The sequence below is a fragment of the Saccopteryx bilineata genome, chromosome 1 (genome assembly GCF_036850765.1).
Source record: "Saccopteryx bilineata isolate mSacBil1 chromosome 1, mSacBil1_pri_phased_curated, whole genome shotgun sequence".
NCBI classification, from domain to species: domain Eukaryota; kingdom Metazoa; phylum Chordata; class Mammalia; order Chiroptera; family Emballonuridae; genus Saccopteryx; species Saccopteryx bilineata.
This window is the reverse complement of record NC_089490.1, coordinates 188,353,315-188,414,262: the sequence shown is the minus strand read 5'-3', so window position 1 is coordinate 188,414,262 and position 60,948 is coordinate 188,353,315. Positions and strand designations below refer to the sequence as shown.

Below are 60,948 nucleotides of genomic sequence, written 5' to 3'. Positions count from 1 at the left end.
AAAGAAGAGGGGGAAGGGTGCAGAAGCAGATGGGTGCTTCTCCTGTGTGCCCTGGCCGGGAATTGAATCCGGGACTTACTTCCACAAGCCGGGCAGACGCTCTACCGCTGAGCCAACCAGCCAGGTTCTGCTTTCAGGTTTTGGTTATTAAGCTCAACTTGGCAGAGAAGGCCCTTCAGTCTTCAGCCGACAATGTTGACATTTGCATAACTATATCCGTGGGCTTACCGCCTGGTTGCTGTCCAAGTTGCTTACAGATGGGTCATTTTTCTCACTGGAGGACAGACTTTAAATCTAAGTAGAAGAGAACTTGGTAATAGGATTCAGCTTAGGAGTAAGACACCAAATGCATCCTCCCAAATGAACATGGTGCTGCTTCGAGGGTACAGACGTATCCTTTTTAGTCCTGTTTGCTCATGAGCCCTGTGTAGGAAACAGCAGCTGTGGTTAGGCTTGTTTGCTTGTTTTCGGGCAGCAAGCACTTTGCATGCTTAGTGCGTGAGCATGTGGCAGAAAGCCACGTGTGTCTATAGCCTATGTAAGGATACAGGTACTTTTGGGGGTGGTTTCCCTGATCACTTGCCCACCACTGCGAAAAGCGGTTTGCCTGTTCGCTCGCCAGCTACCGCTAGAAACGGTTTCCCCGTCTGTTCCTCGTGAAAATCCAATAAACGGGAATGGTACAACACCTTTGGGCTCTGCCCGAATTCGATGTGAATCTGCCCAGCCTTGACCACCAAGCGTTACATCTTGCCACCTGGGGACAAGTATAGAGTGAAGATGGCTGTTTTAGGCCGTTTCAGGGTGGTGTTACTAGTGCCCCTGTATTTACCCGCACCTGTGTCTTGAGACCGAGTCAGGACCTTGGGATTGGCTCGTCTGTGTTTTAAGGTTTGGGCCCCAGCAAAAAGAGAGTTTGGACTGATAATATTCCAGGCTCCTTTCCCCAAACACTCTGTTTGCATTCTTTCCTGATATAAATTGTACAAACTATCCACTCTTCCGGTCGCCGCTTTAGAAAAGAAAATCTGCTTTGAGGAAGTTAACAAAGTATGACAAGTGGGATGAGGTGGAGAAGTCGGAGGTAATTGTTAAAATGTGAGCTGTGGGACGTAAGCTTGGAAGGGTGCGGCAGAAGACAACGGAAATCATTAGATCCTGGCCAGGTCACCAGAGCTAGTACTCCCCTGTGGTTTGTGGCCAGTGGAGCATCAATATCCGTCCACATTATCAATTTTTCTAACTCAGAGTCTCTGGCTGTGCTGTATCTTAGAAGTTAACATGACGTATTTGCTGTTAGCCTTTAAACCCTGGTATTATTAAAAAGTAGTAATCAGTTTCTCCCTGACTAAAGTGTAAACTTTTTATTTCAAGAATTGCCATTTAATAAATTTCATGAAACTGGCCTCAGCGTATCTCACTGACCAGCCACATCGTCCACTGGTAGCAATAATATTTCATTTTGTCATTCCCTCTCTCTCCCTAAGGTAATAGACTACTGACCGTACAGCAGCTGCTTAACAACAGAGCAAGAACCACATACCTAAGGTGACCAACTTTTCTACAATGAAAAGGAGGACAAAAATAAATAGAAGAAAACAGTATCGTAAATAAAAGAAACATTTTATTCATTGCAACAATAATACACTATAATATGATAAATGCATAATAAAAACATTTGTAATATATTATATTATAATTATGCTTACATGCCTATTAATTTTTAATAATAATTATAAGAAAAAAGTACTCATTTAGATACAGATACGTCACATACGCAATGGATCAACTCTGCATCGATCGAATATGGATATTTACAGATTAGTCTTCCAATATCAAAAAGGAGGACATGTAGGAGGACACTTTTCAAGGGAGGATGGAACTTACAAAAGAAGGACTGTCCTCCCTAAAAGAGGATGATTGGTCACCTTGACATACCAGACTTTTGAACTTGTGGATTAGGGAGCATGGATGAGCCAAGCAGCCATGTTCCTTATGCTTTGGGTTATATTTGGGAATGTATCTATCTGTTCCCATACTTGGGAACACCTTCTCAATGTTGCAAGTAGAAAAGTCACCTGAATTTCAAACTGGGACCACTATTATACGACCATAGGTCATTGAACTCAAAAGAAAACATGTAAGTCTGATGTCATGTTGAACATAAGGGAAAAATCACATCAGCTAAAGCATGTCCATGAAGTATTAGCGTCCTCCCTTCCTTCCCTCCCTCTCTCCTTTTTTTTCTTTCTTCCTTCCTCCCTCCCTCCTTTTTTCTTTCTCTCTCTCTCTTTTCTTTTCTTTCTTCTTTTCTTTCTTTCTTCCTTCCTTTCTCTTTCTTTCTTTCTTTCTTTCTTTCTTTCTTTCTTTCTTTCTTTCTTTCTTTCTTTCTCTTTCTTTCTTTCTTTCTTTCTTTCTTTCTTTCTTTCTTTCTTTCTTTCTTTCTTTCTTTCTTTCTTTCTTTCTTTCCTGATGCAAAGCTAGTGATTGCAAATATTTCAAAATAAGGGAAAAAATCATAAAGACCTAAAGGAGACATTTTCCAGATCTTATCAAAAGCAGCCAATATATCGCATGCCACGTATAAGGTTTTCCTAGAGATTCCTAATAAAATCATGAAATACTATGCAAGTCTTTGGAATAGAAGACGGCATTGCTCTCTCAAGGTTTCGCTTTTTAATAAATAGGTTACTTAGGCTAAGGAAATGAGGAACTCTCAAAGTTGACTTCCAAATGTACTGTTCTGGTGCAATGTAAGTTTTCTTTTACCAATAAATGAAAATAAAAGACTGCATGACTAATGGTGGCCTCCTCATCAATGCTGCTTCCATCATTTTTTGTTTTGTTTTGTTTTTTTAGGTGAGAGGAGGGGAGATAGAGAGGCTTCTGCATGCGCCCCGACCGGGATCTACCTGAGAACCCCCCATCTAGGGCTGATGCTCCAACCAATTGAGCCACTGACTGCAAGAGGGGAAGAGGGAGAAAGGAGGAGAGAAGCAGATGGTTGGTTGCTTCACCTGTGTGTCCTGACCGGGGATCTAACCCAGGATGTCCGCATCCCAGGCTGATGCTCTATCCATGAAGACAGCTGGCCGGGGCCTGTTTTGTTTTTTGTCTCCTTGTGCCTGTGGGATCTGTCAAGTGTGACGATTGTGACAAACACCCAGACTCACACGGGGCCAGAGGAGACTGTCGGTCTGGGAGGTTGAAGCTTTCTTAGTTTGTTCTGCTTGCCCTGCACTTTGGGGATATCTTATCATCTTATCTATTCTCATCAATAGATGTTTTTGCTACATTCATAGTTCTATCAGTATAATGATTTTATATTGAGTGAAAGAAACTCACAGGATACAATGAAAGATAAGTTATGTCTCCTGTGCCCTTTAAAATGTATTCTATGGAATTGATTCTCCTGTTCCTCTGTCAAAAGCTGAGCAAACCCCATTACTATTCTGGGCACTGTTAGGTTATTCAAATGGTACAGGCATGTAGGTGATACTGGTTAGAATTTTGTATTGATTTTTGCTTAAAGGATTTGCTTCTTAGGAATTTTTTTTTTTTTTTTTTTTTTTTACAGGAACAGAGAGAGAGTCAGAGAGAGGAATAGACAGGGATAGACAGACAGGAACAGAGAGAGATGAGAAGCATCAATCATCAGTTTTTTTGTTGCAACACCTTAGTTGTTCATTGATTGCTTTCTCATATGTGCCTTGACCGCGGGCCTTCAGCAGACCGAGGAACCCCTTGCTCGAGCCAGCAACCTTAGGTCCAAGCTGGTGAGCTTTTGCTCAAACCAGATGAGCCCACACTCAAGCTGGTGACCTCGGGATCTTGAACCTGGGTCCTCTGCATCCCAGTCCGACACTCTATCCACTGCACCACTGCCTGGTCAGGCGCTTCTTAGGAATTTCTTGTGAGAAATTTGCTACATATGATAAATGCTTGAATAAAGCAGAAGGCTCTTACTCAATTATTATATATTAACATCACTAAAATACCCTTGTCATCATGTCACTCCTTGGTTTCCAATATTTTCTTTTTTTTCTGACTTTTAAAAATTTTTATTTAGAAAATGAAATTTAACAGGGTGACATTGATCAATAAGAGTACATAGGTCTCAGGTAAACATTTCTATAGCATTTGAACTGTTGATTATGTTGTGTACCCATCACCCAAAGTCAAATCATTTTCCGTCACCTTATATTTGTCTCTCTTTAGACCCTTTCCCTCACCTCCCTCACCTCCCCTCCTCCCTGGTAACTACTTCACTTTTATCTATGTCCATGGGTCTCAGTTTTATATCCTACCTGTGTATGAAATCATACAGTCCTTATCTTTTTCTGATTTACTTATTTCATTCAGTATAATGTTCTCAAGGCCCACTCATGTTGTTGTAAATGTCACCATGTCATCATTTCTTATGGCTGAGTAGAATTCCATTGTATATTTGCACCATGTCTTCTTTATCTAATCCTCTATCAAGGGACACTTTGGTTGTTTCCATGTCTGCCTTCCAATATTTTCCCTTTGTGATGTCTCTCACCTTTCTGCCTTCATTTTCTCCCTAGTTCAGACCTTTGCTCACACCTACACAAGCTAACACCCACGCCTGAGGGATAAAATTTTCTAATCAGCTTCACTCCTATCACCCACTCCAGAGTCAAATTTTAAGGATGTCAACATAAACTCAGCATGGGATCATGCTGGTTTAATAGGATGGATTTCTTTCCTATAATATTATGCTGACTTAATTATAAAAATGTGAATAGATTAAAGGTTATTTCTTCCCACAAACTTTAAATTCAAATGTGAAAAGTCTGTAGATGAAGGACAGAGCAATTAACTGGAAAAGTTCAAGGAGGTTAGAGCAGTTCTTGCTTTCATTATTCTCTGAGCTCTCTTGCTCTGCTCCAGATGGCACAAGCATGCTAATCTCTTACTGTTTTCAATTTGTGAATCACTTCAGAAACAAAGTTAATCTCATTTTCTCTTGGTTGGTTCAACATTTTATTTTTATTGAAAAAAGTACATTTAAAAAAGTACTTTTGGCCTGACCAGCTGGTGGCGCAGTGGATAGAGTGTTGGACTGGAATGCGGAGGACCCAGGTTCAAGACCCCGAGGTCACCAGCTTGAGCGTGGGCTCATCTGGTTTGAGCAAAGCTCATCAGCTTGGACCCAAGGTCACTGGCTCGAGCAAGGGGTTACTTGGTCTGCTGTAGCCCTACAGTCAAGGCACATATGAGAAAGCAATCAATGAACAACTAAGGTGTCACAACGAATAACTAATGATTGATGCTTCTCATTTCTCTCCGTTCCTGTCTGTCTGTCCCTATCTATCCCACTCTCTGTCTCTGTAAAAAAAAAAAAGGTACTTTTGGTGCTTAGGTCATCCACGTGATTAAACCAGCCAATGATCCTGTTAAATCTGCTTTAAAAATATATACCAACAAAATTGTGTTGTTTTTATTCTTTATTTTAAATAGTCAACATAGTATAAGAACATTCTCTGACCATACAAGCAGGTTAAGATTTAGATTTTTTAATTTATTAAAAAATAAATTTAAGTTGCCAGGCCCAGATATGTACATAATATTATTCACTTAATTATCACACAACAATGGAAAGCCATGTTGATTTTTATGAAAGCGGAAATGGAATATCACAAGAAGGTACTTCTTTGTTTTTATACTCCTTTTAAGTTTTATTACAAGTAAGTGACAGGGGTACAGTCACAAAACCTTAGTCTGGTGACTAGGAATTTCTTTTAGATTATTTAAACCAATTTCCAAAGCTTTATTAATAAGAAAATCTAGGACGGAATGGATTAAAGAATTTAATTGAGAATACTAAAAAAGAATTTGATGGCTACCTATTAAAAAATTCACCTGCATGTTAAATTCACACATCTTGTTGCATTTACAGAGTTATTAAGTTTTTTGGGTTTTTTTGCAAATAAAAGTCATTAATTCTTCTTTTTCTCAGGATTCTCTGACCATTTACATAAATAGCTCTTCTAGTGGAACCCAATGAATGCGTCAGTCAATGGCTTGGAGAAGTTCATGTTGTAAAGTTAAACAAATTTAAACGAGCCATTTATACATATGTAACATTTCACTTTTTTCTTTTAATTTTTTAATTTTTTTTACAGAGACAGAGAGAGAGTCAGAGAGAGGGATAGATAGAGACAGACAGGAATGGAAAGAGATGAGAAGCATCAATCAGTTTTTTGTTGCGACACCTTAGAGATTGCTTTCTCATATGTGCCTTGACCGCGGGCCTTCAGCAGACTGAGTAACCCCTTGCTCGAGCCAGCGACCTTGGGTCCAAGCTGGTGAGCTTTTGCTCAAACCAGATAAGCCCGCGCTCAAGCTGGCGACCTCGGGATCTTGAACCTGGGTCTTCTGCATCTCAGTCCGATGCTCTATCCACTGTGCAACTGCCTGGTCAGGCAACATTTCATTTTTTTTAATGAAAAAAAAAACACCTTGTATTGACTTATGTATTAAAGGATGAATGTGTCATTTTATATGTCCATGTCTGTAGCTACATCTATGCATAGGTACACATGTGTATGTACGTATGTATACAAGGCATTTTCAAGTAAATACTTTGTTGTTGTGACTAAAACTATCACCATTAGTGTATTACCATATCTCGCTTATTCAGTAATAACAAAATAAGATTATATTTACTAAAAAATGAAAATAGATTCAGAAGTTTAGGATGAGCAGAGAACTTAGATTTCATCTATGATATTACAAGCCTTTCATTTGACAGCATAATCATTAAAATACAATAAAATAAAATAGAATAAGTCAGACTTAGAGAATTGCAGATGATGCTTACTGAAGTTGTGAATCAGAATTCTAAATCAATGAACTATAAAAATTATGCTAACATACAAAAGCAAGCATGAAAGAAAATATTTGTTCTTCATTTTGAAATACTAACAAGTAGAGGCATTTTCTGTCACTGAGTCACTGGACTCATTATGATGACTATTTCATCCCAGAATTGTACAATTTAGGAGTGTATACAATTTAATAGTGTGTCCAATTTACATGTTAATTTTTTACTTCACTGCAGTCTCATGCCTTTTAGTCTTCCAAAATTTGGCTTGGTGAGAAGATTCTCATTGATTAGGTTTCTGCAGAAGCTTTATAAAGAAAAAAAATACAATAGAATAAGACATAGTTATATTTAAATTCAACAGGAAATTAATGCAAAAATTAATATCAGAATTCTACATTCTTACACTGTTGTTCTTACATATAATTGTTAGGAAATTTCCTTTCAGTTATGTGTAAAGATACAGAATTTCTTAGAAAATCTATTCTAAAAGCTTTAGGTTAGGAATGAACATAATTGCTCTGCTCCTACTTTCTACAGAAATGAGAAACTAACACAGAATTTGTATAGGGGCAGAATATAGTGGGAAGGCAGTTAGTGATAAATTACTTATGGGAATAACTTTGTGTCTTAGACATAAACAAGAAATCTGTACAGAAATTCACTGGTAGCCTGACCAGGCAGTGGCCATCAGACTGGGATGCAGAGAACCCTGCCAGGTTCAAAACCTCAAAGTTACTGGCTTGAGCATGGCTCACCAGCTTTAGCGCAGGGTCACTGGCTTGAGTATGGGATCATAGATATGACCTCATGGTTGCTGGCTTGAGCCCAGAGGTTACTGGCTTGAAGCCTAAAGCTGCTGGCTTGAGCCCCAGGTCGCTGGCTTGAGCAAGGGGTCCCTCGCTCTGCTGTAGCCCCTCCAGTCAAGGTACATATTAATGAACAACTAAGGTGCCTCAACAAAGCACTGATGCTTCTCATCTCTCTCCCTTCCTGTCTGTCTGTCCCAGTCTGTCCCTCTCTCTGACTCTCTCTGTCTCTGTCAAAAAAGAAAGAAAGAAAAAAAAGAAACTCACTGGTAAATTTCTCTCTTATTCTACCACATGGTGAAGGGCACTGGACTAGTCTCCACCAAATCCAGTGCTCCATCTCTCTTGGTTGGAAGGTTGGATTGTTACTCCCAGGGGGTATGTGAAACAGATGGGAAGATCCTCTGCTCTTGTGGAAGCTGGGCACTGTCTACAGTTTTCTCCTATTTGCATTGTCTTAGGAACTGTGCATCCCAAGCATTATCCAATGAGAAATGGGACAGTGGAGTCACAGGTAGCCAACACTGTGGGCAGGTGACTCAGATTCACTTATTGTAATTTCCTACCAAGCACAAGCCATGTGCAAGTTCTTAGTAAGATGACACTGATCACTCTAATCTCTAACTGCCTTTGGTTTGTAAATTACTTTACAGCAGTGTTCTACAAGAATAGAACAACAGCATTTTTTTTGAATAGTCTTATGTGTTTTCTTATGTTTCCTGTGAGGTGGGATCAGGTTTTACAATCCACTTCACTAACTTACTAGGACATATTTAATAACCTCATTTACACAAATATGGGGCATAAATGAGCCTGCAGTTTGGTTCACCTGACTTTCCACTGCTTTACGTATATTGGAGACATGAACAGGGAACTGAAGCATTAACCTTCTACTGGGGAAACGCATGATTCCTTGGACACACCACATGTAGTTTGTCTTCTTCCATGTCTTTGCTCAAGCTGCCCAACTGCCTTACCCTAAGAATGTCTTCTAAGAATGGTTCCAGGTGATTCTTCCCCAAAGCTTTTGCTCCCTGTCCTGGTCTCTTTCAGATACTATCGCCTCTGCACTTACTCCATCTGTTACCCCACTAGCCTATCAGCTTGGAAAGGACAGAGACTCATATCGGTACAGTATATCCACTGCAGGCCCCTTGAACTTTACTGTTTGGAAAAGAAATACAAAAAATAGCTTTGTTTTGCTTTATTTACAGTGCTTGTTTTGTTTTATTTTATTTTTTTCAGTGAAAGAGAGAGACAATGAGAAGGACAGATAGAGACAGACAGACAGGAAGGGAGAGATGAGAAGCATCAATTCTTTGTTGCAGAAGCTTAGTTGTTCATTGATTGCTTTCTCATATATGCCTTGAGTGGGGGGTCTCCAGCCAAGCCATTGACCCCTTGCTCAAGCCAGCGACCTTGGGCTCAAAGTCAGCGATTGTGAGGTCATGTCTATGATCCCACGCTCAAGCCAGCAACCTAGAATCAAGCTGGTGAACCCGTGCTCGAGCTGGATGATCCCACACTCAAGTGTGAGCAACCTTGGGATTTTGAACCTGGGTTCTCTGTGTCCCAGGCTGATGCTCTATCTGTTGTACCACTGCCTAATCAAGCTACTATCGTTTTTTTTTAAGATACTTGATGCCTAAGGGAAAATATCATTGTGCAGCAGACAAATGTTCATATTAAATAAATAAATAAATAATTATCTGGCCCTGGCCAGTTGGCTCAGTGGTAGAGTGTTGGTCTGGCATGTAAAAGTCCTGGGTTCAATTCCCAGTCTGGGCACATAGGGAAGTGCCCATCTGCTTCTCCACTCTTCCCCCTCTCCTTCCTCTCTATCTCTCTCGTCTGCTCCCGCAGCCAAGGCTCCACTGGAGCAAAGTTGATGCAGGCTCTGAGGATGGTTCCATGGCCTCCACCTTAGGTGCTAGAATGGCTCCGGTTGCAACTGAGTAACACCCCAGATGGGCAGAGTATCGCTCCCTAGTGGGTATGCTGGTGGAAACTGGTAGGGCGCATGCAGGAGTCTGTCTCTCTGCCTCCCTGCTTTTCACTTCAGAAAAATACAAAAAAAAAAAAAAAATCTTACAGAGGCAGCATTGATCAAACAGGATTCAAATTAATTCTAACTGGGCATACCCTTTCCAAATCAGAAAGAAGTAATTTATTAATTTGAATCCTAATTGGACACACCCTTTCCAAATCAGAAAGAAGTGACTCATTGATTTATTTCCCTAAATAAAAGGCAAAAGGCAATAGGCACTAAGAATAATTGCACCCACCTGGATTTCCTGTTTCGACAGAACTTAAAGGAGCATCTGGGTCAAGTGAGAGTGGAGGCTGTTCGTCAAGTGAACTTTTCTATAAGTAAAAGTAGAAAAACATTACATCACAGTTTTCTAAACTTAAGACACTATGAAGAAAAATGCCTCAGATGAAAAAATATTTTTTGGCTAAAATTGTTCTCTTTCTGATTAAAATTTACTTTGTAGATTTTTTTGTAAAGTCATTAATAGATATTTACAAACTTTGATACAAATTTGTATTTGTACTTCTAAATATTGATAGTATTTGTCATTTCTATAGGGAGATTATTATCTCAAACATTGACTGTCATATTTGCCTCGTATGAAAAAACTGAAATGGAAATTCTTTTTTAAAAAGAGATAAACTCTCTTAGTCATATTGACCATGATCCAACTCTTGTATATTCATACAGATTTTCTCTGAATTTTGTCAACTAAGTATTTCATTAACTTTTTCAGATTTTAGATTATCAACTAAGACAGAAGACAAAAGCATAGTTTGTCAGATATGCCCAAACATAAGGCGACATTATTTTTCTCAATATTTATATTGCAGACAAGAGGACTAACACTCTACAGTACTCAAGTCTTTACCGAATCTCTCATATTAGAGCTAACCCTTCATTACATGAGTTTGAGAAAGTATTCTTTAGAGAAGATCCATTCACGTGGAGTAATGATAATCAATCATAGCTTTAGAGGATTACTTAAATCACATAAAAGAAGTAGTTAAAAAAGAAAAGGGTGAAGGAATTTAGTGTAGATTTACCATCCACCTTGCCACAGCCCCACCATTGCAGTGTTGTTACCCAGTTAAGCAAGTCTTTTAAAAAGAATATTATATAGTGATTACGGTACAGAAAGCACAGATAGAGATAAAAAATAGAGGATGAATAAGAACACAACTGTACCATTCTTTTGTGACCAGACAGTTAATGACTTAGAATTACAGTTCCAGTGACAGTGTCACAGACATGTGCCCAAAGGTTATGTCTGACACATCTTAAACAGAAAGTCATAGTAAAGGTCGTGTGCTTTGGGATGCGGTGTCACTTGGACTTAGACTCAGCTTCAGTACTTAAAAAGATCACTCACTCTGCAAAATTTGGGAGTGAAAGTTTGAAGAATTTGTTGCAGGAAATAAGATAATGAAAAAAATGCTTTAAATATCTGTAAATATATCATGTTATTTTAAATATTTTATATGTAAATTAAATGTATATACTAAAATTATAAATTTGATTATTTTATCTATAGCCATCAAAATATATTAAACCAAGTTAGACAAAAACTTTGGAGGATCTTTTATTGGAAAATGGGGATAGAGTTATCTTTGGGGGTCCTTTACAGGACAAATTAAGAAACTGTTTACTAAAGTAACTCATTAATTTCTCTGTGTCCAGCTGAAAAAGATGGATTTTTGTGCAGTTTTGTTTCTCCATGACTTTATTGAACCCAGAGGAATAAGCGCTCCTAGCGATGTTCACACCAGCATTTACAGCAAAGTTAAAAACTGAATTCTCACCTTACTCAGTTTGTTAACACTGTAGGTAAGAAGGAGTATAATTCCAAGGATACCAGCCATCACCCCAAAAATAATGACTATTATCACTATGGGAGAAAAAGAGAGCAAAAAATTACAAAAGTGTAAAATAAGTTACCACGTATCAATTGAAAAATAAAACAGATGAAATCAGGGTAATATCCCTTTGCCTTTTTATAGATAGAACATTAGTAGACTTTTCTCTATATTGTCTTTTCAAAAATTAGGTTTTTCATAGTAAGCATGAAAGAAACTGAATCTTTGAATAGTAAAGTCTTTTGTCCAAGGTCACACATCTGACAGAACCAAGATCCAAGGGCTCCAAGTTCAAATCCCAGTGTTGTTTATAGGGGCTCACAGGCACAACTGTGGATGACAGCTATGCAGGTGCTCTACCCCAGTGGTCCCCAAACCCCGGGCCATGGACCGGTACCAGTCCATGGGCCATTTGGTACCGGTCCACAGGGAAAGAATAAATAACTTACATTATTTCCGTTTTATTTATATTTAAGTCTGAACGATGTTTTATTTTTAAAAAATGACCAGATTCCCTCTGTTTCATCTAAGACTCACTCTTGACGCTTGTCTCGGTCACGTGATACATTTATCTGTCCCACCCTAAAGGCCAATCTGTGAAAATATTTTCTGACATTAAACCGGTCCATGACCCAAAAAAGGTTGAGAACCACTGCTCTACCTAATACGGGAAAACCATAAAGTGTTTCATATTTTCAAAGTGATGAGAGCATATAATGTCTCGGGTATTGGGCAGAATCGGAAGTTTGGAAGAAAACTGGTATCAGTAGTTTACAAATGAGGAAAAGAAATCTAAGGAGGTTAAGTTACTCACCTAGGTGGGACCACTAGTTAGAAGTAACATGACTATAATTCAGGTCGCTTATACAGTATTCTGAACTTCTGTTCCTTCTACATTCCCCTCATGCACCCTCTGCAATATAATCACTAAGATATGTTTCCAAATCTTGTATGTGTTGGGAATACAACAAAGTTTAAGTTAGCAGTACTCTCTCACACTCATAGCATATTTGTAGTGATTCCAAATGAACTAAACTAGAAGGCAAAATGTATAGGTAACATGGCTTACTTATTTGGCTAATATATATATATATATATATATATATATTTTTTTTTTTGGATGGCTAATTTATATTTAAAAGTCTCATTTTGGATTAAAAAAAAAAGTAAAAAATCACTTTTCCCCCCTGGCATTGTTCAGCCTTCCTGTCCACTTAGCTTTAATTTACAAGACAGTGACTCAGTTCCAAAATCTTTTTTTTTCTTGTGTGAAGTTTGGACACAGGCCAAGAGTGAAGGGAGGCTCAGCACTGCAGAATAGTGAGTGAGCACAGAAATGACTGGAGCCAGACCTGCAGCAGCACCGAAGGGGCACAGTGACAGTCTCCAGTTATAAAGGCCCCAAAGTGATGGCAAAGGGCTGTGCTGATTGGGATTGAGACGTGAATAGTCTATATTTGTTCTTAATATGTTGTCAGTTAATGAGGTAATTTTAAACTCTGCTTTCTTCACAGCAGGAATATGAGAAGTTCAATTTTATAAGCTCTTAAGACACCTTTCTCCTGTTAACCATGGTGGTCAGAAAGCTAAAAAACTCTAATTCAAATTATTTTCAAGTTATGTATCACTATTTCCAAAAAGTTTAAGAAAATAAGAAATGTCTATTTTAATTTTAAAAAGAGTATATCTTGTTTGCCTTTCCAATTTGGTGGGGTTAAAGTTAATAACATTCACTTTTGTTTTTAATATTGACACTGTCTTATTTTCTTAGGCATCTGGAACTAGCAATACGTAATTGATACTGAAAAGATTGTCCGTCCATGTAAATATTAACACACCTGGTTCTGAGAACTTGTGAACAAGTTGTTTTCTTGCTCCTAAAAAGACAAAATTTCAAAATAAGTCAAAATGCAGAAGTTAGCACGTCTAAACATTAGCATTTTGGAATTAGATTTTTTAGTGTTTCTTTTTCTCAACTGTGTGTAGGGAGCTAGCATTCAGGTTTCAACAGCTGGTAAAACTTATGAGATGCTGTCTTCCTATTCGTGATTCCTATACCTACCTTCAGCTACCCAACAAGCTTTCATGGGTCAGAACTAAGCAAACCAGCTCATTGAAAGGCAGGGGAGGAGAAAATATTGAAACAACCAGCTATTGATTTCCACAAGAACAAGTGCATTAAAAAAACGTAAAAATGAAAAAAAATTCATTAAAAACTTTAAAAATAATTTTTAAAGAATTTTTTTTAGATTTTTTTATTCATTTTTTTTTATTAGAGAGAGAGAGGGAGAAAAGAGGTAGAGAGAACAGGGAAGGAGAGGAAGCATCAACTCCCGTATGTGCCTTGACCAGGCAAGCCTGGGGTTTCGAACTGGCGACCTCAGCATTCCAGGTCGACGCTTTTATCCACTGTGCCACCACAGGTCAGACCTCATTAAAAACTTAAAAAAAAGTTTTAATGTAAAACTGATGAGCGGAAAGAACACACATTGAGTCACCAACCCACATGGACTTTAGTCCAACTCCAAAAAAGGTCATTTTGCTATCAATTTTCTAGACCTATGCCATGGGCACCAACTGAATCCAAACCCTTACTGCGTCTCATCTGAGCTTTTGTCAACAATCCCACTCTGCTCTGTCTGCAGAAGTGTGCAGTACAGTTGCCTCGAAGCTTTGCCGGAGTTAAACTCTCCCTTGTCAGTCTATACTTTACATTTCTTTTTCTGTCTCTAAATGCCATGTTATATCACGAGGCCCTCTTGTTCCTACAACTACACAATTTTCTTGAATTACAACAAATAACATATTGCACTCTATTATATCGCATAGGTTATGTCTGGTCATTCTGTAGCTGTTACTTATCAAGGTTACTTGGGGCTTGTCTTCTCTTTCTTTGTGGCAGGCGACAGCTGTGGTTGGTGGATGAGCTCCGGCATCGAACAGACTGGGTTTCGGTGTCGTACTAGTTGGATGGTCTTGGACAATTAATTTCTTTGTACTTTCGTATCTTTTGAGCAAATGAAGACTAGAATACCTATCTCTTTGGGTCCTATAAGGACCAAATCAGGTAATGCAGGAAAACTCTCAGCACAATGGCCCCCCATTTTAACTGTGATTTACAGGAATGACAGCATGTACCACTGCGTGTTGTTGTTGGCCCTTACATGCTTGCAGGTTTGACACCACCACGTTGACTTCACATTGAAATCATTTTGAAAATTTCATTGTTTAATTGGACCCAGAAGTCTAATCATTAGTTCCAAGCACAATGGTTAATTTTTCTCTTTTTGGTCTTTCTTAGAATTTGTTGCTTCCAGGCCCTAGTCAGGCGAATAAAGTGCCGTCAGGTATGCTGAGGTTGTGGGTTTGATCCCCAGTCAAGGCACATAAGAGAGGCAACCAATGAATGTACAACTAAGTGAAACAATGAGTTGATGCTTCTCTCTCTCTCAAGTCATGGGAAGAATAAAATTTAAAAAAAATTGTTGCTTCCATTGATCTCAGTACATTTTCTCAGTGTTTTTATTAGCTAATGACCCCATAGCCACAGTGAGTCTTCGAGGCTTTACTTTAAATCTGGAGTTCTTGCTTCTACCACACCTCCAAGGGCTTTCTACGTCCCATCGGCTCTCGTAAAGTCTTCTTCTCCCCAGGCCAGAGTGGATCTACTGCTTGACCACCCTCATCTCAGCCCCCCGCCTGGCTTAGAGTTCTTGCCTATTAGGCACTTCGAATGTGTCAGACTCCAACCTAAGCAATTTTACACACATTTTTATCTGTAGAGAAATATCTTGAAATAAGTATTATGGGCCCCATTTACAAATTAAGGGGGCAGAGGCCCTTAGCAGAGAGTCACTCACGGTCAGTGGCTGGAACCGCTGAGCCCCACGTGGATTCGCTGTGGCCCCTCCTCACCTCTGCATTTCCGGCTCCCTGAATGTGGTCCACCATTTCATAGTCATGTTCATCCTTTATATGCTTTGCTAGATTGTTTGCATTTCTTTAACCCAAAGTATTGTTTCTGTGAGATAGTCCAGAAGTGAGAATTCCTCAGAAGTATGGGGTCTGTGTCTACTGATAAGCTTCCATTTTTTAGACTTTGTCACAGTTTTCTTGCAGTGATAGGTCTCATTAAACAGTATTTTTGTATCATAACAATAACTTCAGGGCAACTATTGTGAAACATGGACAAACCTCTTTCCTCTGCTCCTCTTCCCTCTTCTCTTAAGATGGGTGTACTGCTCCTAACGTCATCGGTCTGGATTCTCACCTTTTCAGTAGTGTGACTGCCTGCTGATACTGCTGTAGAAGATAGAAGTTGAAAGAGGAGTCAAGAATAAGGTGACAGAGTAGAACATAGAGCATATCACAAGAGATAAATTTATTCCATGTCTCTCCCATTTACATAACATTTTACATAACTTGGGGAAATTGTGTTTCATGCCTCTCTCACTCCATCTCCCGGATACAATCCTGTTTCCTTGGTAAAAATAAAAACAAACACTCTGTTGTTTTTTTTAATTGAATTTATTGGATGACATTGGTTAATAAAACTATATCAATGTCAGGTGTATGATTCTATAATCCATCCTCAGTATATCGCACTGTGTTCAGCACCCCAAGTCAAGACTCCTTCCATCACCAGGTATCCCTCCTTTACCATCTCCTTACTGCCCCACCCCTTTTCCCTCTTGTAATCACCATACTGTTGTCTGTGCGTGAGTTTCTTGTTTGTTTGTTTCTGCAACAGAGACATCCTTAAATTCCATTTTCTTCTAGCCTCATAGAAGATAAATCAGTTCCACGTGTCCTCACCCATAGTTCTTTTCTCTCTTTATACTTACTTCCTCGGGTGCTTAAGCTGAGGATGGATAAAGCTCAAATTTCTAGGTAAGGAAACCCAAATTTTACAATATGTACCCTCAGCAACCACCAAGAAGGTTCTAACGCTACTTCTGATAGCCACACCCCTCACGTCTATCTGGGTCTTCCAGGGTTCTCAGGCCTTAATCAGCTAATAGACATCTGTGGACAGAGTTATGCAAAGTTGTAAATTTCTGTGAATAAGCAGATTTTAAACAAGGCTTTTTATAACAGACTCTTTAGTTGGGGCTAGTTGGTAGAAAGGATCTAAGTAAACTTGTAACCACTGAACAGCAGATGCGGTTTACCTAACTTAGGGACTGGATCATGAGAAAGACCTCTCTCTGCTCTTTCCTTCCCTCCCTCCCTCCCTCCCTCCTTCCCTCCCTCCAGTCCTTCCTTCTTCTCTCTCCTGGGCTCCGGGTTGAGCTTTCTGTAGTCAAATCAGCTTTCAACAAGGCTGTTTGCATTGTTTTCAGATTAAAGGTCAATTTAACTATTGTTCTATTTCATTCAGAATGTACTTTTACATTTTACATTACAAGGTCACTTGGAATATTTAATCCAGCTTCCTTACTGTACAGGTAAGAAATCTGACATCATCAAAATTAAATGATGACTGCAGGTTAACACAGTTGGGAAGGACCAAGACAGAGACCTAACTGCTGACTCCCACAGTCAGTCCAACTTCCCAGATGACCTGCCTGGTTGAGCTCTGGTCGGCAAGATTTCTTTGATGTTTTAGCTTATTAATCGATGAACACTGGGGTGCATTGTACACAAAACAAGCAAATTTCTTTAGATTCCTGGACATCTTAAGGGTTTAAATTTTAATAATAATCAGGTAGTTTTCGTTTTGATGATTTTTTCATATCAATTTATTGTGCTGCTAATATTATGTCTCTTAGCCCTCAGTGTCCTCTTGTTATTAAGAGAGACTGTTTTCTGCTCTACCATTGTTGACAGGTGGGTAATTACCTTACTCCCTTTACCTCTTCTGCTAGGAACAGATCCAGACTATACTTGAAAAATGCCACCTTTCTCTCCAAGAGAAGTATATTGACCTTGAGGTATTATGGAAGATGTGTCCAGTATCTGGCGACTCAGCAACAGATGGACTTTGAGTCAACACTGCATCTTTCCTTAGCTTTTCTGAGCTCTGAAAATCTTACCCCATGCCTACTTGGAATGAAGCACTCACTGGCTGAATCTTGAATGGCAGGTGGAGCTTTAGGTGGAAACACAGAGGAGAAGGAATTACAGTAACGGAGGAACATGGGCTAAAATAGGGAGATAAGAGAGGACGTGTGCATTCACAGGAGGCCAGAGGCAGCAAGCAGGCCTAGGTAGGCACGCTCTCAGATCAACAAGAGTTTAATGTTCAAATGGAAAATTAGTGCAAAATAAAATAGAAAGGTAGGTTTGGCAAAGTCTCCAATTCCTAGTTCAAAAATATGTATATATTTTTTCCCTAGACACTGAACTGGCATTTGCTATGGTGCTTCGTACAAAGCACATATTTGTGACCTGAACTGCATGCCTTAATTTTAGGTTTGGGAAGCATGAAATGAATGAATGAATGAATGAATATATCCAGAATATAAAATATTCCAAATCTCAGGGTTTACACTTGCATTACATTTGATTATTCCAGAACGTTCACATGACTCTTTTGTCTCTTATCCTCACTGCCCTGACCTCACAGTTGCTCAGGAACACTCTCCTAGCCTAAGATGTCTGTGTGCTGGGGAGGGGCTGAGAGGGCCCCTGCACTGTTTCTCTTGTACCAAGGAGGTGGGGCGACCTGTGGGCCCAGAACACTGGTGAAGAGCCAGTTGGGAATAAGGGTTCCGCCACCCAACAGTGTGTGTTCTATACTTTACCCAGAAAACCACACGGCTTTCCCAGCAATGGACATTTCTCACATGAAATATTATTAGATAGGAAAACCGCAACGTGCAATGCTGGACGAATACCCTGCAGTTTTGCTCGAGGTCAGACTCCCAGTAGCTGCGCCCTGTTGTGGAGTGATAAAGTCAGCTCACTCAGCTCCTGGCTGGGTTTTGGCTCCCTCCTGACTCACAGTCGATAGGAGTCTTATCTTGCACAAGCAAACTCTTACAAGGTACATCCTGCATATGAAATGCCTTACATAGTTTCCAAGTCAGAAAACTAAATTTTCTCAGTATTAATAGGTTTTGGCATTGTGATGACCCTGAAGACTGACTGATAAATTGATTTGTGGAAGTTCTAATTTGCGGTAAAGCCAGGACAAAAACTCATCTGTTGATTTTCAATCAATGTATTTTTTTTTCTGCTGAACCATACTGTTCTATAGGGAATATGTGTGTAAATGGGGATCTCGCCCATTCTTGATAGTGTTTGGAGAGGGTTATTCCTGTGGAGCAATATTTTAAGGGAAACATTCATTTTTGTTCCTGAACCAAAGGCTTGAAAAACTCAGTCTGGGTCTAGTTGTAATAATATAATCATATGTCCATCTGTCTGTTGTCATTCATTTTTCATTTTTGGAAGGGTTTTATTAAGCTAAAGTAGGCAATTAAAATTTAGAGCTATTGAACTTTCTAAGAGATTGAGTGTGGGGTATGATAACACTTTGGATAATTTGTTTCAACACTTTAGTCAAGAGCCCTTAAAGAAAGCCCCAGCCTGGTACAGGTGCAATTAGTGGGTCAGGTGTCCAATGCAAGGCTCTTACATCACCTTTACCTAGAGCTGGAACAACTTTAGCAAAACATTTAAAAATAATAATAAAAACGTAATGTACTGGAAAAAAAAGAAGAAAGAAAAAGAAAACCATTTGCTATAAGCCTGATATGCTTGAGAAATAACCTTCCCAATTTGCCATATTTCTTGTTGGCATTTATTGTGGTTTGACTTAGCAAGCCTCCTCTCCCCAACACTGGATTCCACTCTACGCCCTTTCCAAGGGTCAGCACCTCAGCACCTGAAGCGGAGAGAGTGGACTGACCCTGACAGAAACCGGATTCACAGGCCTGGATCCTAGAACCTTGAGTCCATGGCCACTTGGGAGCAGCTTTGAGAAACTCCACAGGAATTTAGCTTAAAAATCCTCAGTCTAAAAATGAGTTTCCAAATTGCAGGTTGAACTTTCTTGGTATAAGACTTGGTAAACATTTTTCTGTAAGGGGATAAAGAATAACTAGTTTTGACTTCATGGGCCACATGGTTGGTCTCTGGTACAACTCTTTAACTCTGCCATTATGGTACCAAAGCAGCCATAGGCAAGGGTCAACCAAAGCGTAAATGAACAAGTAAGGCTGGGTTCCAACAATTATTTACGGATACTAACATTTTAATTTTGTATAATATTCACATGCTACAAAATAGTCTTCTTTTGATTTATTTATTTATTTTTAAAATAATTTTATTTTTTTAATGGGGCGACATCAATAAATCAGGATACATATATTCAAAGATAACAAGTCCAGGTTATCTTGTCGTTCAATTATGTTGCTGATTTATTTTTAAGCACTAAAAAATGTCAGAGCCATTCTTAACTTGCAGGCCATACAAAATCAAGTGGTAGCCTGGAATTGACCCAAGGATATAGGTTCCTGGCCCCAACATTAGTGTAATCAAAATCTCTGGGGCTCTTAGAGCCCCTCAGAAGACATCAAGATGCAGTCAAGATAGTGAAGTACCGTGTTAGGGGGTCATGAAATCAGTTCACTGGGTTGTCACTGGCACAAAAGCATTACATTGTATGAAATAGAAGAGAGCACATCAAAGTGCACCACACATAGTAAAGACAGTTATTCTTTTGTAGAATTGTGTTTCGTACAGATATGTGTTTCTCTCCGTGTGCAATGAGTTGCACTGTATATTCACTATGTCTTTGTTGTATGTAGGAGATGACCCTGCACCAATACAAATGGCAGTAACTGCAGAGCAAGGGCTACTTGGAGACAAGAGATCTTGGAGTGTGTTGGCCATGGGGAGACATTGGCTTGAGTTACTTGATTGCAAGTACGCAGAATTCTTGGAGGAATGCCTCCAAGTACCAGATGTCCTTTGTGATTGATAAGCTCTGAGACTCTGACTCTTCTTGTGTCCTTGTTCATGAAAAGAAACAGTAGACGTGCAGGGATGGGGATGAAACGGATGGGAAAAAAGGCTTGTGTAACTTTCTAGTTTTATTTGCTGAGCTGTGGCTTTTGGAACTCAATAAATATGCAGAGGTGCAGTTTCTCAGGGCTGAATCTGCCTAAGAGTTTCAGCCCTCTGCCCAGTTATTTGAATCTGGTATGTCTTTTGCCTTGCGAGTTCGAACCATAAAGAAATTCATAACAGTCGTACTTGACTGTGTCTTGAGGTTGAGGCACCTGGTTATACCTTCTCTGAATCCCTGGCCTCCAGAGAGGCTGAGGGAATCCATAGCCCATGATACAGCTGACATTCATTCAAGCACCTGTGAGCTATCAGCCAGTCGGATCCAGCCTAGAACAACCTTCCCCAGCTTGGATAGGGTCCATAGAGCAGTGAAAGTTTCTATGTGTGCCGAGCCATTAAAATGATTTGGAGTGCTGAGAGTCAAGGCTTCTATAAGCATAAAGTTAAACAATGGCATAGTTACCATGTTTGTATACCTTCAAAACATATAAGAGGATAAAGGCAAATAAGGCACAGTGTATAAATCAAAAGATAGGAAATAAGAAATAATTTCATAAAAGAAAGTATGAGATAAAGATAAAAAATACTAAATGTCAGCTGTGAATTCATATATGTCTGTGGATTAATTTCTGTATTAAAAAAACACAGACCTTTAGATTGAGTCAAAGTAGACAGGAAAACAAAAACAAAAGCCCAGTGGGCTGTACAAAATCACAAGGAACTCAAATAAAACAAAAGAATGCAAAATGTGTAAAAAAAGATGAAAAAGTATATTGGGCAGCCTGACCAAGCGGTGGCATAGTGGATAAAGCATTGGCCTGGGATGCAGAGGACCCAGGCTTGAAACCTTGAGGTCACCTACTTGAGCACAGGCATATCTGGCTTGAGTGCAGGCTCACCAGCTTGAGTGCAGGCTTGCTGGCTTGAGCATGGGATTATAGGGATGACCCTATAGTCACTGGCTTGAGCCCAAGGTCGCTGGCTTAAAGCCCAAGGTCACTGCCTTGAGCAAGGGATCACTTGCTCTGCTGTAGCCCCATGATCAAGATACATATGAGAAAGCAATCAATGAACAAATAAGAAGCTGCAACGAAGAATTGATGCTTCTCATTTCTTTCCTTTCCTGTCTGTCCCTGTCTGCCCCTCTCCCCTGCTTAAAAAAATGTATATTGGGCAAATTAAAATTAATAAAAACAGAAATCACAATTTTAGTAGTAATACTACTAAATTATAGTAGACAAACTAGAATAAAGGCAAAAACATTAAAAAGGATACAGAAGATTAATTTATATTGTAAAAGGATATAATACACAATGATTTTTAAGTAAATAAGGATAGTTATACCACAATAATATAAAAAATGAAGCAACAGAGAAAAAGCAGTAGAACTAAAATAGCAGTGAGAAAACTTAACAGTTTTCTTCAATTGTGATAAATCAAGGATGCAAAAAATAAACATGGAGAAGACTTAAAAAATGTCTGCCTTGCCATCACAAGTGACTGATGTAGTATACCTCTTATGGCTAATAAATCAATGAAGATAAACTTTATCACATGTTCCCACATCCCCATATATTCATTTTGAAGTGACATTCATGAATTGCCTGACAAGATGTTTTTGAGATCTATTACTATGAGGCAAATTTTTATTGAATGAGATTATTATTAATATTGTTAGATGCTATTATTGTGAAATAATTATTAATTAAATTATGTGACATGTCAAAATAATTTAGGAGAATGTCCATTTAGGAGATGCATGTTAAAATGTTTAGGGGTAAAATGTTGTGATGTCTTTAATTTACTTTCCAATAATACAAGAAAAGCATATATGTTTACATGCTTACAGAGAGATAAAGCAAATATGGCAAATTATTTATAATTATTGAATCAAGGAAGATAATATATGAAGAGTCATTTAGTTTTCTTGGATTTTTTTTTCCATGGGTTTAAAATTTTTCAAAATGAAAATCTGGTGTAAAGAAAAACAATAATATAATTTATCATATTCATGTATATACAAAGAAAAAATTTTATTTTATAAGTGAGAGATGGGAAGGCAGAGACAGACTCCTGCATGTGCCCAGACTGGGATCCACTTGGCAAGCTCCTTACCAGGCGATGCTCTGCCTGGCTGGGTAGCAGCTCCGTTGCTTGGCAACCGAGCTATTTTAGAGCCTGATGCCAAGGCAATGGAGCCATCCTCAGCACCCAGGGCCAAATTTGCTTGAACTATTTGGGCCATGGCTTTGGGAGGGGAAGTGAGAGAAATAGAGATGGGGGGAGGGAGAGGTGGAGAAGCAGATGGTCACTTCTCCTGTGTCCCCTGACCAGGAATCAAACTCAGGACTTCCACATGCTGGGCTGGCACTCTAACACTGAGCCAACAGGCCAGGGCAAAATTTTTTTATTACCTATTCTTGTTTAAAAACACAAAACCTCTTTTACCATAATTGAAATAGATGGCTACTTCTTAAAAAAAAAAATTAAAGAAAACCTGACCCATTGTGACACAGTGGATAAAGCGTTGACCTGGAACCCTGAGGTCACCAGTTCAAAACCCTGGGCTTGCCTGGTCAAGGTACATATGGGAGTTGATGGTTCCTGCTCCTTCCCCCTTCTCTCTCTCTCTCTCTCCTCTCCAAAATGAATGAAGTCTTAAAAAAGAAATAAAAAAAAAGAAATAGATGTTTACTTCTTCACAATATTTTTCATGCTTACAATTGGCATGTAGTAATGATTAATATTTTTAAATAACATGGGCACAAATCTATTTAGATTTTTTGGTAGCAAAGACACATGTGTATAAACAAATGAATTGCAGAAAATGTTATGTATAACAAATATAGATATGAAGATCTTAAAACAAATATTAAATGCAGTACCATATTAAAAGAATATTCTGCAATAGCCAAGTGGTTTATACCAGGATGGAAGCAGTGCAATATCATGTCAAGTGATATAAATCATCATTTTAGCATATTAAAGAATAAAAATACAGCCCTGGCTATTTGGCTTAGTGGTACAGTGTCAGCCTGGCATATTCATGTCCCAGGTTAGATCCCCAGGTCTGGGCACACAGGAGAAGTGACAATCTGCTTCTCCATCCCTCTCCCTTGCCTTCTCTCACTTTCTCTCTTCTCTTCCTGCAGTCATGGCTTGATTGGTTCTTGTGAGTTGTCCCTGGGGGCTGAGGATGGCTCAGTTGGAGCCTCTACCTTAGGTGCTAAAAATAGTTCAGTTGCCAAGAAGTGGCCCCAGATGGGCAGAGCATTGCCCTGTAGGGAGCTTGCCTTGTGGATCCTGGTTGGGGTACATATAGAATTCTATCTCTCTGTCTCTCCTACTCTAAGAAAAAAAAAAAGAATAAAAATACAGGAATATCAAGAGAATCTAATATGATTACTAGACATTCTTTAAGAAAAAAAAGTTTAAACAGTTTCTGTTATAGTTGGTAGAACATGTTTTCTCTCACAATAACTGTCAGGGGATTTATCATTACACCATTAAGCTATGGGAGTCAGCATTTAAAGTATCAATGGTGACACGGAAAAGGTATTTTATACAATTTAATATCTTTGCTTGATTAAATCTCTTAGTTTAGGACTAGAGGGAAGTTTCTGAATATGATAAGGATTATTTACTGAAAGCAGCAGACATTATAATCATTATATAGTGTTGTTCTAAACGTTGTAACAAATGCAATCTGGTAGGAAAAGAAGTGGCTATAAATATTTCAGTGAAGAACCAAAATTATAATTTTTATAAAGAATATGATTGCTTAATTTGGAAACCAAAAAAAATGAACTATTACACCAAAATCAAAGTTAACAACATCACTTACACAATGAATATACACAAAGTAACAGCTTCATCTTGGGCCATCGATAAACAGTTTGAAAATATTAACAAAACCTGTTTTAATTAAGACAATACCAAAATATATAAAATACCTCTTAGAAAAGGAAATACATAAAATTTATCTTAAGTTCACTTCAGATAAATTTTTTGAGGGGATTTGTTTCAAACTCTTCAGAGAACATAAAAGAAGATAGGACTCATTGGGAAAAAGTGATTTATTCCCTGTTGAAAGATTTAGTATTATCAAATGGTTTGTTTTTTGTAAGCTCATCTATTCATTTAATCCTATTCTAACCAAGTAAGACTGGGAATATTTTGATGTTAAGGACAACTTTCCCAAAGGATTCTACAAATCATCTGCAGAAATAAAGAGTTCTAGCTTCCAGCCCGGGCATGCGGGCTGGCTCAGGGCACTGCAGAGGAAGTCTCCAGCTCAGAACCAGGAGGAAGCTGCCCTGACCGCAAGCACTTGAGGGGGGAAGGGAAGTATGTAGAGGTGACCTTGACTTTGGCCACTAGCTGTCCTCTGGAGACTTCTGTCTGTTTACAAGTGGGGCCTGAGAGGCTGTGAGGTTTGTCCGAGACTTTGATGATCTCAGAACTAGGGCAACTGAGTGCAGGGCCCATGGAAGAGGAGGAACCGGGTCAGACACTGCACATTGTCAGCCAGGCCCCAAAAGGCCACTCGCCGCACTATTGTCAGCCCAATGCCGACTCTGAAAAATCCCCACTGTGTTGAAAATGTTGATATTTTATTCACCATTGACTGTTTTATAATATTGCATTAAAATGTTTATCTTGTTGACTAAGGTTTGAGCTGCTCCTTAAATTTTGGGGCCACTATGAGTTCCTTACTTGCTTCACCCTAATCCCAGCCCTGAATCCTCCACTTGAAATGAGTAAATTCCATTGCATACAAACTACACCTTAGTAAAGCTGTTAAAAAATAACACAGGAAGGCCCTGGCCTTGGCTCAAGGACTAAAGTGTTAGACCAGCGTGTGGACGTCCCGGGTTCGATCCCAGGTCAGGGCACACATGAGAAACAACCACCCCTTCCCTCTCTTCCCCTCGCGTTTCAAGTGTTAGTCCCCATTGCTCCTGTCGGGGCATGTACATGAGTCCGTCTCTTTATCTCCCCTCCTCTCACTTAAAAAATAAATAAATTACATAGGAAAATAGTTGACTTTCACTAGTAATCAAGGAAATCAAAATTGAAACATAAATACACCTATTGCAAGGGTGGAAGACACATGGCACACAATTTGGCAAGAAAGTACAGAAGCAGATACTCTCAAAATTTATTGGTGGGGCTATAGATATTGGTATAACTTTTGGGAAAGCAAATTTGGCAACATTCATCAAAACCTTTAAAATGTGCACATTCTGGGCCCTGGCCTTTTTGCTCAACGGTAGAGCATCAGCCTGGTGTGTGGAAGTCCCAGGTTTGATTCTGGCCAGGGCACACAGGAGAAACAACCATCTACTTCTCCATCCCTTCCCCTCTTGCCTTCCCGCAGCCATGGCTTAAATGAACAAGTTGGCCCCGGGTACTGAGGATGGCTCCATGGCCTCACCTCAGGTGGTAAAATAGCTTGGTTGCTGAGCAATGGAGCAGTGGCCCCAGATGGGGTTTGCCAGGTGGATCCTGGGTTGGGGCGCATGCAAGAGTCTGCTTCTCTACCTCCCTGCCTCTCAGTTGATAAAAAAAAATTTTTTTAATGTGCACATTCTGACATGGAAATATAAGTCTACAAGGATGTCTATTGTAGCACATCTAAAAGAATATAAAGTAGAAACAATCTAAATATTCAAAAGCATGGCAGAGGTTAAGTAAACCATAGTTTATGCATCAAAAGTAATATTATGAAGCCATTAAAATGAACATTGCCTGACTTCCATGATGCGAGAGAAATCTCTCAGTGAATCAATTGTCCTAAGGCTCAATATGTGACTACTTTTCTGATACTCTTAGCTACTGGGGTGTGGTTGTTGGGGACTTGGGGTATCATGACAGGAATAAGTCATATAGAAAACAGAAAATGGAGTCATTACTAATGATGGGTTATCACATGTTTACCATCAATTGTTGCTCTTTTCTCTGTCAGACCTCTGACATCAGTTTTAGCATACATCAAAACCACGATGAAATGAATGTTGGAACCCTGGTTTTCCTTTGTTAATGTTTGCTGATGTTGTTTAATAAATTATGTTTGTTCAGTTCACTTGTGAAAAAATTTTAAACTTTTCCTGATTACAAGTTATGATTCTCTCTGCAGAAAAATTGGAAAGTACGTATTAAAAAGCAGAAAAAAAGTTACTCACAATCTCCACACCCAGAGATAGCCCTGGGATGCTTCTTTTCAGTATTTTTAATATATATATATATATTTTAAATTTTTCCATTGATTTGAGAGAGAGGAAGGGAGAGAGGCAGGGGATTGAGAGAGAGAGAGAGAGAGAGAGAGAGAAGAATCAGCTTGCTCCATTTAGTTGTGCATTCATTTTTTTTTTTTTATTCATTTTTTTAGAGAGGAGAGGGAGAGACGGAGAGAGAAGGGGGGAGGAGCTGGAAGCACCAACTCCCACATGTGCCTTGACCAGGCAAGCCCAGGGCTTCGAACCGGAGACCTCAGCATTTCCAGGTCAATGCTTTATTCACTGCGCCACCACAGGTCAGGCAAGTTGTGCATTCTTTGATTGCTTCTCATATGTGCCCTGACCCGCGATGGAACCTGAGACCTGAGTGCACTGGGACACTTTACTGAGCCACCTGGCCAGGGCTCTTTTCAGTATTTTTGCTTTAGTTTTAGTTCAGCTCATATAACACAGAAAACCACACTGTGTAGGTAGGTACTTAGCAAATATATGGATATGATAATAGTGGCTGGAAATCTATTACCCACTTACTTTTGCTGGTTACTTACGTAATTCAGTAATACCGCTCGGATAAGGTGAGGAGGTGGCAATTGAGGTAGAAACATAACCTACAATGACAAGTTGGGGGAATTACTTAAAATGTGCTTCCCAAATAGGTTCATAAATGTTTTCAATAATCCTCTAGAAATCAAAGTAAAAAAAAAAAAAGATCACAGATACGTTCAATTTTGCAATTTAGAGTCAGTGTGAGTTCATTCTGAGACACCATTCATTCTTTTCCCTCTCTCAGGACGCCTTCTTCAAAGGAACTCATAGTGGAGTGCTCATGGCTTCCTAATGACCTAATTTCACACCAAGCTCAAGAGATTTATAGGTTTGAGAACAGTCTCCAGCTCATCTCAGGTTGACCTTTGGAGACTCATTGAAGTTCAGAGATGAAAGAGAGTTTAGATCCTATCTATTTTGTGCTTTATAGGCACGGGGAAACCGAGGCCCTTGGAAGCTCGCAGATTTCGCACAGTTAAAATTAGTCAGCAGCACAATTCTGGTTATTTGTCACTTATGTGAACTACTATTTATTTATTTAAAGCATTTTGTTGTTGTTGTTGAATTTATTGGGGTGACACTGGTTAATCAAATTATACAGGTTTCAGGCACACAATTCTACAATGCATCATCTGTACATTGCATTGTGTTCACTACCCCAAGTCAAGTCTCCCTCTATTACCATCTACCCCGCCTTCTACCCTTCTCCACCTCCCCTTACCCCGCAACTATCATTTATCAAGTGCCTACTCTGTGCCTAGCAATGTGTAGGATATGTAAATGAAGGCCCAAGTTCTAATTCTAAGAAACATACATAGTCTTGTGGTCTCTGAAACCCCACTCAGAACTCTTTCCTGTGACAATTAAATGAGCAGAACGGCTCTTTTCTTGGATCACTGAAGAAAAAAGACATGGCTTGCTTTTTTACATCATATTAAGTATATGCTTTTCAAAATAGTGTACAGTACCTGCTAATGTATGTAATAAGATGCGTTGTAATCATTGTCTACCAACACTGGGGCCCTTATTTTCCCCAAGCAAACAAAAACAATACTCTCTTTTTGCCTTCTGCTTCCTCCTTCCCTTCCTCCCTCTTCCTTCCCTTTACTTTCTTCTTGCTGATTCAGCCAATCTCTTACAAATAGGTCAAGAGCTGTGCTAGAGTCTGGGGTTACGCCGAAGAATAAAACAGGTGTGATGATACCTGTCCCTTTGGATTTTCCAATTAAATCAGTATGTTATGACCTAGAATGCAAATTTTGTATGAATTTTTTTTTTAAGTAGAACCAGGACATTTTAGAGGGTCCTGGCTTATGACATAATGTCCTAGCTGAAGAGATATGATACTGTGTGTTCAAATCCTTAGCCTCTGGAGCTGATTGACAGCTAAAGCTTTGCCTTGTCCTCGGGCTGCACTCAGAAATTTTGCTACCTTTCTGTGCCCTTCCTCCTCATTTTGCAAAGTGGGCTTTTTCTCCCTGATCAACTCTCATCATAAAGAGCACCTACTAGAAAAAGATGTCCTGCTACCATTTCAAAAGCAGCCTCTGTGTTACGTTTATCACCTTACTTAATTTGATTTTTTTTCATCTTTTTTGTTTTCTCCCTTTTATATATTTTTTTTATTGATTTGAATTTATTGTGTTTACATAGATTCTAGTGTCGCCCCGAATGCATCCACCTCCCCTGTATTCCCCTCAACATCTCTCTTGCCCCACTCCCCATAGCGCCCTCCCCCCTTCTCTTCAGGTTTATCCCATCCTATCATCCCCTTTCCCTCTGTCCTCTTTTCCTCTGGTCCCTTTGATCCTTCCTCTGTCTCAATTCCGTTCCTCATCGTTTTTTTTTAAACTGTCAGTTGTTTAACAGCCTACTTGCTGGGTTGAAAGTCTGTGTCCCCGCCCACTATCTGTCCCGCCCCCCACCTCACCCCCACCCTCTCCCCTGAAAGCTCTTTTCTCTGGGAGCTCACTCGTCTACTGCTCTGGCCTCCGCGTGGGGCACCTGACACAGAATTACTGACAGAACAAATGAGTGGATGATTGGAAATGCAACTATTTGCCAAGAACTTACTCTCCACGTGGTAGATGACTTCTGCGGTTTGAAATGTTGGCTTTAGCCTTAAGGCCACGTGGTAGATGACTTCTGCGGTTTGAAATGTTGGCTTTAGCCTTAAGGTTCCTGGACAAAGCAAAACCTTGTTTCTTTTTTCTTAGCCAATGATATTTAACCTTGCTCATATTTTCTGGGGTCACCTCTTCAACTAAAAAGTAAAAGGGGCAACCGTGTTCCCACGCATGTCTATGATTCTGTGGCAGTCACATCAAGAGACTTTCTTCGAAGGGCTTCAGGAGATGTCAAGGTGACAACAGCAGGGGCCTTGAAGGCCGAGGGAGCCTCCAGGGTCGCCCAGCCTCGCTGACCTCCTCACGAAGGGTCACTTAAGGCACTGACCCACTATCTGCTTGAACAGTTGTAGATAGGAAGAATTTACTTCTTTTCCAGGAATCATTTCCAAATTTTGGGCAGCTCAAAGAAGCATAAGGTTTCACTAGATACTGTGCCCCACCTATGTAAAAGGGTAGTGTGTACTTTGATGAGTAACCCACTTTACCCTCTGAGACAACGAAGAGAAGACCTCTTCTCCCTTCTGTGTAAAACTTTACAAATATTTGAATATATTTCAATATTACACCACGTATTCTCCATCTGTTTTTTTCAAGCTAAATGTTTTCATACGTTGCTACTTGAAAAAAAATTTGGAGCAGCTTTGTCAGCCTTGTTTTCCTATAATTTTCCCCTTCTCAGAAATCACCATTTCATATTTAGCTTTGTCCCTGGTCCTTAATTATTATCATTGCTAAATACTTGTTCAGTCTTTTATTATGTGGTAGGCACTGGAGTAAGTACATTACATTAATTCCTTTGTTTGGTCCACATGTGATTACTGTGAAGCAGGTCCCAACACTGTCCACATTCCATAGATGAGGGTGTTGAGGCAAAGAGAGGTAAGTCATTGGACTTCGTTGTCCCCCAACCTTTTAGATGTAGAACCAGGTTTGAGCCCAGTTCTCTCTGTTCCTCATGCTAGCGCTTTAACCATTACACTATTTGATCCCCTGAGGTGTCTCAGCAAATGCTGGCCCTCTTCCTTACCTCCTACAGAGCACCCAGGAGATGCCTGATACTTGCTATGACTGGAGTTAGCCACAATGTCTGACATGTTACATACACTTCAAATGACTACCTCTTCATACCTACGTGCTGGTGTGCTGGTATTTTAACACATAAACACTGCATTTCAAGAAGATGATAATATTCTTGGGAAGAGACCAGAAACAGTAATTTAATACAACTTAAGAATAACCCTACATTATTCCTTTATTTTAATGAATTGATCTAGATGTGTCCCCAAACCGGATAACACCTAAGCCAAGAGATTTCTTTTTTCTCTTTCCCGCCTCCCATCTCAGTAATGGACCCACACAGAGCTCATGCTTGTGGTTTTACCATCCTGACAGGAGGAGGACATGATAACTTTTGGAAAACTTTTTCAAAATTGAGGACTGTGTAGCCATCATCCTCCCCATCAATGACTCTTTCATTTAGAAGTTAACCGCATTCCAGCCCAAACGAAAGCATCCTATTTATTCACCAAGAAACAGCTTTCACAATGTTTGATAGACTGCTTCTCATTCTCGCGAGGCTTAGAATTCAAGCAGGCTGCTCACACCGGTAGATGCGGGGTGCAGCCGCTGTTAAGGGCTCCCCCATGCCATTTCCTCCACCTGGGCAGCTGAGTCCCAACAAAGTCTCCCCAGCAGACTGGGCTCTGAGAACATACTCAGTTATTTATTCGTTTAAGGAAGACAGAACTAAAGTGGGATAGTTTATATTTTCATCTCACCTCCAATATAACAACATCAGGGTAAAAAAAAATTCCACTTACCTGACAATAGCAATCCAATGATTATTTTTTTGTACATCCTGAGACCATGAGACTGCTCACCCAAGTCAGTGCAGGGAACGCCGCAGCGATGAGTCGCAGCGCCCGGCTCCGGGACTGCCTGCTATCTCAAGGGCCCACCTTCCCAGCTGTGGTCAGCTGATATAGGCTGGGGTGGCATTTTCAATGACGCAAAGAGATACAGGGATATCTGCTTCAATGGGATAATTAAAATGTTAAGTAAAATCTGCACTTCAAGGACCTGGCAGCTACATGTTAATTTCACTTTGCATAAATAAAGTGGGCATTGGAAGGTGGTATCAGTCAGGAGCTTCCCAAGTGGACAGACAAGAACTTGACCGTGCAGGCCTGAGACCAGGACATGAGCCAGGCTGCAGTGGCTGTTCTGGAGTTAGGAACCTTCCATTTTAAATTCTGGGTTGCCGGGAGGAAATAAATAAACTTGAGAATGTTAATGACTGTTTGCTCTGAGATGTGAAAAAAACTCACCTTCCTGACAAGTCATACAGCAACCTAAAAATTCATGGGACACAAGCACTCTCTAATTCAGAATAGAGTCTGAACTGAACAGCTGCCCACACAGCTGCACCCCCAGTGAGTGTTTCTCTGTACATGAGGCAAGCGTAAGTTAATGCCGAAACAATAAATACGAATGCTCAAAAACAGAAGCAAACAGGCAGACCTAAATCCTTGCTTGTAAGATGAGGGCGTAGGGCAATCTGAGGACCATTGGCTTTAAAGGCAGACAGAACAAAACCAACATGAATTAGATCTGAAACAGCTCTAAAGAGAGGGGTGAGATGCCACCTAAATTGTTTCCCCTCCTGTAAGAGTGTTTGCAAGAGTTGTCAAATAGATTATATTTCATTTTTACCCCGAAATGTAACTAAAAAGGTTATAAAATGATGTTTGCAACTTCAGGAAATTGAGTCATAGAGAAAAGAAAATTTACTGGGGAAAAGATGGAGATAAATGTCAGCTAATATCCTGGGGGAGGGGCAGAGATTGAGGAGAATACGGGCAGGGGAAATGAGGATTTGGGGGAGGCTAAGACTGAGGGACACAGAGGGTGCCTCTGAGGAATGGTACAAGGATCTTAAAGCTCCAGAATCCTTGAGACCCTCTTAAGGTCCGTGGCAATTCATGCAAAACAATGCAGCGAAACTTACAAACAGTTTAATTGAACCATCATTTCGTAAACCAATACCTTGCTTAAATTTTGTATTGTTGTGGGTGGATGTCAAACTGAGTTGCAGAAATTGTTCTCAACAGACAGTCAGATGAAGGAGAGTTTGTGAATATTAATATAATGAATGAAAGAATTATTTCATAGTGATTTTATATTGATAAGGGGAAAACAATTAGCATGAGCCTTAAAAATACTACTTCTCTTGGAAAATGAGTAAATAAAATAATCACTCTCTTCCCAATGAACTATTAGGCAGCTATTAAAATTATATTTTCCTGGCCTGACCAGGTGGTGGCGCAGTGGATAGAGCGTCGGACTGGGATGCGGAAGGACCCAGGTTCGAGACCCCGAGGTTGCCAGCTTGAGCGCGGGCTCATCTGGCTTGAGCAAAGAGCCCACCAGTTTGGACCCAAGGTCGCTGGCTCCAGCAGGGGGTTACTCGGTCTGCTGAATGCCCACGGTCAGGGCACATGCGAGAAAGCAGTCGATGAACAACTAAGAAGTCGCAATGCGCAACGAGAAACTGATGATTGATGCTTCTCATCTCTCTCCTTTCCTGTCTGTCTGTCCCTGTCTATCTCTGCCTCTGTTAAAAATAAATAAATAAATAAAGTTAAAAAAAAAAATTATATTTTCCTATCTCAACATGATAAAGGCCATATATGATAAACCATCAGCTAACATCATATTAAATGGCACTAAACTGAAGGCTTTCCCCCTTAAATCAGGAACAAGACAGGGTTGTCCACTCTCTCCACTCTTATTTAATGTGGTACTAGAGGTTCTAGCCAGAGCAATCAGACAAGACAAAGAAATAAAAGGCATCCATATCGGAAAAGAAGAAGTAAAGGTATCACTCTTTGCAGATGATATGATCCTATACATCGAAAACCCCAAAGAATCCACAAAAAGACTACTAGAAACAATAAGCCAATACAGTAAGGTCGCAGGATACAAAATTAACATACAGAAGTCAATAGCCTTTCTATATGCCAACAATGAAACAATTGAGAATGAACTCAAAAGAATAATCCCCTTCACGATTGCAACAAAAAAATAAAATACTTAGGAATAAACATAACAAAGAATGTAAAGGACTTATATAATGAAAACTATAAACCATTGTTAAGGGAAATCGAAAAAGATATAATGAGATGGAAGAATATACCTTGTTCTTGGTTAGGAAGAATAAATATAATCAAGATGGCCATATTACCCAAAGCTATATACAAATTTAATGCAATTCCCATCAAACTTCCAATGACATTTTTTAATGTCAGAGCAAAAAATAATCAGATTTATATGGAACTATAAAAAACCCCGAATAGCCAAAGCAATCCTAAAGAAAAAGAATGAAGCTGGGGGCATTACAATACCTGACTTCAAACTCTATTATAGGGCCACGACAATCAAAACAGCATGGCATTGGCAGAAAAATAGACACTCAGACCAATGGAACAGAATAGAAAGTCCAGAAATAAAACCACATATATATAGTCAAATAATTTTTGATAAAGGGGCCAACAACACACAATGGAGAAAAGAAAACCTCTTCAATAAATGGTGCTGGGAAAACTGGAAAGCCACATGCAAAAGAATGAAACTGGACTACAGTTTGTCCCCCTGTACTAAAATTAACTCAAAATGGATCAAAGATCTAAACATAAGACCTGAAACAATTAAGTACATAGAAGAAGACATAGGTACTCAACTCATGGACCTGGGTTTTAAAGAGCATTTTATGAATTTGACTCCACAGGCAAGAGAAGTGAAGGCAAAAATTAATGAATGGGACTACATCAGACTAAGAAGTTTTTGCTCAGCAAGAGAAACTGATAACAAAATAAACAGAAAGCCAACTAAATGGGAAATGATATTTTCAAACACCTGCTCAGATAAGGGCCTAATATCCAAAATATACAAAGAACTCATAAAACTCAACAACAAACAAACAAACAATCCAATAAAAAAATGGGAAGAGGATATGAATAGACACTTCTCCCAGGAAGAAATACAAATGGCCAACAGATATATGAAAAGATGCTCATCTTCTTTAGCTATTAGAGAAATGCAAATCAAAACGGCAATGAGATACCACCTCACACCTGTTCGATTAGCTGTTATTAGCAAGTCAGGTAATAGCAAATGTTGGAGAGGCTGTGGAGAAAAAGGAACCCTCATACACTGTTGGTGGGAATGTAAAGTAGTACAACCATTATGGAAGAAAGTATGGTGGTTCCTCAAAAAACTGCAAATAGAACTACCTTATGACCCAGCAATCCCTCTACTGGGTATATACCCCCAAAACTCAGAAACATTAATACGTAAAGACACATGCAGCCCCATGTTTATTGCGGCATTGTTCACAGTGGCCAGGACATGGAAACAACCAAAAAGTCCGTCAATAGATGACTGGATAAAGAAGATGTGGCACATATACACTATGGAATACTACTCAGCCATAAGAAATGATGACATCGGATCATTTACAGCAAAATGGTGGGATCTTGATAACATGATATGAAGTGAAATAAGTAAATCAGAAAAAACCAGGAACTGCATTATTCCATACATAGGTGGGACATAAAAGTGAAACTAAGAGACATTGATAAGAGTGTGGTGGTTACGGGGGGGAGGGGGGAGAGGGAGAGGGAAAGGGGGAGGGGGAGGGGCACAAAGAAAACTAGATAGAAGGTGACAGAGGACAATCTGACTTTGGGTGATGGGTATGCAACATAATTGAACGACAAGATAACCTGGACTTGTTATCTTTGAATATATGTATCCTGATTTATTGATGTCGCCCCATTAAAAACATAAAATTATTTTTTTAAAAAATCATATTTTCCAGAATAGTTCATGATTTGTAGACTCAGGATAAAATAGGTAAATGGAAGGCAGCAAGATCCAGAACTGCATGTGCGAAAATAAAACTGTGTTTGAGCCTTTTTTGATTTTCTTCTTCTTCTGGGTTATGTTGCTGCTGCCTGAAACATGGTTATTCTCTTCTTACATAGCCTACTTCCATTTTGCTTAGAGTCTCACTAGTACTTCCTCCTGGAAGATTTCCCTGACTTCCTAAGTCTTCATCAGGGGCACCTGCTCTGTACTCATATTGTACCCTGCTCTTCCCCTCTCATAGGACTGTCACACTGCATTGTAATCATCTTTGTGTCCCAGTGGTGTATAAGTTCTAAGTGGGCATGCCCTCCTGGGGCTATCTTATCTACCAACGGGTGCTTGGAACACAGTTGACAATAAATATTTGTCAGGTCAACAGATGACAAATGATTATTTCAATATAGAGAAAAGCAGCTTCTCTTAGGCTGTCCTGGGGAGGGGAGGGGAGGTTGGTCTTTATATATACATCCTATGTCATATCTTAGTGTCAGGTTGCCCCGGTATGGAAGTCCTTCACTAAAGGAGGAAGGAGAAAAGGAAATCGGCCTAAAGTCCAGCTCTCATCCCTTCCTGAGCCTGCAATGACCTGCCTCTGAGAACGCCTCCTTCACGCAAGCTCCTGCTTTCCTAGAGAATCGCTTTTTAAATCACTTTTGGGACTCCTGTAGCATGTCCATGCAGTCTTCTATTGTTTGTCCAGCATGGTCCTTTTCTTTGGATGCATAGGTCCCGTCTCCCCTGTTCTGTTTACAGCTTCAGGCACAATACCCCACAGAGGCAGAGGGACAATCAGTAAATGGTCATCAGTGCTGGCAACCATATGACATAGGTCGCCACCCACGTAAACATGAGGCTACAGAAAAGGAATGGGTGATTTGCTCTTGGTCATCTAGGAGGGCTAGTCAGGTCTTGTTGGGGAGCGGGCACTGACCATGGGTTTAGTAGGGTTTGGAACTTCCTGCGGGCAAACACATTGACCTGATTGTCAGAGCTGTTATGTGCTGTTGAGTAGGCTCTGACTTGTGGACACTCCATTATGAGCACTGTCCACAATGTCCTGTTCTCAACAGCTCTGCTCGGCTCCAGTAGATTCATGCCTGTGGTTTCTTTAACGGAGTCAGTCCATCTCATATGTGGTCTTCCTCTATTCCTGCTGACTTCTATTCTTCCCAGCATTATTGTCTTTTTCAAAGAACCCTGCCTTCTCGTGGTGTGCCCCAAGTATGACAGCTTCAGTTTTTCCATTTCTGCCTCCAGTGATATTTCAGGTTTAACATACTCAAAACCTGTAGCATTCTCTGTGTAGAAATTGGAAGTCAGACATAGCATTACACCCGGTGTGTGGACGCAGAGCACATATGCATATGCAGTGACCTCTAGTGGCACATATGCATAATGGAAGGAAAACTGTGAGACCTGAAAATGCAACAACAAAAAAATACGTATCAGGTGACATGCTTCCTTTTCAGGCATTTCCTCCATCTTCTTTATAGTCTCACTGGAAGCCATGTTCAGGATCACTATTATTTTGTCCTAAGTGGTTTTGAAGACATATTGATTTAGTTGTCAACCTTTAAAGGAAGAATATACAAATTACAAATCAGGAGGGGATTTAATTAAAAACCTGGCCTTCCTAAACAACAAGAAGACCTGTGAGGGTGACTTTGCATTACCACCTAACAAGTTCACAGGAGCTAAAGATGGACTGACCCTTGGGACAGGCGAGCCTTCCGGAATAAGCTACGCCCTCCACCTGCTGTTTGCAACAGTCAACTTAGATTAGTTAGTTATACTCTGATAAAAATCTCAAAACGTCAATGTCTCTATAGCAACATTGGTTCGTTTCCTGCTTAAATGATATTGTCCGTGGTGGCTACAGGTTCTGGGATACAGACTGAAGGAACAGCTTCCATTTGGAATATGCTATTCTTGCAGCAGAGGACAAAGAAAAACAGTCGCGTGGGGCAAAGGCTTTCAGTGCTTCTGCTCACATATGGTATATGTTGTTTTTGCTCCCATTCTGTTGAGCAAAGCGAATCACAGGCCAAGCTGACATCAACAGGGCAAGGAAGTATGCTTCCTCTGAAGAGAGGTCCTCCGAGTCATATGGCCATGGTGAGAATATATACAACGCTTACAGGAAGGCAGTGAATAATTAAGAACGAGAGTATAATCAGCCACATTCATCTGGACTCTCTGCCTAGCTCCTTTCTGCATTGGTTTTACAAATCCAATTTAGATAGATATCAGCAAAATATAAAGGACAGATCTATGGTAATTTCTTACATTTATTTTTTTATTTAGATGTAGTATACTGTACACAGATTTTCCCTCTCCCTGTCCTTTCCACTTGGGAGATAAGCTGGTCTTTTCAACACACCTCGCTCCCTGGTCGCCAGGTAAGTGGCTGTGAGCAGTGGTTTCTGTTCTTTTCCCTATGTGAGATCCCCTCTGGGCTCTCAGCCTCACCGTCCCCCCCCCCCCCCCCCCCCCCCGTTCCTGTAAGCAGAGGAGATTCAGGCACTCCTTACCAGGATTGTTGTGGGTTCTTCTTTGCTCCTTGGTTTTTGAGAGCTGTTCTTGCAGTTCAGAGTTGGTTTTTCATGCTGATTTTTCCTAAATTGATTTGTATTCCAGTTTGGTGGTGAGAGCTGGACGTCTGTGCATCTGCCTACTCCACTGCCATTTTCCTCATCTGTACACAGATTTTAAGTGTGCAACTTGATGGATCAGTTATCCACATGCACACACACATACATATATGCACATGGCTGTGTGTGTAACCACCACTCAGATCAAGATCTTTTCATTCTAGTCAATACTTCTCCTGTATTCAGGGAACCACTGCTGTGACTTCTAACACTGTTGAAGATGAGTCTCACTAGGGTATACTGAATTTGAGGTTTTTCTGGAAGATCCTAGTGGAGAGGTCCAGTAGGAGGAGGGATGATTACATTTGCTCTCAGAAGAGGCAGTTGGACTGGAGACAGCGACACAGCAGCGGGAGCCTGGGCAGGGGAGAGCGAGAGAATGTAGGTAGTGATGCATGCACGGGAGACAGGGAAGTTCTGGGCAGGGGAGAGCAGGAGAATGTAGGTAGTGATGCATGCACGGGAGACAGGGAAGTTCTGGGCAGGGGAGAGCAGGAGAATGTAGGTAGTGACGCACGCACGCACGGGAGACAGGGAAGGTCTGGGCAGGGGAGAGGGAGAGAATATAGGTAGTGACGCACGGGAGACAGAGAAGGTCTGTCAGGCGTGATGGACAAACCCCAGAGTGTCTCTAGCCTAAGCCTTAGGAACTCCCATAAGACGTGGAGATGACCAGGTCACATTGTCTCAACTAAGTTCCAGGTTCCTGTAGCAACCATCTGGAGTCTTATAAAAGATACCTTTTGCCCAGAATTAAAAAAAAAAAAAGAGTATCTCCTTCCTCTTCAGAGGTGGGCCCACTGTAGACATTGATTTTATTATGTGGCCATTAGTTTTGACTATGGCTGATTAGCTCATACGTGGGTACCTGACCCAACCTGAGCCCATTTGATTCCCCTCCAGAGCATGTTTTAATGAGAAATAGAGATGATGGGGAATTCGAAGTTCAGCCCTACTAACAATGAAGTTCTCGGGTGAATATCAACAAAAATTTTCTGAGCTCCACGGGACTGCCCCGGTTCCCACCCTTTCTGACGCCTGCAGTCTAAGCCTTTCTATTAAATTCTCTCATTCTGTGAAGCTATTTTGAAGTGGGTTTGGGATACTTGTAACCAAAAGAGTCTTAATTAGGACAGGCCTTGATGTGTCTAATTAGGGGATCATTAACAGCATGAAGCAAAGGCTGAGGCTGAGCTGAACTGGCCAGGGACCAAGAGAGGCAGCTTTACAAGTCTTCATGACAGGAGAGTGTGGTGACTGTGCTCTCTGAAGTCATTGCAGCTCATTGGCATCAATGACTAAAGGGCCCTTTTGTGCCTGGCTACTCATGTGGGGACGCTTAGCACAGTCCAATACGCCCCTTGGTCTTGCCCTGACACTCCCATAAGTGAGATGTGAGCCTGCACTGTCTCTTCCAGACAAACCCTGCTGGGTTTTTTCTTTCTTTCTTTTAAAAAAAAAAAATATTTTTTTTTTATTATCTGTCTAGTGGAGAAGGGATTCAATTACCCTTTAGCCTTAAAAATATGCCAAAGAAGAGTGCTGGCCTTCCATGGCTTGGAACTAACTCATATTGCACAAATCTGTTTCTCATTTATGTCGTTCAGCCAAATCACCAGGGTTGTTTTCTTCCCTCATAGAATGTGACAGCACAGAAGGCCGGGACCCTTTTCATTTGGGCATTCTACGCAGACCTTGGATATAGCGGGGAAGGCGAAGAAATTATCAGAAAAATTTGATTACTATCTTCATAGGACAGGAGCTCTCAGGATAAAAAAAAATGATGAAAGAAGTCATTTTCAGATACTCAGTTTCTGTATTACTAGACTCACATTCTATTAGCGGGGTGATTTAATAAATGAGTCGTAGGGTGATGTTTCTGCTGCATGCCTTTAGAGCCCAAATTGTGACTGATGCTAGGTCAAGTTTAAAAGGCTACGCGGGAAAATACCATGTTTAAGAAAGAAAACAAGCTTCCTGGAATGTAATACTACAAGAGAGGCTTAGGGATTTGTTTAAATGTTATCTATTATAATGATGCTGCAAAAATGCCATAGCTAGGAAAAAATTAGAACCTAGAAATGACCCAAAAGTTATTTCCTAAAAATATCTACATAAGACTGTCAACGAGACGCCTAACTGACATCATTAGTTATCTGGGAGAGAACACTAAAATATAAAATAAATACGTCCTGTTCAATAAAGTAAAGTGACTTCTGTCCTGTATACCTCTTTGCCTTGGGCGAGCAGGGCTGAAGCAGAGGCCTGTGTACATGCCACAGGGTGTTCTGAGTGACAGGATTCAGACACAGAACATGGCTTGAGCTGGTTCTTCTTATTCAGGCCCTGGAGAGACTGTTCTTTAATACCCCTTTCCTGGATCCCCCGAGCTACTCTATTTCTTTCTTTCTTTATTTCATTTCGCTTTTATTTGGGGGGGGGCTCCCATCAGCCAACATTGGTTTATTTTGCTTGCAGCCATATAATCCTAACTGATATAATAGAAGGCACACGCTAGAGAGAAGTAGCCCGAAATTCAACATCAGCGTCAGTGCCACACACAAGGACCAACATACCCAGATTTAAGCCTGCCCCTTCTAATTCAAGCATCAGCATCTTTATGCTGGGAGAAGATGAAGGGGCCAGACTGGGCAGCCCCTCTCTTTCTGAAGGTCATGCTTCTGCTTTTGTGACTTCATTTTGGAGAAAAGCCACAGTGGCTATTTGGAGCCTTTGGGAGGCCAGCAGTGCCTTGAAAGTGTGGCTTGAGAACAAGGACAAGTGGCTGGACCTTGTAACACATCCTTCAGCATCACCAAATGACAATCCGAGGGCAAAGACCTGGCATACACACATTGTGATGCCTTTCGGTCTTTTTAGCTCATGACATCCATCTCTTCCATCCTTCTTCCATTTTTTTTCCCCTGTATTTTTCTGAAGCCGGAAACGGGGAGAGACAGTCAGACAGACTCCCACATGCGCCCGACTGGGATTCACCCGGCACGCCCACCAGGGGGTGACACTCTGCCCACCAGGGGGCGACACTCTGCCCACCAGGGGGCGATGCTCTGCCCCTCCGGGGTGTCGCTCTGTTGTGACCAGAGCCACTCTAGCGCCTGGGGCAGAGGCCGAGGAGCCATCCCCAGCGCCCGGGCCATCTTTGCTCCAGTGGAGCCTCGGCTGCTGAAGGGGAAGAGAGAGACAGAGAGGAAGGAGAAGGGGAGGGGTGGAGAAGCAGATGGGCGCTTCTCCTGTGTGCCCTGGCTGGGAATCGAACCTGGGACTTCTGCACGCCAGGCCGACGCTCTACCACTGAGCCAACAGGCCAGGGCCCCTTCTTCCATTTTAATCAACCCAGAAGATGACTGATTTTTACTTTCTGTGTTTGGTATTAAGAAAGAAAGGGTATATGAATATATATATATTTTAATGACACAGTCTCATGACACTGGAGTACATCTTCCTGGGAACGAGAAGGGTGTGCAGATTAGTGGCTGAATACAGTACATCTGCTTGACTGTGTAACTCAGAAAGCAGTATAGCCAGGAAATTTAATGTATACAGTCAGAAAGCATTTCAGAATGTGCTACGCTTACTTTGATAATTGCAAAAACAGGTGGCCAAAAGATTTCTTCTCCCTATTTACTCCTCTATTGCAAACTTCACCTGAGCATTATGTATCTTATACAAAGAAAAAAGAGAATTATTGTAATTTTCTTGTGAATGTAAAAGCCATAAAAATAAAGTTGTCTTCAGCAAACATTCTTGTCCATAACCTACAGCCAGTAGCTAGTGAATAGATACTTTGTGTAAGATTAGCACTTGTTGCTGATGTGAGAACCATGTATTCACATGTGTTTACAAAACAGAGTTCTTTGGACCCAGATAACTCTCTACAAATTTATATTTTTTCAAATGGCATAACCTTAAATTATCAGACAAGGGCTGTGATACAGCATTTTTTTTTTTTTTTATCATTCTTGGTTCCCTGTTCAGCCATGAACCCTTGGAGGAATGCTCGAGTGGTAGCTATGCCACGAATTATCGTCGTTTCCAGATACCACATGAGGCCTTTGGCTGACACAATGGTGTCTGGGTGACCATTTTTCTCTTCCAGAATCATCTGCAAATGTAATATTATGTATTGAAAATCATACTGTTTTGCACATTTTTTGAACCAGAAATTTTATTTCTAAGATAATCTTAATGCCATTATGCCAGAAGGGTTTAAAGACTTAGCTTCAAGGATAATAGAAAAAAAAACACACACACATCAAAACAACCTAAATAGCCAATGATAGAGAATGTTTTAATAAATGATGACGAGAGAGTACAGGGCCAGTTAAAATAATATAGTGAAGGATATGAAAAGATATTTACACTGTACTCTTAAAAAATACAAGTTGCAAAATTTCCTGTACAATCGTTTTATGTAGAAATACTTACTCTTTGTTTTGTTGGGAACCTGTATGTAAATGCCTGGAAACAAGACCAAAAAGAATATACTTGCAAATAATATTTTTTCCTCCTTTTGTTTATGAACTATTCTACCTTGATACTACTACATGGCTGTTTACTAACAAGAAAAGTCAGTTACGGCCCTGGCCGGTTGGCTCAGCGGTAGAGCTTTGGCCTGGCGTGCAGGGGACCCGGGTTCGATTCCCGGCCAGGGCACGTAGGAGAAGCGCCCATTTGCTTCTCCAACCCACCCCCCCCTTCCTCTCTGTCTCTCTCTTCCCCTCCAGCAGCCAAGGCTCCATTGGAGCAAAGATGGCCCGGGCGCTGGGGATGGCATGGCTCCTTGGCCTCTGCCCCAGGCGCTAGAGTGGCTCTGGTCGCAACAGAGCGACGCCCCGGAGGGGCAGAGCATCGCCCCCTGGTGGGCAGAGTGTCGCCCCCTGGTGGGCAGAGTGTCACCCCCTGGTGGGCGTGCCGGGTGGATCTTGGTCGGGCGCATGCGGGAGTCTGTCTGACTGTCTCTCCCCGTTTCCAGCTTCAGAAAAATACAAAAAAAAGAAAAAAAAGAAAAGTCAGTTACACTTATTTAGAAACTGGGTAGAAAAATGACCATAACAAATACTATATAATTTCTGACTTTGGAAGATTCCTCTCTTCTAGAAAAACAACAAAGCAAAAAACGTGGCAAGTTTGTTCTCAGTTTTGATCACTAGAGGTCACCAAAGTCATAAAAATTATTAGAAATTTTTTTCTATCGTTTATATTTTGAGTCACAGAGGGATGTTTCTGGCTTCTCCTCTTGGGCAGTTTTAAAGCATTTACTGGAAGAGTTCTTGCTGCTTCGTTTTAAGGGGAGTAAACTGTTTGGACTAGGTTTTTTTCTAACATTAAATATTCCCTGGAACAGGCGGCCATGTATCTATGGGACTATTCAAAACAGATGGGTGTTCCTGGAGAATGTGATTTATTTCCCCTCTGATACCAAAGGGCCGCTGGCCGATACCTGGTGAATGTGAGTTCTGAGCGGCGTTGTTGAGACAGAACCACAGAACACCCAGCAGCAGCACACACCGTTTCAAATGAAACAGCATGGGCCATTTCAAGGAAAACGTCGCGCCTTTACTGGTAACGTAACGTGTGGTGTGTGAGGGCTTCAATGAAGCAGAACATGCAAGAACACCCCTTGTATCTTTTGAATTACAGGCCACACTATCTTTTTGCATGTTAATAATTCTGCATTTTAAAAATATAACAGAAGTCCAAATCCCTAGACCCTAAAATTATAGAAAGGCAGGGAAGATTACGAAACCAGACTGGAATCTTGCAAACATTCAAAGAAACTGTCTCACTCCAAAGGGTCTATCTATCAAGCAGAGAAAGAAACGAATAGTAACTAATTTCAATGTTCCTAACGTGCTCACATTTCAGGGAGGTGTAATTTATATTAAAAGATAAAATTTCTGTAATCAAGATGCAGCATGCGAACCGTGTCTGTTGGTCAGGAATGAAATAAATACAATGAACAAACACAATAGGGTGAGGAGACTCACAGTTTCAATGTTTTAAATGCCAATAGGTAATGAGTTGCCTGGTCATGTAGATGATTCTGTGTTTGAATCTGTTTTGCGAAGGAACTAAACCATTCTTCTTCATAAGAACTCCCAGTGCTCAGATGCTAAGATACCTGACAAACCCAAGGTCAGGGCTTTGGAACAAGCCAGAAACTAGGAGATTTCAAGCCAATATCAACGTGACACATTTTGCTTTCAGACCTGCTCCTTATTTCAGGACTTTATTTGACTTTGATCTTGGTTAACTTTGAAGTATTCAAGGTTACCACTTTCCATGGTTTTTTTTTCTTTCTTTTCTTTTAAAAGTTGAATCAGACAAGCAGGCAAAGGAAATCTAAACCTTAAAAGAAGTGAAAACAACGAGACACAGATTATTTTCATTACTTTGTCTAACGTAGCCTATTGCTGTACTTAACACACTTCACATCACTGAGTTATTCATTAAGTCGTAGATAAAAATCACATATTCTGCTGCATCTTAGGGAAGACATTGGCAAACGTTGTTGAGAACCTGTTGTGTGGTTTATGCGATAGGCTTAGTGAAGTGTAAAACTACAGATTGTTGTAAATGATGACCTAAAGACTATTGCCCCAAATGGTTGTTAACTTAAAAGAAATATTTATATAGGAGTTCTAATATTGGAGATCTTATATCTGAAAGTTGGCTCTTCTATGCAATTTCACAGCCTATGTATTTCAAAGTCTACTAGAAACTTGGGGTTGCATTTGTATTTATTTATAAAGTAATTCAGACCCATCTCTCAAACACTCATTTGTTTTATTTTACTCTTATTATGCTTCAGATACATGGGAGTATTTTTCTTATTATCATAAAGACAATTTCATTTAATAATGAAGTACATATACACAACTACACACATGTGTATATGTGTATGAAATGATCATTTGGCACAAAAATAGACTCAATTATGTATTGTTTATAAAGTTTGTCTTAGAGAGTAAATTCCTTTTTTGTGGAGAGATATTCATCCCACCAGGGTACATTTATCTCTTCTGTGATACTTCATTCACCCATCTTCCTTTGTCTAAATCTGCAAAATGAAAGTTCCTTCTATTAAAGAAAACATCAAACTTATATTATACCAGGTTATTAGCAGAATGACCTGGGGGCAGTTTATGTTATTATTTCAATTCTATTCCAGAAAGTAGAAATATGTAGGGTTACCTTTTGGGTCATCTAGAAAGGCTGAATTTTCTTTTGAGGAAGTCTGAGCTGTCAGAGTACAGATCCAGTATCATTATTGTCCATATAATCTGAACAGCGATGCACGCAAGAACTTGGTGCTGTTGAGTTACCCAGGGTCCTAAGAAACTCTCTGGAGTAGAATAAAAACTCTTCCTATATCTGGAGACAACTTGAAGTTTCATGTCCAGCTCTTTACATTCTCACGGCTATCTGGAGGAAAGCCAGAAAGGGACTTATTCACTTGTCCCTTTTTGGCTTTCATACAATTGAGAAGTTTAGGGGTGAAACTTTAAGGAAGAGAATTTAGAGATATAATGGTGATTGGGATAAAAATGTGGAAGCCTCACTATGTCCTCTCCCAGATGAAAAGTGCTACGATAGAGTGACATCTATGATAGATGCTAAGGCTGCCATGGCTTTGACTGTGTTCTTTGGGATGATTCTGGGGACCAAGGATGATAGTTGTGTATGTGTACTTCATTTTTAGGCTGGGATGTCAGAGGCAGTCCAGGTCCAGGCAATGGATTTTGGGTGTCAATAGTCTCAGCTAGAATCATAAATCAGTGTCATACTGAACAGGATATACTTAACCCTTTTAACCCTGAATTTCCTCACCTGTAAAGTGGAAATAACACACACTATAAATAATTGGAGAGTCCCAATGTAAAGCACTACCATGTTCGATACTTGTTTGTTTCCTTCAACAGAGAATTGTTGTCGGATTAAATGACAATGTTGGTAAAGTATTTTGTTAACTACAAAGTGTTCATCAAATACTGGTCATTATTAATGTTATTTTCAACTTGTATTTGGCATACACTTAGTTCTTTTGAGGAATTTTGGGCATCAAAATAGATAGAACTGATATGGGAATTCTGCCAGATAACACGAAGCCAAATTTAAGAGTGTATTCATTTCCTTTGAAGAAAAATCATATGATAATTAAGAAAAAAACTACTTTTATCATTTGGAATAACTATCATCTTTCTTCTTCCAAACACCAAAAATGCTCCAAAGGTTGGTAAGAACTATTCAGGGTGGGGGTGGGGAGGCCAAAGAAAGAAAGCGAAGCAGGGCTGTGCTAACACGACCTTGTGGGTGACTGGAGATGGAATGTGATTCTAATTACTGAAAGGACTGAAAGTCATTTTAAAATGTAAGTTGTTTTGAAAGACATTTTTTGACACCTACAATTAGACAAATATGGCTAAACAGGTATGGAAAGGGCTGATCAATTGAGGTGAAGATACACTTTTGAGGAGCAGGAGGCTATCCCTGAATTTCCCGTGTGTGTGCACATGTGCACGTGTCTGTATTGTCTGTAGGGAAAGTTTAAATCATGCAGACTAAGCCATAAGTCCATCCTTGCCAAATCTGATGCCACTTGAAGGTAAGACCCTGTGACTTCAGTACCCTGGGAGAAATACTATTGTGTGTCCCCGAGGGGCCACTAAATAACGTAACAGTGTGTAAGTCACAACAGCACAGAATATATACTAGTTTCTTCTGTAAGCAGGAAGCAATTGGAATTTGTTAAATTCAAGTTAATGTTCTGTGATGTTTCTTCATAAATTAGGATCCTAATGTACAGTGACTTTTTCAAAGTCTTAAAAGATATCTTAGATGAATGAAGGTCATAAGTCAATCTGATATGGCGTGGAGCCACAAGAGAAGAAACAGCATCAGAAGGAAGAAAATTTACATTGGAGTTAAACCAGCCTGTTACAGCCCCGGACTTTGTGACTTTGGTCAACTTGCTCAAACAACAAGCTTCAACTTCTTTATCTAGAAGATGGAAAAAATAACAAATACTTTGAAGCACTGGTGTGAGGATGAAATGAGAAAATATATGCAAAGGTTTTAGCACTGTATCCAATAAATAATTATCTATGACCATGAATAATATTAATAAAGTACTCTAGCATGAGGATAGGGGCCTCCGAGCAAGGACACTTTATGGAACTATGTTAGGAATGCAGGGGCTGTCCTGAAGAATGTTCAGTGCTAATTTTAACTGGGAGTGAAAAACGACTGCTTAGATAAAAAAGAACCAAACAAAATGTGAATCTTATTTTAATTTGTTCTTTGAATGTCTCTCCTATAATGATTAGATTAAATTAAATAGAAACAGTCTCAAATTAGAAGATGCATCTCTTCAATTGCGGAAACTGTCCTTGTGCCCATAGAACTTAAAACATACTCTTTGTTTTTAGCTCTGGAAAAGGCATGGTTTTAAAATACGTTTTATTTCATTGTGCACTGGTCAGCCATAGGAGCTACACTGAAACTGCTACATTCCAGTGAATACCTATGACATACGTTCAAACTTAAGTTTGATCTACACTTGGTTCTTTTTTGGAACTTCAGCCAACAACATAGAAGACCCAGAATTGATATGGGAATTCTACAAAATAATCCAAAGCCAAATTTAAGACAGCAACCATTTTCCCCTCAAGAAAAATGTTATAATAATGCACAAAGAATTAACTTTATTATTTGGAACAACTACCATCTCTCTTCTTCTGAGCACAAAAGTATGCCAAAGCAGGCAGCTGTTGAAAGATGTGGGAAAAATAATGTATCATTTTCAATGTGCATTTTTTGCTCATTGTCTATACTTTCTTCTAGTGCTGCCTGAGTTGGCTCTAGTCCTGTGGTCTGTGCCAAATCTGTTGTGAAATCTACCTGGAAGGGTGGGGCAGGGGGCTTCTGAAGGAAGATAAAACACAACCCCAACTAGAAGGAATGTTCTGAGAGAGGTGGAAGAAGGAATGACTCTCCCCTGGGGCAGATTTTCTCTCCTCACTGCTGAGATTTGCATCTCCAACTCCCAAATCTTCATGGATGGTTATTGACAAGTCTATGTCTTGTCACAGTCATGGGTATAATTTGTTAGGGTGTGTGTGTGTGTGTGTGTATGTATGTGTGTGTGTGAGAGAGAGAGAGAGAGAGAGAGAGAGAGAGAGAGAGAGAGAGGGAGAGAGAGGGAGGGAGAGAGAGAGAGAGAGAGAGAGAGAAAATAATGGTGGTCTTTTGTACATACAATATTAGTATCACAGTGTTTAGTATTGCAGTCATAAAAGTGGAAGGTAATAGTAGGTGGTTATACCTGAATGAAATAAAATTAACCTTAGTTCTCCCTGGTTTGCACTCAGGCAGTAGCTGTGGAGCTGGAGAGGAGAGGGAGGTATAACTAGAAGGCACATTAGAATATACATAAGGGTGAGATAGCGTGGTCAAAGATGCCCTCAGGTTTCCGGATTGCTAGACTGCATGGATGGTGGAGCTATTCCCTGAGATGAGAAAAAACAGAATGAGAACAGTATGGAGGAAAAGAGAATGTGTTTGCATTGAATGGCTGAATCATCAGATACAACCGGTAAGCAAGTGTGGTGATAGCCAGAGGGAAAGGGGCATGAAGGTTTGTGGACACGGGAAAGGGCAGAAATGGGAATGGAAAGAGACGTTGCTTGGGGTGATAGGAGCATGATGCAGTGTGTAGATGATGTTTTGTTAAGTTGTACACTTGAAACCTGTATGGCTTTGCCGACCAATGTCACCCCAATAAACTCAACTGAAAAAATTTCTGGTGGTTCTGGCTCAGGGTGTCTCATGAGATTTCAATCAGGCTGTTGGACACTCTATAGTCCCTTTGCAAGGCCTGAGTGGGGCTGGAGAAGCCATTTCCAAGCTCACACACATGGTTATTGGCAGGCTTTCTGGCTGTTGGCTGGAGGCTTCAGTTCCCCACCTTCCCCACCATGTGGGCCATGTCATAAGGCTGCTAACAACATGGCAGAATCTTCCCTCAGAGAGAGAGAGAGAACCAGTTTAATATGGAAGCCACGATCATATAATCACAGAGATGACATTCTGTCACTTCTGCCCCATGCTATTGACCACATAGACCAATCCTGGTCCAATGTGAGAGGGACTACACAAGGTATGAGGACCAGGAAGCAGGGATTGTTGAAGGACATCTTGGCATCTGGGTACCACCATAGGGCAATGTTGATGATAAAATATTAACTGAGCAAAACAAAGAATAGAAAGTGACCTTAAGGATTTAAAAATATAGGGAAAGACAATGTGAAGACATCAAATTATTAACTATGTCTATCTGTGTTGCAAAACTATCATTTATTTCAGTTTCTTCTTTATAGTCTTTAATATTTTATAAAACTTTTATAGTCAGCGTGTATTTTATTCCTTATATCAGTGATGGGCAATCCTTTGAGCTTGGTGTGTCAAAATTCGCCAAAAAACCAAGCATAACTCAGGTGGTGTGTCACTTTGAGAAAAAAACCATAATTTTGTGATATTTATAGTTTAAATAACAAAAATGTATAATTGTAATATATAACCGTATTTAATAAACTAAAAACTAATTATTTAACTCACCTGCTTAGTGACTTCTTTGTTCATCTGTCAGTTGGTTTCTTTTGTTGCTCTTGATATTATTTAACTTGTGTGGGGTGCCATGAACTAAGATAAGTGAGGGGGAGGGGGAATTCTTTAACTAACCTGCCTATTAGTGACTTTTTTGTTGCTGAATTTCATTGGCTAAATTTTCAATTGAAGGCTGGTATTTTGTACACTTCAAGCCCAAGCAAGCGCTACTAACTTCATCTGTCAATCTGTTTCTTTTGTTGGTTTTGATATTATTTAATGCTGAGAATAAGGTCTCACAAAAGTGTATAGAGGGAAAATTGTGAGTAAAGCCATTGCTATATTTTTCAGGGTGCTAAAAGTGTCTGGTAATCAGTTCCAGGCACTCCAAATTTCCTGTTCGTAGTGGCACTCCTCTTGATTCTCCAAGCAGCACCTTTCCAGATTCTCAAGCTTTGACCTCAAGTCGACAAACACCTGAGCCCAGATGCCATCTTGAAATTCTGCAAGTTGCATCTTCTGTAAATTAAGACAGCTGCTGCTATTTCTAATGGTGGGAAACAGCACCCATAGCACAGGCCCTCGCCTCTCCCAGCCTCCCCCTCACTTATCTCAGTAATGATGGTCAATTAGAAATCCCCGACACCCCAGAACAGTAGATTGAGTGATGGTTGCTGTGGTTATGTGGTTGCTGGTAATGGCGCTCACAGGGCCCCCAGAGATGTGTTCTCCGCAGCATTCTGCTGCTCCCCACTCGTGAGGTCAAAGATCTCCTAACGGACTAATCGGAAGTCCCAGAACTAGACGTTCTGTGCTGGAGTTCTGTTGTTTTGGCCTACAGAAATTCCGGCACAGACTGTCTACACTACAGCAAATGTTTTATCCTCGGCTACTGCACCTGGCCGTGCAGGAGCCAAGCATGAAATGTCCTTCTTGGTGTGTGGCCCCATACTTCTCTGGTATGCAGCCACTTACGGCCATGTGTCATCGAAAATGGCTACGTTTGTCAGTGCTGACACGTGTGTCATAGGCTCACCATAACGGCCTTATATTCTTCATAAATGTTAAAGAAGCTAAAAAACACATTGAGCTTTTAATTTTAATTATTTTTACATTGACTAGAAGGTGTTTCAATAAAATTTATGTCACTTACTAAAAAAATAATAAAGTATGTTACTAATTTAGTACAATTAGTTAGGCTTAGGATCAAGAGATTATATTTTGATGACTTATTGAACAGCTCCAATATACTATATCTCCTACAGTCAGTATTTTATAGAAATTTAAATGTAATATGTGGGCTCTTAGGCTGATGACTATTAAGATGTTTTTGTTTTTCAGCTTGTTCACTTTATCAAAAGTATTAGGTACCTAGGTTAGACAACTGTTAAGGAAACTTCTAAAATGCATTGATTTTTATTAAATACTTAATAAGGGCCTGACCTGTGGTGGTGCAGTGGATAAAGCGTTGACCTGAAAATGCTGAGGTCGCCGGTTCGAAACCCTGGGCTTGCCTGGTCAAGGCACATATGGGAGTTGATGCTTCCTGCTCCTCCTCCTTCTCTCTCTCTGTTTCTCTCTCTCTCTCTCCTTTCTAAAATTAATAAATAAAATAAAAATAAAATAAATACTTAATAAGTACAAAGCATAGTGCTTTCTTAGTCAACTGTACTAGTACAGTCCAAGAATCATGAGAAATCTAAAGATGTTTTTGGAAAGAAAAGTTGGTGCAAATGTTTATATTTTAGTTGTACCATGAAATCTAGGCCCTGCCCCAGCACACCAGAGGTTGGCATTTGGAGATGTAAAAAGCAATTACAGAAGTTTCAATAGCTTGCTACATGGAGTGGGGACATTTGTGGACTTCCTTAGTCCTCAGGAGTGTCTGCAGATACCCCAACAAAGGTCTTTCCTGGTGTTTTAATGTTTACTGGTATTTCCTCCTGCAGGATATCCGCTCTGCTTGTCTTCCCGCATGAGAGAGTGCAGATGTTCCTGAAAGCATCTTTGCGTGGAGTGACTTGAAGCAAGATGCTGAGCAAAGGGGGGAAAGTCAACAGGAGCTGTCAGTGTGGGGGGCACTGGGTAGTGCTTCCCAGGCTGCACTAACATAAGCTATTCTCTAGAAAATAAGACTCTTTCTTTCTTTCTCTCTCTCTTTCTTTCTCTTTCTCTCTCTCTCTCTTTCTTTCTCTCTCTCTCCCTCTCTCCATTCCTTCCTTCCCTCCCTCGCTCACTTCCTCCCTCCCTTCCTTCCTTCCTTCCTCCCTCCCTTCCTCCCTTCCTCTCTCTTTCTTTCTTTCTTTCTTTCTTTCTTTCTTTCTTTCTTTCTTTCTTTCTTTCTTTCTTTCTTTCTCATGAGAACAGGTTCTTGCTATTACAGAAGAGAGATGTTCTTGTACTCTTTGAAAGTTTTAATATCCAAATATGCCCCTTCTGATGAAACTCTTGGGTGTTTTGTTTGCCCTACCGAGGTCACAAGATTGCAATCCCATGTCTTTTAATTGGTATTTTAAAAGACTAAATGACAAACGTTTCTAAGTCTAAGATAGAGGTGACCTGGAGGTAGAAATGGTAGGTCCCAGGGAGAAAGGAAGACCTGAATTGATTCCATGTAAGTAAAATGAATGAGTGATGATGAAATCTAGTCAAATAAATTATGTCAATACTTCTCAAAATTGCATGAAAAAGCTACTGCCACTGTGAAAAAGGAATTTGCAACTGGGCATCTAAGGTGTGGATGAGCACAATGGTAAATCAATAGTTAAACGTTTAATAATCTGTGGTGTACTGGACTCTTTCTTACCTTCATGGTAAGAAAGCACTGAGTTTTGCGCTAGGGAGCTGAGGGCTTACTAGAGAGGGAGAAAGGCCTTGAGGTTATTGCCATCAAACAACTAAGTCAAATAGACAAATTTAGGAGAATGAGTACACGCTGTGATAATAAATACATTCTAAAAAGAAAGGGGACTGTACTCTCAAAATGGCACATAAAGCAATGTGCACCAAGTTATTCACTCTCTAGTTTGTGTGCTGTGGGTGGAGCGCAGAGTGCATTCCTAGCAGCTGCGGCTGATGCAATGCTGTGAGAACACTCTAGCACCTGAAACCCTCCTAGGCATACCCAGGAAGGGAGCTCGCCCACTAAAAGAAAGTGACTCAGCGCCAACCACACAGCTCCCTGATCTTTTCAGCCATTGGCTTTGAGGGACACACTGTAACACCCTATAAGTTGAACCTGTGTATATAAGCTAGCTTACTTCCTGGATAAAGTGGACCTGCATCACTGAACCTGGTCCTCGGAGTCAGGTCTTTGCGTCTCCCTCATCCTCACCCCTCGCAGGATTTGTCCAAAGTGTGCTATGACAGAGCTGTTCTAATGGGAGCACAGAAGAAAGCTATGCATTTTTACTAAAACCAAACCAACCCGGTATGCCAATGAACGCAGAAACTTGTTGACCACGGTCAACTCACAAGGCAGATGGAGAATCCACAAAGGATCGTCTGAGAAAAAAAAAGTAACCCACTGATATCAACTTTCTCTAATAGTTCTCCAAAGTACAATAGCTTGCCACAGAGCTTAAGTTTAAATGAATGAATAATGAGCACAGATAGAGGAAGATGGGGAGGAGGCCTACTGAGAGGTTCAACCTTCACACTGGGGTTCATAGCCACAATCTTCCAGCTTCTTCCAACCAAATCTTTAAATGTGTAGCCATGGCCAGAATTATAAAGAAACGGTCCTCACCTGGGTGGACAGTAATGCGTCTCCTTTTAGAACAATGGATTACTCTCTCCTCCCCTTTTTTATCTATAATCAGATCAAACCACTTTTGCCTCCATGATATTATGTCTGGTGCTTCCAGGAATTAAGGATATATGTACGTTTTCCCCTGGAATGTAATTGAGGTCACTGGACTCAGCTGTTTGGGGGATGCCCCTACCACCCCAGAACCTGGTTGTCCAGTTATAACGATAGTGTAATAGGTGTTCTGTACCATTTGTTTTGCTGCTACTTCTGTTACTAACCTTGAAAAGAAGTATATTAACTTTTGGATACTCATGCCTTGCCTTTCAGTGAAAAGAATTATTGCTCATCTTTGTGTGAGTTAATTAGTTCCACCAAGAAAGAAAGCATTTTTTTGGTAGATTCCTCATGTTAAGATGTCAAGGGCTCTTGGGCCCTGGCCGGTTGGCTCAGCGGTAGAGCGTCGGCCTAGCGTGCGGAGGACCCGGGTTCGATTCCCGGCCAGGGCACACAGGAGAAGTGCCCATTTGCTTCTCCACCCCTCCGCCGCACTTTCCTCTCTGTCTCTCTCTTCCCCTTCCACAGCCAAGGCTCCATTGGAGCAAAGATGGCCCGGGTGCTGGGGATGGCTCTGTGGCCTCTGCCTCAGGCGCTAGATAGAGTGGCTCTGGTCGCAATATGGCGACGCCCAGGATGGGCAGAGCATCGCCCCCTGGTGGGCAGAGTGTCGCCCCATGGTGGGCGTGCCGGGTGGATCCCGGTCGGGCGCATGCGGGAGTCTGTCTGACTTTCTCTCCCTGTTTCCAGCTTCAGAAAAAAAAAAAAAATGAAAAAAAAAAAAAAAAAGATGTCAAGGGCTCTTTAAGAAACAAACGAGTTCTCCTTGTTGTCTTATTAGTTGTGGAGACACGCAGAAAATTTATCTATTCTAGCTCTGCCTCTTCTTTGTCACATCCTTCATCACAAGGATTAACCTTCACTTCCTCTCTGGTTTGAGACAGCAGCTAGTATATGAACGATTAGTTACATTAATCTAGATAGAAGAGTTGGTACAATGTTGTTTCCCAGGGTCAGACAGAATTTTTTTAAAGTTGCTCTTTAACAAAGTAAACAAATAAAATAAGGAAGAAAGAAAAGAAAAAAGGAAAGAAAAAAGAAGGAAGAAAGGAAGGAAAGCAAAGAAAAGAAGAAAAGCAGAAATCAAAGAAAAAAGTTGGTTAAAGAAGAAATGAACTGGAAATGAAATATGTTTGATTTTGATTTTGTCAATATGTTTGATTTTGTCAATATGTTTAATTTTGTCAGGTACAAAATTCATCTTTTATAGTTATTGTTTTGATGAGATAAAAGCTATATCACACTTGTTTCCTTCAGCTAAATCAAAACTATTTTCCTAATATGAACTGAATGGAGATGACATCAGAGTAATGGTGGCATGAAAAATACTCCTGATTTCTCCCCTTGAAATTTCAATAAATTCAACAACTATAACACAGGGAAGGAACCCCAGCTGGCTCACAGGTACACAAGAAAGATCCACTCATCGAATGGACTAAAGGTGGGACAGAGTGAAAAGAGGGGTGGAGGATAAAATGCATTCATGGTGGGCTTTGGAGAGGAGAGGAAACAAATCTGAAGTGATTGGGGTTTTTTTTTTTTCTTTGCTGGGCTATGGGGAGAAGGGTAGCTCAGGCTCTCTGGAGTGACTGGGTCTCCCTCTGCTGGGAGGAGTGGTGAGACAATGGGACAGAAGGGGAGATAAACCAAAGTGGCCAGAGCCTGGGGTCACAGCCAATGTTACCATGGTCTGCCTGTAGCCTGCACTTGGCAGAGACAAAGAAAGCTAAAGTGTGGCCCCAGCTCCCAGATCCTGCCCTCCCTCACCTTGCGGTACAGAGAGTGGCAGAGACAAACCCCACAGCTAGCTCTCCAGAGCCACTCTCTGCCCTGAAGCACAGAGATGCTCAACATCCGATCCCTGGGTCTGTTGAGACATGGGAGGGAGCACCCAGAAGCTTGAGATTGCCATTGCTAGAGCTGTAAAGCTGGAAGGCTGAAGCCATAAAGCCCTCACAACATGCCCCGCCCACCAACACGACTGCAGCCCTGCCTACATCATTGTGGCAGCAACATCTCAGTGGAGGACAGTGGAGGAACTTTCCAGAGCTAAAAGTTATAATATTGATACAACGACGCCTACTGGAAAAAAACTCTCAAAACCGAATTTATTTTTCCCTTTTCTCCCCTTTTTTTCCTTTTGTTTCTCCTTTTTTCTTTTTCTCTTTTGAATTTCATTTTCTTTAATTTTTGCATCTTTTATTCTTATTTTTTGTGGGTGTTTTGTCTCATTGTCTTTTTCTATAGTTCTTGTCATAATTAAAAATTTTTATATTTTTTATTGTATGTTTTGTTTTAATTTTTATCTTTTTAGTTGTTCTTTTGTTGGAGTTCTTAATAATATCACTTTCAAATACCATCAAGGAAAAAGAAATTGAATATTATGGCTACACAAGACAGAGACATAGTTTAGAAAGAAAATAAAAAATCTCCAGAAAAAAATGTCAATCACATGGAAACCTTGGAGTTAAATGATAAGAATTCAACACTGAAGTTCTGAAACTACTCAATGAGATGCAAGAAGACACCAATAGGCAATTTAATAAACTCAGAAAACAAGATGAACACCTTAACAAGGAGATTGAAATTTTAAAACCAGAGATGAAGAACTCAATGCATAAATTGAAAACTGAGGTAGAAATTTCACTAATAGAACAAGCCAGATAGAGTAAAGAATCAGTGACATTGAAGACAAGCAACTAGAGATGCTATAGAGAGAAGAGGAGAGAGATTCACAAATTTAAAAAAAACTGAGAGAGCTCAACAAGAATTGTCTGACTCCATCAGAAAGATCAATATAAGAATAATGGGTATATCAGAAGAAGAAGAGAGGGAAAAGAAAATTGAGAGCCTTTTCAAACAAATAATTGATAAGAATTTCCCAACTTTATGGAAAGAGTTAGAGCCTCAAATCCAAGAAGCAAACAGAAGGCCTAGTTATCTTAACTCAAACAGATCTACTCCAAGGCACATCCTAATAAAATTGTCAAAAATCAGTGACAAAGAAAGAATCCTCAAGGCATCTAGAGAAAAGAAGACCATAACATATATAGGAAAGCCCATTAAGTTATCATCAGATTTCTCAACAGAAACTGTACAAGCCAGAAGAGTATGGACCCAAACATTCAAAGTACTGAAAAAGAAAAATTATCAGCCAAGAATACTATATCCATCAAAGTTTTCCTTCAAATATAAAAAAGAAATAAAAACTTTTACAGACATAAAGAAGCTGAGGGAATTTATCATCAGAAAACCCCCACTGCAGGAAATACTTAGGGGGGTTATTTGACCATACACAAAAAATCAAACAGTTCAAAATTACAAGTAAAAGCCCCAACAAGGTCACAATAAAAACAAGGATAATCTATGACAACAATAACATAAAAGAGGAGAGGATAAAAATCTGCAGTAGCAAAGGAAGATGGAGTGCAGAAGCACTCATAAAACAAAGGACTCTTGTACATATGAACATTTTTCCTTAATAACCTAATGGTTACTACCCATGAGAAAGCTACTTCTGAAACACACAGTTTAAAAAAAGGAGAAACAGGGAAAAAGTATGGAATACCACCAAACAAAAATAACTGACAGAAACAAAAAAGAGAAGAACCAAATAATACACAGAGCGATCAGATAACAAAACATAAAATAGCTATAGGAAATCCTCAAGTGTCAATAATTACCCTAAATATAAACGGACTGAACTCACCAGTAAAGGGGTACAGAGTAGCAGATTGGATCAAAAAGCACCCAAACATATGCTGCCTTCAAGAGACACATCTAAGCTGCAAGGAGAAAAGTAGATTCAAAGTGAAAGGTTGGAAAATGAATCTTCAAGCAAATATTTTCAAAAGTTCACTGTTTTCTTAAACGCCAATGATGAAACATTGGAAAATGAACTAAAAAAATTCCTTTTACAATTGCAACAACAAAAAATAAAATATTTAGCACTAAACTTAACAAAGGACCCATATACTGAAAACTACAAAACATTATTGAAAGAAATTGAAAAAGACACAATGAAATGGAAAAATATTCCATGTTCATGGATTGGAAAAATCAACATAGTTAAAATGGCCATATTATCCAAAGCAATGTACAAATTTAATGCCATCTTCATTAAAATTCTAATATCATTTATTAAAGAAATAAAACAAAAAACTACCAGGTTTGTATGGAACTATAAAAAACCCCAAATAACCTGACCGGGCGGTGGCGCAGTGGATAGAGCGTCAGACTGGGATGCGGAAGACCCAGGTTTGAAACCCTGAGGTCACCAGCTTGAGCACGGGTTCACCTGGTTTGAGCAAAAGCTCACCAGCTTGGACCCAAGGTCGCTGGCTTGAGCAAGGGTTTACTCGGTCTGCTGAAGGCCCGCGGTCAAGGCACATATGAGAAAGCAATCAATGAACAATTAAGGTGTTGCAATGCGCAACGAAAAACTAATGATTGATGCTTCTCATCTCTCCGTTCCTGTCTGTCTGTCCCTGTCTATCCCTCTCTCTGATTCTCTTTCTGTCTCTGTAAAAACAACAACAACAACAAAAACCCCAAATAGCCAAAGCAATCTTGAGGAAAAAGAATGAGGCTGGAGGTATCACACTACCTGACTTCAAATTATACTATAGAATCATGATAATCAAAATGGTATGGTATTGGCAGAAAAACAGATACAGAGACCAATGGAATAGAATCGAGAGCCCAGAAAGAAAACCACATATATAAGGACAAATCATCTTTGACAAAGGAGCCAAAAACACAGAATGGAGAAAAGAAAACCTCTTCAAGAAATGGTGCTGGGAAAATTGGAAAGCCATGTGCAAAAGAATGAAACTCGACCACAGTTTTCTCCCTGCACAAAAATTAATTCAAAGTGGATCAAAGACTTAAATAGTATAAGATCCAAAACAATAAATGACATAGAAGAAAACATAGGTACTAAACTCATGGACCTTGGCTGTAGAAAACAATTTAAGAATTTGATCCCAAAGGCAAGGGAAGTAAAGGCAAAAATAAATAAATGGGACTGTATCAAACTAAAAACTTCTTCTTCTTCTTCTTCTTCTTCTTCTTCTTCTTCTTCTTCTTCTTCTTCTTTTTTTTTACAGAGACAGAGAGAGAGAGTCAGAGAGAAAGGGATAGATAGGGACAGACAGACAGGAAGGGAGAGAGATGAGAAGCATCAATTCTTCGTTGTGGCACTTTAGTTGTTTATTTTTATTATTATTTTTTTTCATTTTTCTGAAGCTGGAAACAGGGAGAGAAAGTCAGACAGACTCCCGCATGCGCCCGACCGGGATTCACCCGGCACGCCCACCATGGGGCGATGCTCTTCCCACCAGGGGGCGATGCTCTGCCTATCCTGGGCGTCGCCATGTTGCGACCAGAGCCACTCTAGCGCCTGGGGCAGAGGCCACAGAGCCATCCCCAGCGCCCGGGCCATCTTTGCTCCAATGGAGCCTTGGCTGCGGGAGGGGAAGAGAGAGAGAGGAAAGCGCAGCGGAGGGGTGGAGAAGCAAATGGGCGCTTCTCCTGTGTGCCCTGGCCGGGAATCGAAACCGGGTCCTCCGCATGCTAGGCCGACGCTCTACCGCTGAGCCAACCGGCCAGGGCCTAGTTGTTTTTTGATTTCTTTCTCAGATGTGTCTTGACTAGGGGGCTACAGCAGATGGAGTAATCCCTTGCTCAAGCCAGCAACCTTGGTCTGGTGAGCCTTGCCCAAACCAGATGAGCCCACGCTCAAGCTGGCGACTTCAGGGTTTCGAACTTGGGTCCTCTGCATCCCAGTCGCCGCTCTATCCATTGTGCCACCACCTAGACAGGCTCAAATTAAAAGGCTTCTGCACAGTAAAAGAAACTGACAACAAAACAAATAGGCAGCCAACTAAATGGGAGATGATATTTGCAAACAACAGCTTCGATAAGGGGTTAATACCCAAAATATATAAAGAACTCACAAAGTTCAGCAACAAACAAGTAAACAATCCAATTAAAAATGGGGATAGGGCCTGAACAGACTCTTCTCCCAAGAGGACATACAAATGGCCAACATATATATGAAAAGATGTTCATTTTCACTAGTTATTCGAGAAATGCAAATCAAAATTACAATGAGATACCACCTCATATCCATTAGATTGGCTATTATCAACAACACAGGTAATATTGAGTGCTGGAGAGGCTGTGGAGAAAAAGGAACTCTCATTCACTGCTGGTGGGAATGCAAAGTAGTACAATCATTATGGCAGAAAGTAGGGTGGTTCTTCAAAAATTAACAATAGAACTACCATATGACTCAGCAATCTATCTCTCTGCTGGATATCTACCCCCCAAACTTGAAAACATTGTTATGTAAAGACACATGCACCCCCATGTTCATCAAAGCATTATTCACAGTGGCCAAGACATGGAAATCACCAAAGTCTCCCTTGATAGAGGACTGGATAAAGAAGATGCGGTACATATATACAATGGAATACAACTTAGCCATAAGAAATGCTGACATGGTGCCATTTACGACAATATGGATGGAGCTTCATTCAGAACGTTATACTGAGTGAAATTAGTAAATCAGAAAAAGCTAAGAACTGTATAATTTTACACATAGGTAGGATATAAGACAGACTCATAGACATAGATAAAAGTGAAGTGGTTACCAGGGGGAAGAGAATGTAGGGGAGGGGAAGAAGGGAGGAGGTTTGGAGAAGGGTATAAAGAGGGACAAATATAAAGTGACTGAAAATGATTTGACTTTGGGTGATGGGTATATAACATAATCAACAGTTGAAATGCTATTGAAATGTTTACCTAACACCTATGTAATCTTATTGATCAATGTCACCATTAAAGTTAATTTTCTAAATAAAATTTAAAAACTAAAAAAAATATATGAACTAAACAGACAAAGCTATTTTTAAACCTTCTTATTGCTATAAAATACATATGCCAAAGTGTGTGTTTATCTTAAGTGTACACCCTGATGATTTTTTCACAAACTGAACAAACCTGTGATACTAGCACCTAGATCAAAAACAAACAACCACCACCCTAGAAATCCACCATGTTCCTTTCCAGTCATGAATTGAACCACTATCCTGACTTCTAACTGCACAGCTTAGTATTATCTCTGTATGTAATCATACAGTAGGTACTCTTCTGTGTCAGACTTTTACTGAATAGTGTTGTTTTTTTTGCAAGACTTAACCTATTGTTGCATATACTTGTAGATCATTCATTCTCACTGCTGTATAAAATCCTATCAAGTAAATATACCACCATTTATTTATACATTCTACTGCTGATAGACATCTGGGTAGTGTCCAGTTTGGTTTGGTGCTATTATAAATTATGCTGCTATGAATATGCCATTTAAGTCTTCTTCTTGTAAATTTTAGTATCTG

At 40.2% G+C, this 60,948-nt stretch overlaps 1 protein-coding gene across 4 annotated transcripts; it reads right to left on the bottom strand.

Annotated features, from left to right (window-relative positions):
* Positions 1–4,270: 4,270 nt before the first annotated feature.
* Positions 4,271–31,431, bottom strand: GYPA (glycophorin A (MNS blood group)). Of its 4 annotated transcripts, none has more exons than XM_066232738.1 (7): positions 31,300–31,431; positions 27,353–27,412; positions 15,742–15,849; positions 13,386–13,424; positions 11,494–11,579; positions 9,945–10,023; positions 4,271–7,157 (listed from the first exon to the last, which is right to left on the bottom strand). In XM_066232738.1, exons 1-7 carry the CDS (start codon positions 31,334–31,336, stop codon positions 7,141–7,143), a joined length of 426 nt encoding a protein of 141 aa, XP_066088835.1. In that variant the 5' UTR covers positions 31,337–31,431; the 3' UTR covers positions 4,271–7,140. The 4 variants fall into 4 exon arrangements, with proteins under 4 accessions (XP_066088835.1, XP_066088843.1, XP_066088852.1 ...); XM_066232746.1 differs by having other exon boundaries at positions 15,742–15,846; XM_066232755.1 differs by lacking the exon at positions 13,386–13,424.
* Positions 31,432–60,948: the final 29,517 nt, after the last annotated feature.

Coding starts and splice junctions, on each gene's coding strand:
- GYPA (XM_066232738.1), bottom strand. CDS start 31,336: ATGTACAAAAAAATAATCATTGGATTGCTATTGTCAG. Junction 27,413..31,299: donor CATTGGATTGCTATTGTCAG/GTAAGTGGAATT, acceptor TTGTCATTGTAG/GTTATGTTTCTACCTCAATT. Junction 15,850..27,352: donor GAGCGGTATTACTGAATTAC/GTAAGTAACCAG, acceptor TATCTTCTACAG/CAGTATCAGCAGGCAGTCAC.